Source organism: Falco rusticolus, chromosome 17, assembly GCF_015220075.1.
Source record: "Falco rusticolus isolate bFalRus1 chromosome 17, bFalRus1.pri, whole genome shotgun sequence".
In the NCBI taxonomy this organism is placed as follows: domain Eukaryota; kingdom Metazoa; phylum Chordata; class Aves; order Falconiformes; family Falconidae; genus Falco; species Falco rusticolus.
This window is the reverse complement of record NC_051203.1, coordinates 3921492-3991297: the sequence shown is the minus strand read 5'-3', so window position 1 is coordinate 3991297 and position 69806 is coordinate 3921492. Positions and strand designations below refer to the sequence as shown.

Genomic DNA, 69806 nt, shown 5'->3' with positions numbered 1-69806 from the left:
CTGAGCAGAGGCATTCAAATAAAAATTGGAAGGAATACAGTCTAGAAGGCGGCATTTCTTTTCCCTAGGAAGTCAGAGACACCTGTATAATGCAATATTACTGTATCTACCACCTTGGGAGGGGAAAAAAAACCAACAACCCTCAGATGTAGCTCTTTTGAATGCCCAGGTAGCTCAGCAGCATTTGTTGCCTTCATATTCCTGAGCAGACTTCCACAGCTGGTCAGAATTTGAAAGGATTTTGTTTAAGGAACAGGAAAAAAGCAAAACTTAAAAACAAATTTAAAAACCCAACAAAAAGAACTCTGCAAAAACCTCAAAGTTCTAAACTCCATTAGAATCCTTTAATTTTAGAACAGGTTCACTCAAAACCTTTCTTTTTTTTCCCTAAACTGCTATCAGTTAACATGGCTATCTGAGTGCTAAACAGAAGTCAATGGAACTAACCCCTGAAACTGAGCAAAAATGAGTAACTCTGGTGCACTCAGGAGGTCTCTAACGGAAGTTGATGAGAACTTGAAACACTCCTTTTTTTTCTCCAGAAACTTTTTGTATCAAGAGATTTTTAATTCATTTTGTAAAAAAATAATAAACAATTACAGATGCAGTAGCTAGAGGTCAGGAAAAACATGTCACAAGTGCCATAAAATTTACCTTTGCTAAGGGAAGATAAATAGTACAATGAAAGTCCATCTACTTTTGTTTTACAAGCTTGTCTTTCTTGGTACTGAAGAAACAGTCGTACTCCCTGGTCTAACTTTCCAGCTTGCTGACCTGCCTTTGTCCTGTATCAAAGCGCAAGGAGGAAACAAAATTTTTTGCACCCCAACGCACGTATGACAGAAGTATTATTCCACCTACCTATGGGTATTTTTGGTTATACAGCACAAAGTATATCACTTGGACAATCTCCCTGGCTCCTCTACTTTACACCTTTGATTTCTTACAAAAAAATATTAAAAGATCAACACCCCTACTTATTAAGACAGTCCAATAAGATGACAAGGAAGGAAGAGCACCAGGAACTACATGTTCTAACCCTGACTGCAGTTAAACTTACACCAGCTGCAAAACAGCTGGTGCTGATTTACCTGCTAGCTTGCACTTGGCGCCACCAGCTACATATGGAACAATGCATTATGACGCGTACACAAACCACGCCATCACACCAATCTGAAGCACAGAACCTCTTGCTAGTACAAGAACAAGGTTCTCTGTATGAAAATGGAAAGCTATGTTGTCCAAAGCTGAAGAAGACAGTCAAAATTTCTACTCTAAACATTTTTTTTAGTCAATTCCAGCTGTTAAATATTGTCTCAATACGGACTGGGGGGATGTTCTGAGACAGGGTTATAGCACTCAAGGCCCTCTTGGAGTAAAGACTGCAAGGTTGCTAGCCAAGAAGGGAAATGTTAAAGCAGATGATAGTCTCAGCTTCCTCTGCCATTGAGTCAGGGTCACCTTTCATCATTATCAGAGTCGGTTAGGAGTTACCACAACCATAAGGCACAGCCGCCCCTTGCTGGCTGCAGCCGTTCTATTTGAAGACGTGCCACTTTAGGACCTGAATTAAGACATTCTTCCTTAAGATGAGGGGCAAATCAACCTGTTCCTGAAAGGGCTGATAGACCTGGTGTTTCTCTAACTGTCAAAAGAATAACCCTGAACTGCAGCACTCATGAGATCAGACACTGCTTCAGTACGGATTTGTTTTTAGCTTGACAAATCGAGATGCAGGAGAAGGAATTCCTCAAAGCAACCTTTACAGCAGGGATCTAGTAAAGTGGCCAAGACAAAGCGTTCAGATCCGAGCGCATCACTCTGTAGAAAATCAGTTCAAGTCTAAGATATTTCACCCATCTCCCAGTCCAAAAGCAGCAGGGACACCTTTGATTTGAAAGTCTTTCCATGTGCTCTGCAAAGCCAGGACGTGACCAATGGCAGCAGTTGACTAAGAACTGCAGTTCCCCACTGGCCTCCACGTGCAGGGCAAGAATCTTGCACTCATCAGACAGCTGGGACCACCAGAATGAGCCGAGCTTAGCGCCATTCCCCCTCCTAGGAGGAGACTGCTCCACCTTCTGCTGTTTTAGTCACTTTACCATATAAAAGGTAGAGAGGTTCACTGAAGAGCTATTTCCTGCTTCAAGTGATCCTGTGAAAGATAGTTTGAATGCTGCAGTTCCCGAGGAATGTGAGAGGCTTAAGCAGAATGAGCAAGGAAATCTCTCAAGTACCTGCTAACCTGTTCTCAATGCTCCTATGCTCAAAGTCCTGAATAATTAATTTAAAAATATATCTAAAACATGGCAGCTGGCACCTAGCACTGTGTGTACAACGCCACTCTGGAAAGCCAGGGGTGAGCAGATTAAGGGAAAGCCACACATCAATATGGTAACTTGGTTCTTGTAGGACACTTCCTACTGCAGAAGTTTTGCAAAGCCAGCAGGAGGGAGCTAGCTGCCTGTTTTCTAAAAGGGGACTTCTGCTGGTGCAGAAGATGTATCAAAAGATATTGAGTGGATCGTCACTGTCAAAGCAGTCTGTGGTTGGTTCAGGATCCCTGTATCAACAGTTAAATGTGTATTTTTGAGTTGTGCTTTCTCCAAAGCCATGAAAAATATTTCTTCTACAATGCTGTACAGCCATGTTATAGATTGAAACTCCCTAGGGTCACAATCTGCGTGAACTTGCAAAAGGCTGGCTTTGAAAAGAAAAAAAAAAAAGTCATTAATTTTGTAATAGCTCTGTTTATCTGTTAAGTGCATTCTCACCTCCGAGTTCCTTCATAGCAGTATGTAGTTGACCATCTGAGTCCCATAGTTAAGATTCATGTCCTTTCTCCTACCTAGCACCTGCTCAGTAAGCAAAGATGGAATAGGAACACCCAGGCCTGGAGACATTGAACCACTACGGGCTCTAAGCCTATCCGCTGAAAAGAAATAGCTCAATACATCACATGAACAGCAGAAAAATCCAGAAGTGCTTCCTGAGCTTCAGGTTACCAACAGTACCATCACATTTAGGTCCTGGCCCAGCACGCAGGGTGAGTGGTCTGCAAGTGTTGCTGCAACATGCAAGTGTCAAGGTGAGTCCCTGCCCTGCTCTGCCTGACACACGTTTTGAGCATTGCAAGGAGTGTGCCAGGTATTACTGAGGGTCAGCTGAGAAGTTCCATACAACAGATGTGTTTTTCCCAATTTCTGACATCAAGTCAGCATTTTGACAGCATTACTTTCGAGAAGAAAAATCCCTTTATCTTCTCCAAAATCCACTATTGCTGCATTTGCAACAGCTGCACCAGTACAACCCACATCTAAGGCAAATCTGTTTGACAGCTCTCCTTTACTCAGGCACATTTGCAGTCCACTCCTCCTCTTCCAGCCAAAAAAACAGCCCGCTGGCTCTGCCACACCATCACTACTGACAAGAGCTGTAGAACACATGAGAGCTGGGAACATACGTCAAACTCCCACTGCTAAAACCGCTGTCTGGGGAGATGGCTGACACAGACATGTTCCAGGAACATTCACCCTCCCTTGCAGCACTTACAGTTGTGATCCCTGGCTGTTGGCCATGGCCCAATGTACACAACACTCTGCTTGGAGACGTTACAAAGGACTCCATGTCCTCAGAAGAGTACCAGGATTGCCACAAGTAGGTTCCCCCCTTCCTCCCCCCAGGATGTGGTACACCAGGTGAACCATCAATCTGAAGTTCCACACAATGGAAGTCTCTGCTCTTCTTCCAGCCAACAGCGCATGCTTTAACAGTCTGCACTAAGGAAGCTCTCTCCGTCTTGCTCAGCGGCAACAGGCACAACTGCAGCACATGCAGGTGTAGCAGTACCCGCAGGTCCCAAAAACTTAAAAAATTTTTAGATAGCACCTATTTTTAATGTAGTGGCTTTCTCTTAATGCATAACCCCTTCTTTCCTGTATTTTTAGTGGGTGGCTCTTCTTTATTGTTCTCTCTGTCTGCCAGCTTTTCCTCCCTGATGTCCAAATGGGCATCAGGAATCGATTCCGAACAAAGGGGACTGCTAAAGCTGCTACATCTTACTCTTGGGTGAGACAAGCATACTTAAAATAAAAGACACTCATCCTTTTTCTGCTTCTGAAACCAACGTTGCAAGGCCTGGCAGCAATTTACTGCGACGATTCATCTTCCTCATTGAAATGTTTTATTAAATCTCAAAAAGAGTCAAGTCTCCCCAGGAAGCAGCCATCTGGAAGGGTGCCATTTTAGATGAGAAGTGATAGCAAGAGTAAGTTTTCTCTAGACTAGCTTTCTTCCTGAAACACATGGTCATCCAGCAATTTCAGCCTACCTGTTCAGCCTGATCATTTTAATGTGTGTCCAATTCAACCATGTGCCACTGTGGCAGTCCTGATATCATTTCAGAATCCCCCATCCCCAGATCTCCTTTTTTACAATCAAATAACCCAGTGTTTTTATTTTGAAAGTATGGCCCAGAGCTCAATCTCTTGGCGTGCAGCGTGCACCCCAAAGCACCAGTTTTGGGAACATTCTGTAGGCTCCACATACTGATCCCTGCAACAGCAAAAATCACTTTTACATTTTCATTACAAACATCAAATTAAGAAAACAGAAACCTCTTTGATCCAATTCTGAAGAAACAAAAACAAACGTCACCCAATTGGATTGTTTTAAACAACCTAAAGGAGAAAAATTAACCGTGACAACCGGGTGCATCCAGAGTTAGTCAGATCCTGAAGGCAGTTCCTTTGGGGGACAGAGGAGCAATTTGTCAGACGACTACGTTACAGCACGCCCGCCCCTTACGTGCATTGCTACAAAAGGCAGGTACAAGGTTCTGACTGAAAATAACGTACACTGCCGGCAGGAGACCACTGGAAGGCGGCGGGGGGGGGGGGGGCGGCCGCAGCCAGGCCCTGTAGAAGGGCTAACAGCCGCGAGAAGGGCAGAGAACGGGAGAGACCAGGGCCGCGGCCCTGTAACCGGGGGAGAGGGGGGCCTTGGGCCTACCTCGGCCAACGGGGAAGCAGCTCCCCCAGTACCCAGGGGGAGACGGGCCTGCCTTGGGCCTACCTCAGGCAACGGGGAAGCAGATCCCGCTTTCTAAAGCCCAGGGGCACCGAGGAGAACCCCTCACCCCCGTCCCCGGGGGTGCGCACTGCCCCAGGGGCCCCGGCGGCCTTCCCCGCCCCAGCGTCCACGGCCACCCCGGCGGGGAGGGCTCAGCGACGCGGCCTGGGCCGCCCGCCCCGGCGGGCGCGGGGGATGCGGCCTGCTTCCCCTCAGGGGAACCGAGGGGACCCGGGCCTGGCGAGAGACCATTCCCCAGCCCCTGCGGTCTACGAACGGCTCTAGTTACCGGCGAGCTGGGACTTTACCGAACCCCAGGGGACCGCCGCTGCCGCCGCTGCGTCGCCTCGGTTCACCGGGGCTGCCGCTCGGGCCGTTGCCTTCCTCTCTGCCAGCCTCAAAGATGGCGCCTAACATACGGGCAACTCAGCCCGCCCGTTGCTAAACGGCTCCACCCGGGCCCACTTCCGCCCGCTGCAACAGGCGTGGGCGGGGCTCCGCGGGGACGCAGCGGGCGGGCGGCACCGCCCCCCTCACCGACAAAAGCGGGGCGGGCGGGGCCCGTAAACAAAGTGGGGCGGGCGGGTTTTCTGTGCTTTGCTTTTCGGAGGGGCCTTGCCAGCAGCTTTAACCCCAGGCAAAGTTCCCCCACTGTGTGTGTGTGTGGGGGGGGGGACACACACGGAGTGGGTGTGCCCCTTCCCCTCCACCACGGCTGTAGAGACCCGTGCCCGCCTTCTGTCAGGGTGCGTGTCTGCCCACCATGGCCGCAGCCCCTGAGGTACCCACCCCTCCCTCACACTGCTGGGTGCTGCCTCAGGGTTACGCTTTCCAAGCTGGAAGCAATTTTATGTCTTCAACCCGCTATCCCACTTACCGTGGGGCTTCGGGATACCTCAGGCCGTGCTGCACCCCAGGGAGGGAGGCCTGGGCCTGGTTGGGGTGTTCTGGGCAGCAGCCATTTCTGTCAGGCCAGCATGGGCCGGCTAAGGCTTCATGGTGGATCACAGGCCTGAACCTGCTTCCTTCTGCTTTTTTCCTCTCTGTCCCAGCGTGATGGTGTCCTGCTTTCCCTGTGGTAAACTGGCACCTTGGCGGCAGGAGCAGCGTCCATCCTGGGGAAGAAGGTGCCTGGGGCAGCCGCTGCTGCACAGGTACAAAAGGCACAGCCATCATCCCTGTTAAATGACTAAAAGTCCTATGATTTGTTTTATTGCATCCAGCCTGGACTAGGTTTAAAAAACAGAAGCAGTTGGGGCTGTTCTGTTTAATTAAGAGCTGGAGGACACTGTTGGCACAGATACCTCTTCAAGAAAGCAGGAAAGAGGGTGACACTGCACAGCAAAGCTCTTACGCCCTGTTTGTGTCACTTGGCATCAGCTCCAAGGGTCAGACGCTCAGCTGAGAAGTTTTAGATTGAGCTTCCTCACCGACAGCCTCGCCCAGCTCTATCTTCTCATCGTGGCTGGGCTCTGGAGTTATTAAAGACACAGGGAAGCAACAGCCTCTCCACTGAAGCCAGGGAGTTAAAACAGCTCCAGTGCAAACAACCTGCTTGGGAATAAAAGTATTTTGGAGACCGGTTATGATTTCCCATTGTCTGTCCTTCTGGGCGAAGTGCCTCTATGGAGGCAAAACAGTCTCAGTGCAGAGGCAGGACACAGCTCAAAGGCAGTCCCAGGGAGACTGGGATCACAGCCTCCACCCTGCATCCCCTTAGAGGCACCGCAGGCACAGCACTGGGGAAGGGGACAAGGATTTTTGCTCAAGGGCAGCTTGGCACAGCCCAGCAGCACTGGTTTGGATGGCATTTGACAGCCGGTTTTGGACTTTTTTTGGAGATGGGATGAAACCATGCTTGAGAGAAAGTGCTGGGTGCAACCAGCCAGCCCCTGCCTCTCGATAGAGAGGCTTATGCAGAGAGAAAACCCACGCTAACGGGTGCTTTTGATCCCCATCCTTCTTTCCACCCCTCAGGCCCCACTTTCATCCTCTGGCTTGCTCCGACAGGAAGCCCAGCCATTCATCCAGTGCTAGGAGAGGATGCGGGATTGATTTCACAAGCTGGTGGACACACTGAGGACGTCACAGTTACACGTGGGCACATTTTATTCTCTGGATGCACTTGCGCATTGTTTCTGCTCAACAGCCAAAGCTTTATTGATTCAAAACCGTTGCCCTTCTCCCCCACCCCCAGCACGCTCCATGTTTTTTACTATGTACCCCCTTTCCCACCCCTCAACCACTCTTCTGCTTCCACTTTGAGTATTATCTCTGCTTGGAGTCTGTTTTCTCAGAAGAAGCCAACTGACAATTACTTCAAAATTTTTTTCTCCCAAGAACCATATAAATTACATGCAAAACATTGTACATAGAGATTAATATCAAAATGCAATACAGATCAGGTGCACTTTAAGCTGGACTCTAGGATATGGCAAACACACCAGGGTACATATTGCTTTGAAACCACCATTTTTTTTTTAAATGTCATGCATACCACATAATATTCAGTCTTTTGTTTTGTATTTTTCTGTTTTTATACAAAAATACCAGTGCTTATTATACTTAGTTACTGGAAAAGAAAAACTCAGATCTGCGTGCCCTCGTCAAAAGAAAGTTTTGTTGTGAGAGCATTGGATAAATATATATACACACACATAAATGTTGATTTAATACTGTATATATATATATATTTATTTAAGGGGAGGAAATAAACTAAAGGCAGTTTTAGTCATGGGCTTTGCTGGATGAAAATTGTGGGGTTTGTTGAGCAGGAAGATATCAGAGGCAGGACAGCCAGAAATCAGCCAGTCTTGGTGGCAGGGGAGAGTCTTGGCAGAGAGATGCTGGAGAGAAACAGCCAGGTGCCAAGAAACACGCCGGCGTCGCCCCACAGCCTTGCTGTTTGGGGCAGGACCAGGAGAACGGCACCCCAACGTCGCTGCAGCCACCAGGGAGAGCTGGGTTTGCAGGAGAACATTTTACAGGTTGCATGCTCCAGGGGTTGATAAACTTGTAGGAGCTGGACGGAGCAGTGAGAAGCAATGGCAGGCAGGTACATGTGTCCTTCCCCCGGGAGGTACAAAAGCTTGCAGGGACTCTTCTTTGAAGTGCTTGGTCCCTGCAGTCATGGAGGGCAACAGGAGTTGGCAATGGCATCCTGGAGATGCCCTCCCTGGATCTGGGATGGGGCTTTTCTGTTCACTCCAACATCATGTCACCCCCGAGAAGCATTTCTGAAGGGGCTGAGCACTACAGGATGCCTACTTCTTGACTGGGGAAAGCCAAAGGCTGCCCATGCTAAAATTTGGTTTAGTTTTTTTCCTTCTTGAGATTGTTTCAAAATTTTCCTCAAAGCTTATTGCACAAAACCTTTGAAAATTAAGTATAACCCCTGTGCAAATCAAAGGAAACCTTATCACATAATGCAAATGCCTAAAAATGCCTGTTCAGCAATGCACACAGGACGTGGTGTAATGTCTTTGGTACCAATCCGCCAATTTATTTAACAGAAAACCACCACCACCACCAGAGACCCTACTGTTATTAAGAACTGGATGCAAAATTATGTTCAGAGTGTTTTAATAACAAAAGCATTCCAAGGCAAGTTAACATGTATCACAGGGTATGACTTCGGTTCCTGTCTGGCATGGCACTCTCCCCCACGCACACTCGTGGCAGTTCAAACAAAGCAAAAAATAATAAAAAAAACCCAACCCACCAAAACTCCCCCTTTTTCAAGGCATGTTGCAGAGAGTCCCCAGAAGTTCGTGCTGCTGACCATGCCTTTCAGCGTAGAGCACCAATCTCCCCCAACTCTTTTTTTTTTTTTTTGTAATGTCCTCAATAACTTAACCCAATAGTCATCTGCTGCCAGTATATCACTGAAACTAAATAGAAAAAAAAAAAAAACCAACCAAAAAAACTTTACAGGAAAGATGTATGCACAATAAACGTTTATACTTTAAGCAACCAGCCATACCAACATAATTTATATAAAAAAACATTTGTGTCATCCAACTAACATCTAGTATAAAGATGGCTGCTCAGAGAAAAGGAAGCTGACTGGCATCCGATCGCTGATACACTGAATTAATTATCTGTCACTTTGAACTGCTGTCACACAGTCACGCGCCGTGGCAGACGCGGGACTCAAGATTTATTTATTTTTTTTTCTTTAAACAAAATACATATGGCTGACGTAAAAATATCAGTTTCTGATCTAAAGAAAACTATATTTTTTGCATAATATTTATATATAATTATTTCTCCCCCTCCTAATATGGAAACTAGAACAACAAAAATATATCAACTAAAGAACAACCAGACCCTTGTGGCAACCTGCCAGTCACGGATTTCTGGGAGTGACTTTGAGAGCCTCCAAAGTTGGCTTTTTGTTGGTTTAAGTCTTTTTTTTTTTTTTTTTTCTTTTAAAACAGGTCTGAGGTATTAAAAAAATATCAAAAGAAAAATCGGTGTGTGTCCCCCCAAAGTATTTAATAAATATTTATGTAAGTTTATAAGAACACCATATTTTCATCCTTTTTTTTTTTTTTTTGCAAGTATTTAAAATAGAAAAAGTGATCTTTTAAGCAATGTCACCTTTAGTACAGAACCAAACCCCACAACCACCCCTGTTGTCTTTCCTGTCACCCCACTTGTGTATAACCGAGGAAAACATCCCCCACACACCCCCCGGTCCTGCCCAAGTTATTTTTTCAGCTCGCGTGAAGAAGGAATGGGGAGGGTAGCGATGGGTTTATCTGTGCAGGGTGGAGGGGGGGGGGGGAAGGGGTTTGACACTAAATTTGCAATTGAGATGGGCAGTGGTGGCAATTTCTTCTTGCTTTTGGCAGTGTACGGAGCCCAGCCTTCACCCCCTTTGCCAGCACCGAGGCAGGAGACCTGGGAGCAGGACCTTTCCTCAGCTACCTGGGGCAGGAATGGGGCAACCTCGTCCTTCCCTCCTCCCACCCCAAGGAAGGGACGAGTTGGTTCTGGGCTGGAAACAAAACAAAGACACTTGGTTTGTGTTGTCGTTTAAGGAACACTTATTTCTTGGCAAAGTACTGGGGCCTCACGTGGCAGGTGGTGCTGCAGGCAGTGCTTGGAGAAGGCACGGGAGATTCTGCTGTGCGTTCTTAAAAGGAAAGAAAAGAAGAAACCAGCCAGCCCACCCTCTCGCTAAAAACCTCTCTGCTTCCGGGGATGGAAGCTGGGCAAAGATGATGACATTGTACAGCCAGTTACAACCAGGTTCTCTCTGCTTCCAACCAAGCCGAACAGAATGAAGGAGAGAAGGCAGCAGAGCTTCCTCCAGCCCTGCCTGCCTGGGGCCAGTAACCAGGGGGCCACCAGCAAGAGCCCACAGGGAAGAAACTAAGCCCAAGCAAAGCAAACTCCTGCCTCCCGCTCAGTCTCACAGCTTCACAAGAGGCTCAGTTCAGAGCCAACTTGCCCAGGACACCTGGGGCTTCTGCTCTGACAAAATGGGACTCTCACTGAATGGTTACAAGAGACAGAGGTGAGGCAGAAGACAAGGTGAAGAGATGACCTTCCAAAAAAGTAGCAAGTGAGGCAAAGCCTCCATGCGGCACCTTCTCTGGAAGACCTGCAGCAAACCAAGCAACCTGCTACCTCTGCAAGGAATTGCCTCCGCTGGCAAACCGGCTACAGAAGTGCTACGGAAATCAAAAGTTCTCCCATCGGCCATAGAGCCTTCTTCCCACAGGCTACAGAGACAACCCGACTCATCCCTTCCAGGATCTAGGAGCTGACCCACTGTACTCTCCATAACCCCATGCTTGTTCTCTGTTGAGCCTGCTAACGCTTTGGCAGCGATGTACAGATCTGGTGGGCACGGCTAGAGCATCCTCTGGGGTTCCTCAGCAGTTAACTGGAGCTTGTACTCAAGGCTGATGGATTATTTAACCCAACAGCACAGACAAGCCAGCACGGGCAAAAATCCCTCTGCTCTTGATGGCAGGAGCTGTTAAAACTTTGTAAGGCTCTTGCCAAAAGTTTCACAGCTGTTCAAGAGCAGAAGAGATGCAACTCAAGACTCCCCAGGAAGGAGCCCTGTTTCTCACAGCCACGGAGTTTTTCTTCACCACCCTTCCACTGCCAGTTCACCGCCACCTTACTTTGTAGAAAAATCAGAATCCTACATCCAGCAAGGCTACAGCCAAGTCACCTTCGTTCCTTGTCTACCAATTGCTGCTTTGGAAACAGAGAGAGAAAAGTGTGTGTGCGCACACAGAGGAGGAACTGTAAAGGCTAGGTACCATTTTTCAAGGTGGAAGACTGGTGTACATCCCTGTATCTATCAACCTGTGAGTAAACACCTTCCCCCTGGCTGGGGTTTTTTTTTTTTGTTTATTTTTAAATTTTCGCACTAGAGTGCTAACTCCCCCACTTCCCACTGTGAAGTTACTGGGGGCAAATCCCACAAGCAAAGAACAAACCCCAACATTAGAATAAAACTCTAAAAACCACAAGTGGAAAAGAAAAAAAAAAAAAGTCACAAGTGCATCCCAGCCCTCAGGCTGAGAGCGTGCATGTAAGACTACAATTTGAACTTTCTTTGAACATGCATTTTTCAAAGTGAAAACCTCCAACAGACGCATGGAGCCCAACTCTTGGAGAGGAGATAACCTGGCTGCTTCACTTGGGTGAGTACCACTGAAAATTAGGGATGGAGATGCACAATTTTGGCTTAGCCTCTCTCCCGACACCCAGCATCGTGGTACTCTGGTTCCCACTGCTAAATAATGGTAAAAACAACAAAAAAACAAAAAAACAAACCCCAAAACAAAACACCAAAATGATATACGTATGAGCAGTTTGACACGAAGTGACCGCAGTGTGTGATCAGTTACTGGTGCCAATATCACACAGGGCGAGGGGCAAAGGTGGAGGAGGAGGGGGGGTTCGAAGTTCTAAGGTCAAACTGATGTCTCCAAGCTGTGTAAGGGGCTTTCGGGCTCCGGGACGGTGACCTCAGCTTGATCGCTGTCCACTGCATTGTTATTTCTGTTGAGGGATGTAGATCCACCCAGGCTACCCCCACCTCGCTTTTTGAGTCCATCAGTCTCAGGGTCGTCTTCAGCGCCGTCAAGGAATGGTGTTCGAGGCTCGTCTTCCTCCAGGATGAACTCTGGGTGAGTCATGAAGTTATGGATGGAGCTTCTGGATTCGGGTTTCTCGAGGCCTTCGTACAAGGAGCTACGGAACGCATTCACCACTTTGATCTGCCGGGAGGCGAGCAGCATGGGGGATAAATAAAAGAGGGGTTAGTAACAGCTATGAGAGGCCAGAGCTCCCAGGAGAAAGTAAAAATAAATAATACAGACACAATAAACCAAAAAGCACAACAACAACAACAACAAGTCACCACCACTGAACAGACAGCTAAGTCAAAATGAGAGATCTATGGTGAACTAGGAGGGCCAACATGGATCAGACTCAGGCACTAGGAGTGTGATGGGGAATCAACCGACTATGGGGCAACTTCAGAAGCTGCAAGAAAAGACACAAAAAAACTCAAAATAACAGATCACTTCAAATGAACGGAAGCCAAAATGCATTAGTTGTCATTATGTGTGCGCACGCGTATCTGTGTATATAAACGAGGACAAAAAAGTGGAACTACAACTCAAAAAAGAGGTGGGTTAGACAAACAGCAGGTTCACTTCAAGGCAAAAAACTCTACTGTGGGAGTGATGTGTGTGTTTGTTCTAGCTCATTTCTAGACCTATAGAAAGGAATGGGCTTTAAAATGTTGTCACAAACTTTTCAAGCCCTTGTGAAGCAGGAGGTCCAAGTGGATGCCATGACCAGTAAAACCAGACCCAGCTAAACATGCAAGAAGGAAGCCAGATCTGTGCGAGTTTCCCCCACATGGCTGCTGCCTGGATCCGGGGCTGGAGCTCTGGATCCTTCCCTACACCAACATACTGGAGACAACACAGCGGTTTCCAAAGGTAGCTATTGTTTTGGATGCTCTGCACAAAAAAACAACCAAAACAATCTCAAACTTTTGCTAGAAAGCCTGGCCACGCACTAATCCTGTGAAACCCATAGGCTGTCAGCACTGCCGAAAGCCAGGCTCAACATATTACAAGCAGGAGATCCAGAGCCCAGTTTGGACAACCAGGGTATGGCTCTGCTCCCTCCATTGCACTCGAAGGGAGAAGTCTGAAAACAAGCCCGGATGGTGGCTAGCAGCAGATTCACTGCTCCCTCCAATTCCTCTCGAAATCCAGCCTCGAACTCTTCCAGCTCTCACCCCGCCTCGCAGCCCAGTTGCAGTTACTCGGTTGGGTGGGTGACAAGTGTCAGATCCAGCGAACGAAGGCGCAAGGAGGTGGCAGTGCCAGGGGCTGCAGCAGACCTCTCCACCCCAGGGCAGACGCTGGCATGCGTGAGACAACCAACATGTGCACCTTGGGTGCAGCAGAGTGCTCCAGCTCTTGGAGATGACTCTGGGCTACAATCACTCAAAAGATATCAGAAGGCATAAACTGAAGGAGAGCGATGCAGTGCGTGGGCTTTTAAAGCAGAAACAGCAAACAGGGCAGCTGAAGGTCTCCCAAGTCGTAGAGGACCAGGAGAAATCATACACCTTTGCCTTTTACTGCTATCCCCCACACAATGCCCTCCAAAGCATCCCTCTGGTTGCTCTGCTGTCTTACAGTGATGCTCTCCCCGCTGACTCTTGCGGGCCAGAGCCAGCAAGTTGCCTCCTTCTAGAGATCCCCCCATCCTGCTGCAGCAGGTCACAACCAGCACCCTCCTGGCTTGTGGCACCTTCCCAGCCACCTGGGAACTGGGCCGTCTCTTCCCTTTATAGAGGGGGAAGCTACTGACAGAAGTTGTCAGCAGGGACCAAGCATCTTGCACAAGCTCGTGGGTGCTTTATGAAAGCAACAGAAGTCTTTGCTGTGTTAAGCAGGGTTCGTCTGGGACCAGATCTGCTCACCCTCTCTCCAAAGCAAATACCTCCAGACCACTGTGAGACTGTTCAGCAATGGTGGGTGCAGCAGGGAAGTCAGTAACACCTCCCCCAAACACTGCCAGTTGTCCTGCTCTGTCTCCTGCCCTGTGGAAGCAGCATTGCTACTCACAAGCTACCTTCACCTGCTCCCAATACCTGAGGAACCCAGTCCCCACCTCCCATGGCATCCCTGTGGACTGAAGCTGGGGCAAGAAGGGGAGGAGAGCCACAGATCCCACCAAAGGGGTGCTCCTCCATAGCATCCCTATGCTACACCCTGGAGAGCCTCCCCACCATTCAGCTGCCGGCTGAGGGAGTGGAGAGAATGCAGAGCTGCTGGAGGGAGAATGATGTGGATAATCCCCTTGCAAGCTGATGAGGCGAATAAAGATAGGTGTGTGTTCTGCCACTTCTTTGCGAATGGACTGCAGATCTGGTGGGTGAATGGAGACGATACCCCTGTTCCTGGTGAGATGAGCCAGGTTAAACTGTCCACCTCGGTCTGGTACATGGACAGGCTAGGAGGGAAGTCGCCAACCAGCACAGCCAGTGAGAGCCTCCTAGAGATCTTTGGTCTCAGCACAAACAGCACTCACACAACCAGACAAGTTACTCAAAGAAGAGTTTCATGCCTGGAACCCTGGAGATTTTACCTGCAAGATGTTCCAGGGTTCCCCTCTCGTGAGGGATGCCCTTCTGAGTCCGCTCTCCATCTGGCTCAGAAAGATGGTGCTACACCACATAGGGCAGCAATGTGGCATCCCCCTGGCACAGGCTCAGCACATCCCAGCTAGAAACAAACAAGCCAGCTCTTGCATGCACACACGGACCGGCACACACACGCGAGCTGGATGACAGACACTCATGAGAAGATGAGCGTGGGCCAAGTACCCCCCCATGATGCTGGAGCACCAGCTGGCCTGCAAAAATGGAAAGTTTATGTAGCTGGGAACAGAAATTCAGAGCTGTGTTTGCTGCACTAGTGACCACAGTAAGATCCTGGATAAATTCAGTGTTTAGTGTGAATGCACAGGACAAGGGAGACCACCAAGCCAGCCACCTTCTACCAAGACTGATAATGTCACCATCAGCATCTTGAGAACAACAACTGCAAGCACTGACAAAAACACCGACCCCTAAAATGCAGTTCATAAAACCAAATAAACCAACTGTAATCAACTTGGACAAGCTAACGAGAACCTAGGTGATTGCCCAGGCAACCAGGTGGTCAGTTTAGTACAAGCTCAGAGGTAGGAGTAGCTTCACAGAAGCCCTCCCTGCCCCACCACCTCAAGCATTGCTGAGTCCAGACTATCTAACCACATCACTGCCTCCAGCTCCATCACTAAGCTTCTGCTGGTTTTCCTCAGATTTTCTTACTTTGATTTAACCACCTCTGTCAGCAACTGCTGTGAAATTAATTCAGCTGTTCCCTTGTCAAAGGAACTTAACAGCAAGGAAATGTGTTTTGAATGAGCCAGGCAGTGCAAACAAAAATTAAATCCTCCCTGACCAAGCTGAAAACCCACCTCCCCCCTGCCCATGGTCAGGCTCCTGCTTCCTCTCCACCTGAAACCTTCATAACCTGCATAACCTCCAAGCTTGGAATTTATTCTCATTTCACACCATCGCTGCAGCACCACAATGTGCTGGGCAAACACCACTGCTCCCACGGAGGTGGAATTTACACCTTCTGCATGAAGCCAGCATCACCTCCATCACTGACCCCAGGGCTTGCATCGCCCAGCTCACTCAAACCGGGGCAAAACCCCCAAGGGAAACCAGTTTAGCTCTGCAAACCATCTCCGGAGGGTCACTCCTGAGACCTCCCTTTCCTCCACCACCCCAACAGGGGCACAGCAGCCGGGGCTGCCAAGGTCCAGCCCTGGAGAACTCATCCCACAGAAGTGCAGTGGAAGACAGAGGGACACCATTAATCTGTATGGAGGGAAGTGGAGCTTTGAGAGAGAGAGAGAGAGAGGGAAGGGAAGCAGCAGACGGAAACAGAGAAATCTAGGCAGAAAACAGAGGGAAGACTTAGTGACCTGGGTTAGCTTCTGGTAAAGTTGTTTGCTGCCTGGAAGGGCACAAGCTATCCAAGTTATCTATCCCCTTGCTGCAAATCGGGGAGAACATTAATCCACAGACTGCAAAAAAAGCCCCTGCTTTTTGGTCTTGACAACCCAAGCCCACTACCCTGAGACCCCTCTAAGCAGGTTTTCTTCTGATTAGAAAGTCTTGGTGGTGCACAGATGCAGTCGGGAACAGAAGGCAGCTGCGCTGCTTCAGAATCACTGGGGTTAAACAAAACAAAATTCAAGCATCAGTGTCAGCTAAATAGAGAGAAAACAAAATTATCAGATATTCTCTCTTCTCTCCCACAGTGCATAAACAGTGGAGACTGAAAGCTATTCAGAAAGTCACCAAGGGTATTTCTTTAATATGAGGAGAACACTGAAAATGACTGTGCAATAAAAAAGCCAATTATCCGGGAAAGATACACTACCTACTCATAGCCTGGCACAGCCCTGCAGAGAGAATTCACGCTTACGTGCTCACAAGGCTCTGAACACAGCTCACAATGAACACGGAGAGGGGCACTGCATCAGAGAGGGCTCTGGAAACCCACAGCCAGATCCAGGATCCAGCTTTGCCACTGATGTTCAGCAGGGCCACGGTCTCCATCTCCGTTTGCATGCAGGGAGTTGCGTGTTCCTGCAGACACTGAGAACCAGCGTGTGCAGAACAAGCTGGGAGCTGCCGAGCTGCTGCAACGGGCAGCAATGCTCTGGCTTTTGAGGGGGGACCAGCGGAGCCTTGTGCCATCCCCGCAGAGCTCCAGGGCAGCAAAGGGCACGCTTACGTGCGTGGGCTCACTCAGCTTTGTCTCGCACGGCATGCAAGTTCACAGGCAGGACAGGGGAGGCTGCTGGCTTCCCGACAGGCTGAGCTGCAGGTGAGTGGCTCCGAGCAGCTCCGCTGCGTCACCACCGGCCAGCTGAGCCCCAGTAACCGGCTGCTCTCACACCCTCTCCAGCCTCCCAACCAAGGCAGAAGCAAACACCCCTTCTCACAGGCGTGCAAGAGGCACAGAGCATACAGGCAGCCCGTTACCGTGGCTCAGCCGATCCCAATGGCACACTAACTGTTGTGGGAAGATCTGAGCAGCCACTCTGCCTCCAAACAGATTTACAGCTTTGGTAAAGCAATGCCTCTGCCCATCCCTGCCCTCCTGGGGCTGGGCAGAGCCACAGTGGAAGGAAACGGCAGCTTTTGGGCGCGCTGTGCCCTTTTCACAGCAATGCTTTTAGTTGCTCATGAACACACAGTTCTTTTAACAAGAACCGCCAATTTTTGCACCCCTCAGAGGGTGGACTCATACGTCAGTCCTGCAAAGGAGGAGAAGAGGTAAAAAAAAACTGAGGAAGCAACAAGGAATGGTGGGGAGAAGGACCAGAAAGTATCGTAAACTTGTTACAAGAGGCAACAGCATAAAACCTAATATTTTAAACGTTCTCCCGCCCCATCCTTCATTTCGGAAATCAGTGTGTGAGTCAAGGTTTAGAGGGAGAGAGAACAGGCTGGGTTAGGTTGGTGCAGGTGCTCTCTGTGGTTATTAGAAGTCATGCATTGTAATAGACTATCACTCACTGCCCGCAGGAGGAGATGCAGCAGCAGCAGCAACAGCAGAAGTGGTGGGAGTGGAATTGACGGAGGAAAGAGCTACATGGGTTGGGCTAGAAACATTTTTTACATCGTGGTGCTGGCTCACGATGGAAGGCTGTCTCCTGAGGGCTCCCTGCAAAGAGGAGGCGCCGGTCTGGAATGTGTAAACTACGTCCATCTGCAAAGAACCAGAGAGTGAGATAGCATCGCCCTGGCCAGAGACAGGGAGAGGGGTTGGGGATGGAGGGGAGCAGGGAGAGGAAGGAAGGAAGGAGGACGGAGGAGAAAGCCCCCCCGCCCCCATAAACCCACACCACGTTTGGCTGGTGTTTCTGGGAGCAGAGGAGAGGTCGGCTTCCAGCCTCCACCCCGCTCTCGCAGGCATGAGAGGGGCAGTGTTTATCCCACCACCGAGAAAGAGACTGTGGTGGGAGGGAGCGACAGAGGAAACACCTTGGGTTATCCTGACAATCTGCAGGAGGAGCACAGAAAGAGAGAGGGTGGGCAGAGGTGCGAGCTGGCAGCTGGTGGTCCAGAAAACTGCACTGGGAAAGCGTTTCTGGTCCCTCAGCCCCATGGGATGTACAACTGAGGGGCCAAATCCTGGGACACACCATGTGCCCGCAGCTCCCACAGTAGCTGGCCATGCTGGAAGATGTTTCAGCCTCTCCCCCTGGCTCATGGCTCTGCACAGGACTCGGAAGCAGAGCTGGTAGGGGTGGGCAGGGATGCAGCAATGAGGCACCCTTGGTGGCAGGCCACAGTTGCTCTGTGGATGCACGCTGAGGCCAGAGGGACCAAGCAACATCCAGGTGCCACCGTGGCTTCCCAGACACTTTGCAGCTGGACTGTCCCCAGCCCTGTGCCAGCCAGCCCGCTTGGCAGAGCACACAGCCCTGCACCACCCCAGCTTGCCTGCACCGCTTCTGGGGAAGGGACACCTCCTCCAGACCCACGTGCAGCTCTAGCTCACCATGGAGGTATTTTACACATGCTTCGCTCCTTACCCAGTCGGATCTCCCTCCATAGAGGGACCCTCTTTTCCCCAGTGCTGGCCCATGGGGAAAACCCGTGTGCTCCCACTTAAGACACACTGAATCAGGATAGAAGCCCCAAGACGCTCCGGTTGGACCTGCTGGCTGCTCTGCACAATGCACCACAGCCAGGAAAGGAGTTGCTAAAGAGACTCCAGGATGTGCCAGCATCCAGGAGCTCTTTTCACATTGCAAGAGCCAGAGCTTGTTTCAGCCCAGGCCCACCACAGCTGCTGGCAGATACCTCAGAGGCTCCAGGCTCAGCCCCAGCGGCACATCTGGCTGCCGGTATTGCAGCCGTTCATATCTACCAGGCCTCCGACACATCTGGACTGCTTCCGAAACAGCCCAGTAGTGCTCCCAGCACATCTTTCATGTGAACGAACCAGAACGAGCCAACAGCTCAGCCCCCTGCAGTGCCAGCGACCAGCACTGCCCTGGGCCCCCCAAAGAGCCCAGCTGCCCCTCACCACTCACGAGGGGCAGGGAATCAAGGCTGAACCTCACCTTGAAACCACCAAGGCAACATCTCACAGAGGAGAAGCAAAGTTAACATGGCACGACGCAGCTGCTGTGCTCGCTCCAGTCCCTGCGCCTGGGCTGTTCTGGTTATTTGTATTTACCTTTCGTTCCTCTTCCTCCGGCCCTTTGGTAACACAGCAGCCCTGCGTGCCAGGGGCCACTGGGGATCTACAGCCTTCCTCCACAGGGCAGCTCTGCCCAGGTTTTGAGGAAAGATGAGGGACACTGACTTTGCTGCAGGGAATGCTCCCTGCCCTGCCCAGCCAGCAGTCTGGGGAAAAAACCCCACCCTTTCAGGAAAAACTGAGTCAGGGAGAAACAGCTGATATAAAACCCATATTAACAGATAGAGTCTCCTCTCCTTCTGTGCTGTGGGGCCAAAAGCTCCAGGCGAGGAGCCCAGAGAGCTGGCAGGGAAGGGTGACAAGAGCCCTTGGCCAAAGAGCCATTGGGAAGGACAGAAAGCAGCAGAGGAGTGAGACTGGAGAGGGTCTCGTACAGGCAGGTCCCTCCTGGGCACGTTCCCCGCTGGAAGCAGCATCCCAGCAGCGACCAAGAGCAGTTTCAATGCTGACCCACTCACTGCACAACTCTAAGAGCCCGGGTGGCTCCGTGGCCACCCTGCAGCTTCTGAGCACCCCCCTCTGCTGCACGAGGTGCCCATCAGCAGTACATCCAGCCTCCTGCAGACCAGCCTGGCCTCAGGCTGCAGGACACCGTCCTCTGCAGCAGAACAGACCCGTGCCTCCCCCCCACCCCGAGCTGTCCCAAAAGCCAGGCTGTCCTGGTTCCCCAACCAGGGCAGACCCAGAAAGGCACAGGCGGTGGGAGAAGTCTAGCCCCGGAGGTGATGGCATCCTTCAAGCAGCAGCCGTTACCTCTTTCCAGACAGAGCCCCTGGAGAGAAAGAAAAAGAAAGAAAGAGAGAGAAGGAAGAGCCCCACAGCACCCGCTGCCCCACAGTACCTGCGTCTGTATCCTGTTGAGACCCCTGAACCACAAGATCTGCCCACGCCGCAGCTCCATTTCAGCATGGTCAATCTCATCCACATCTTCAGGCAGCTCCTCCTCTGGAATCTCCTCCTTGGTGATGCCATGCCCAGCTTCCTTCAAGAACTTCAGGTGGCTGGTTGGGACAGTGCAGATCAGCTGGGGAGAGACAGGGAGAGAGCAGCTCCTTAGCCTGGAGGCTATGGCAGCATGGAGCCCACCATGGGCAGCCTCAACCCAGGGGGAGCAGTGTGCTGCCAGGACTCAGCCGAGAGATGCCAGGATGCAGTGCAGACATGCCACCGCTGGATGTGCCCCACTGCAAGCAGGGTGGGAACAAGGAGTAAATTAGCAACCTCCTCTCCTCACTGCCGGTATAGTACTGGGATGGAGCATCACCCTCTTCCAAAGATGCCTTGAATAAATAGTGGGGAGAAAAAGGGCAGCGAGGCAGGGGGAAGGGAAAGGTGAGCTGGGCTGCAAGCATGCCGTGGCATGGAGGCACGTGGTATGTTTCTCAGACTGGCTCTTACCTGGCCCCAGAGGAGCTCTCCCACTCCGATAAAAATACACCAGAACCACTGGCTCAGGGTGAGCCCAGAGCAGCTGAACGGCTTCCCACCAAACTCCACAATGATGATCTACAGCACAGGAGAGAACAAGTCACGCACTGGGGAGTGCCAAGGGCTGTACAGCATAGTCATGGGGTGAAAAGGTCCCCTACATCTTTCCCCCCCTCGCTGGGATCACAAGAGCAGCAAGGACATCACTTCTAGGCTAGTAACAGGACATCAGAGGCATGCCACCTGGCCAGCCCTGACACCTCCCAACACACCCTAGACCCCAATATTCAGGTTTTATGTCACCAAGAAGCTGCTGAAGAATAAGGGGACAGAAGAGCGCTGTGGCCAGTGACTGCAGCAGACACAGGTCCTGCCTGTGGCATGGTCCCCTCCCAGCCCCACTATCATATTCCCATGCAGCTCCCACAGCTTCACCTGAGCTGCGAACGTCCCCAGCACCACTGTGCAGAAGATAGGGTTACGGTAGATTGATTCAAAGACATTCCTCTCCCCATGGATCTTGCGTGCATTGATCTCGTTGAACAACTGCATCATGACAAAGGTGTTGAAGACGATGGTGTAGTGTTCGGTGGGTGGGGAGTGGAGTGGGGCGTTCCGGCCACTGTCGATGTCAAAAAACTTCTCCCCTGAGCAGACAAGGGGGTTTGGGGAGGGGATGGGGAAGGGCAGAGAAGAGAAGATGAGATCCTGCTTCTTCTGCTCTGTGCTGGTGAAGGTGGAATTAGGATCCCAGGTTCTTGCTGAAGATCCCTTTGCCCAGCTGGAATCCCCGCCACTAGCCCCACTGAACCCTTATTTCCTTAAAAAACATTGAAAAGCTGCTTCCCTGGCTAAAACTCTCTGCACACGGCGAGCTCTAGAGTTAAACATCCTCTCCTTATCATCCCTCCACTTCCCATCCATTATTAAATGGGCTGTCCCGGCCAACATGAGGTTACTGAGTGACAGCTGAGGACAAGGGTCGCCCACACTGGTGAGGAAAGGTGGCTTGGTGAGGCAGGGCTGGGACTCTGCCCCTTTCCTCTTCCCACACTATTTCTTGGTGTCTCAAAGCTCACCCGCAAAAAGCAGCGTGAAAATGATTGTTAGCTGGTACACCGCGTGCCCCAGGATGTTCTTCATCATGGTGCGGGAGATGAGTGGCTTGTTGCGGCCGTACGGCTTGCGCAGCAGCAGGGACTCGGACGGGGGCTCCGTGGCCAGGGCTAAAGAGGCAAAGGTGTCCATGATCAGGTTCACCCACAGCATCTGGACAGCCTTCAGGGGAGAGTCCTGCAGAGAGAGGGGACACAACACGTCACACCACCGAAACCACCCTCTTTTCACTTCTTGTTTTGCAGGAGCCTCTGCTCTCCTGCCATGCCCAGCGGCCCCGTACCTGCGTGATGCAGGCACCCGTGAAGGCCACGATGACAGCCACGATGTTAACAGTCAGCTGGAACTGCAGGAACTTGGAGATGCTGTCATAGACATTACGTCCCCACATCACCGCCTTGACGATGCTGGTGAAGTTGTCATCCGTCAGGATGATGTCCGAAGCCTCCTTTGCCACATCCGTGCCTGCAATGCCCTTAAGGACAAGGGAGAAAGCGATGGGGTGAGTCATGGAGCAAGCTCCATGCTCACTATCTGCCCAGCTCTGCTTCTTCCCAGAACGAGCCCCGAGAAAAAAAATCCACCAGAGCCAGAGGAGCTGGTGCCAGTCCTGTGTTTGACAGTGAGTCCTGCTGCGGCTGTGCCAACACACCCAAGAGCGGAGGCTCCAAAGCAGCGATGCCTTCAAAGACAGACACCGGCTCAGCTCCAGAGCGGGGCTCTGAGTCAGCGCAGCTTTTCAGCCTGTCGCCGTGCATAGCCCAGACAGGGCCACCACAGCAAAGCTGGGTAACAGCTTACAAGCATGGCTTCCTCCTCACGCCAGGGAACACGGGCAGCCCTGGCTGGGCATCTTTGCTGCGAGGGTTGTGATCCCCAAATGAGAGATTGCTCAGCAGCCTGAAATGCCAGTGCCTTCTGTCCAGTGCGGGGTGGACGGCAGCCCCGCAGCGAGCTAGGCTGCCCGCAGCCTCCCCAAAGTCACCTGCAGCATCTCCGAAGGCCAGCTGGCTCTACAGAAGCCGGGCTCACTGCGTTTCTCACTGCTGGCACACAGAGGCGCTCGCTTTGCAGCGATTCGAGGCACCGAAGTGATGCCCTTAACCAGCTAGTTCCCTGGTGCTTTCCAGGAGCTCTCTTGAGATCTGCAAGACTGGTCTCAGGTGGGAAACCCCAGGGGATGAACTTCAGAGGCAGCTGGACGGAGCTATCCATGTGCTGTTTGCTCCCCACTCCCTGGGTACCCAAGGGATGCGCAGCCCTGGTACGCAGCCCCCAGCAAACCCCAGTGCCTGGCCAGGGTCTGATCCTGCACAGGGGGCAGAGAGCCCCACTGTATGGTCCCCAAGAGAAAACAGACTGCCTCCTGCTCTTCATCCTAAAGGCTCCAGAATTGCACTTGGATATTTAACACCTTCCCAAAAACATCTCCTCCCAAGAAATTTCTCATTTGCTCAAAGCTCCCTCATAAGGCTCTACCCAGGAGCTGGCTCCTGCCCACACACACAAACTTAAACAATTCACAGGAAACCCGTTAAAACTGACAGGTTTATTTCCTTGCTTCTTTTAGACAGGGCAACGAAAAGAAGCAAACCAGGAGATCAGAGTTCTTCACCATAAACAAACTCCCCAAGTCAGTGCCAGCACCGTGCTTGGAGCCTGGGCTGCCCTTTACAGGCCTGGGTGAACTGCTGGGATAAACCAAGTCATGCTGAGTTACTGGGCTCCCACGGCTCTCCTGGACATCACAGCTCAGAAACTGGGGCCAAGCAGGTCCCTGCTCTGGGTGCTCTGCAAGCACTGTGTCACCTTCAGCTTGACACGGTCCCTCCACACGGGATGGAGGAGCCCAGCCCTAAGCCAGGCTCTCAGATGATTGCTTCCCATCAAATCTTTTGCTAACAGTCCTACAAAGTTCACGAGAATCAAACCAAACCTCCAAAGAACGTTTCTTTTTAAGACATCCTGTAGATTTGGAAAAGAGTTTCAAAGAACCAGAAATAATTTCAGTGTTGAGAATGACCAAGCATGCCATTAGTTTCTCACCCCAGAGAGCGAAAGCTGCCCCTGGGGAAAACCCACCACCCAGCCGTACCATGGCAAACCCAACATCGGCTTTCTTCAAAGCTGGGCCATCGTTGGTCCCATCCCCGGTCACGGCCACCACCTGCCTCTGGTCACCAACGGTGCTGTCGATAATTCCTGAAATGGAGACAAGCAGCTCAGAGGAAATAAGCCCCAAGGGTAGGCTCTTAGCACAAATTAGACTGCAAAAGCACCCTGGCAGAGCAGGATGAGTTGCTTTGGTGAGAGGCAGCAGCTGGGGGACTTGGCCGGTGCTCACCTTTCACAAGTGTGTGCTTATCCGTCGGGGAGGAGCGGGCCAGCACTCGCAGCTTGGGCCAGATCTTATCCAGCTGCTCCTGTTCTACCTGTAGGACAAGACACAGGTGAGAAAGGGAAGAGAACCCCCAGAAACCTTCTTCCCCACCGGAGAGCGCACCCCAACAGGACCTCCAAGCACCTGGACACCCCTGCGGCTGCACTGGCTGAGGGTCCCAGCAAGCAAAGGGACCAGCTACGTGTATCCAAGAGGAGGAAAACCCAGCAGGATTCAGCACCCACTGAGGTGGCCACCCACACCCACTGCACAGCAGGACCCAGGGCTGCTCTCCCACCTCTCCCTTCTCATTTCGGATGAGCCGGTTGAACTCCTTCCCCTCCAGGCACAAGAAGTCCTCCCCCGGCAGCAGGATGCCACACTTGGTGGCAATGGCACGGGCGGTGTTGATGTTGTCCCCTGTCACCATCCGGACGGTGATTCCCGCACGCTGGCACTTCAGGATGGCATCTGGCACCTGGGGGACAAGGACAGAGTGTGGGGGACAGACAGGCAGAGTGCTTGGGTTTGCACTGGGTATCTTGGGAGCCAGGCAGCTCCTCTCCATCCTCCCTAAAAGGATCCGGAAAGGGCTCCAGTGGGGTCAGGAACCTGCATCCACCCACAGCTCAGCTCAGTACTCATGCTGGGGATGAGATACTGAACTGAAAACTCCCCCTCCAGCACCTGCTCAGCCCTTTATCCTTTGGGGTACAGGGTGGGGGGGCTACCAGGGACCAGAGAGGATGCCTGTCTATGCTCACTGCCACGGCCGGATGCTGCTCCACTGCAGCCTCCTGTGCCCACCGCAGCTCCAGCCAGACTCGTGTGTGTTGTGTCCAGAGTGGTTCCTCCGGCACAGACAGCGTGAGATATTCCAGCCCCTGCCCCAAGGGGAAGGCAACATCACCGCCTCCTCCTCCCCATCACGCCGCAGTGCTGGGCGCCGAGGCATGGCCAGGCAATCCATCAAAACGTGGGCATTTTGTCTGCTCCCCCCGCGCCACCCCGGCGGCACGTTGCTGCACTAATGGGTTTACCTATTATGGAGCGGTGGGGGAAGAGGATATTAGTGAGAAATTAGCAAATTGAATTAACGGCCTCCAGAGCTGGTGCAGACGGGGCATCTGTAATGCAATTCCCAGACCCAGATACTTGAACATCTAATCAGGAAATATGTAAGCATGGCAGGAGCACAGGGGCAAGCTCCAAAATGTAATCAAGAGGCAGGTATCAGAGGGCTGATTGCATTAGCCCAGCTGCCTGCCCAGCACCCCCGTGGCAGAGGGGGACAGCAAGCTGCAGGGCAGGAACCAACTAGATCAGCCCTGGCCCTCTCCAGCACTCCTCCATCACCCTTAGGTGGTGTCTCCATACACCTCTCAACTGCGAGTGGAACCAGCCAGGCTGGTGCACAGACCCCTGGTAGCAGCTGGTGGGGGAAAGTCTGGGTGGAAACACCCTGCTACCAGGGCATTTTGTCCAGGTATGGGATAGAACCGCCTGCAGCAAGGAGCTGGTAGCATGGGGCACTCTGGGGATGGATGCAGAGGGGCTGCTTGAGCTTTCGTAAGGGGCTCGTGGTCCTGAGCAGCGGGGAAAGGGGCTCCTGGCGCAGGCATGGGGGGCTGGGGTGGAGGACAGCCAGGGCAGAGCTGGGGTTCAGTACCTCTGGCCGCACAGGGTCCTCTATCCCAACCACAGCGATGCAGGTCAGGTCAGACAGGATCTCGTTCTCACTGTCCCAGTCTGGCTCAGCATCAGCAGGGAAGTCACGGAAAGCCAGGCAGATGGTCCGCAGCCCGTGGCAGGCCATGGGCTCTATCACCTTCTTCACCATCTCATCCCGGTCCTTCACCTTGAACACCCGGGGGTCTCCGTTCTTGTCCAGGATCTTGGTGCACCTAATGCAGGACCAGGATGGAGGGTGAGGGATACCAGCGGTGGCACACACTGCTGGCTCAGCAATCTGCTCCCCCTGTCACCCACGTTCCCCATCTACCAACCAGGGGCATCCCACCTACCCACAGCTCCCTACAGCTTTACCAAAGCCACTTTTAAGAGTTCAACACTCTCCACAGCAGCACCTCCCAACACCCAACTCCCCACTCCACAGCGGCTGCACACCCCTTCACCCTGCAGCCCCGCAAAACAGCTCCATGGTGCATCGAGAGCCTAAAGACCACGGGACGGGGAGAGGACCAGCGTAGCAAAGGAGGACGGTTACTTGCGGAGGATGATCTCAGAGGCTCCCTTGCTGTACATGCGGAAGCCGCCGTTGCCGTTCTTCAGCACCGTGCTCATGGACTTGCGGACAGAGTTGAAGGTGTAGACCTTGTAGAGCTTCTCCTCCGGCACCTCATTCCGCACGGCCTGGTAATCCTGCTTCAGGTCCAGCACAAAACCCAGCAGGGCGCACTCAGTCTTGTTCCCCACTTGCCGGGGTAGCCCTCCTTCCTTCTCAGGTGGCTGGAAAGGAGAAAGGAAAAGGAAAAGCAATGTCAAACCTGAAAACGGTAGGACAGGAGCTGCAGAGGTGGCCAGTGGTGGGAAGGCCAGAGGACATGAGGTTGTGGTTCTCCAACTCACCAGGATCTTGGACGTGTAGGCTGAATTGATGGCAACACCATTGACTATGAGGTCCAGGATCTTGGGCAGGATGGCTTCAGGGTCAGGGATCTGACGGTAGTGGGTGTCCCCCACGTAGGCCTGCACCACAGTCATGCGGTTCATGGTGAGTGTGCCCGTCTTGTCCGAGCAGATGGCAGTGGCATTGCCCATGGTCTCACACGCATCCAAGTGTCTCACAAGGTTGTTGTCCTTCATCATTTTCTGCAACAGGCACCATGACCAGGAAGGTCAGAGCCAAAAGCCTGACTTTCCTCATCATGCCCCCAGTGACCTCACTGCATCACGGTCTCACCTTCACGGAGTAAGCCAGGGAGATGGTGACTGCCAGCGGGAGCCCTTCAGGCACAGCCACCACCAACACTGTGACACCGATGATGAAGAACTTGACGAAGTACTGGATGTAAATGGGGGTGCACTCCGCCAGCCAGGACCGCCTCTGCACCCCAAACGTGTCGATCACAAAGTAGAGCACCAAGATGATGACCGTGATGGCTGACATGATCAGCCCTGGGGAAAGAAGAGGCAGAGCGGCAGGTGAGGGGACGCAGGGGAAGGGGACAACCCCTTCTCCCTGTGCCACCTGCAGCGAGGGCTCTGGCACGCGCCAGGCCACCACCACTCACCCGCCTTCCCAATCTGGACTGCCAGGCGCGTGAGCTTCCCTTGCAGCACAGACTTCTCCTTCTTGGGCACCTTCACCTTCTTCTTCTCCTTCTCCTCATTTTCCACCCCTTCCTGGCTCTTCAGGGGCTGGATCTCTAAGGCCACACCATCCTGAGTTTTAGCTACAGTCCAGGGCAAAATAAGACACCACGTGTGAATAGCAGAGAGACCAGGAAAACCTGTAGGACACCACTGAGAAAGATGGTGGTGGGAGAGAAAGAGAAAACCCAGAACAAGAACCATTCCCGATGACACACACATCCGAGCACATGGAAATCCCGTGTCCTGGGGCCCTGCCACCTCTCTATGGGGCAGTTTTCTGCCATCTACCCCAGACCCACGGATAAAGGATCCTCACAGCTGACACTGCCACCGACCACACCTCTAAGGCAGCACTGCAAGAAACCCTCTGGCCAGGCTTTGGGGTGGAGGCAGGTCTCATCTGGCCCCCACTGCAGGCTGCTTTACATGCTGCAGCAGATGGGGAGCACTTTGGGCTGACCCCAGAGAGGCTCCGGTCCCACCGGTCCCCTGCTGAGCATCCCCACTCCCTCCCAATGCTACCTCTGCGGTGCCCTCTGGGCAGCTCAGCAGGAATCATTTGCCAGGGGAGCGACTGAGGGGGTGAGATGGAAGGGGACAGTTAGAAATTTGAATGGAGATTGAAGAGGAATGAGCCAGCTCCTTGAATCCCAGCCCTGAGACATCCATCACGTTTGTAGGACCCGAGACAGCCAGGCTTTCAGTTGCTAAAATTGGTCTAGTCCAGCTGAAGGTCTGCACCAGGGAGACCCGAGTCAGCTGAAAGTTTTGGAGAGGGGTGGGAAGAGAGTGAGACTCCCCCCCCACTGCCCCAAGAGGCTCCTCCTCAGCCGTCAGGGCTGGAGGAAGAGCAGTGGCCCCATGGTTGCCCACGGATGCCCCGGGACCTGTCCCCTCATGGCTGCTGCTGCTCAGTGGCTCCAGACACCCCAGAGCTCACGGCAGCTCTATATCGGACACCTCCACGGTTACGACAGACCCGACACGGACAAAACAAGCACCCGGACACAGTCTGACGGGAAGGAGGGAAACTCAAACTGCTGAGAGGAGAGAGAAACAGAGAGAGAGAGAGAGAGAGAGGTGGAGAGAGAGGTGCAGAAATGGGCTTCCTCCACAGCCTGCAAAGAACAGTGTGAGAAACACTGGCGAGGAGACGCTCACGGAGTCGAGGCCATGGGAGGAGAGGGTGCAACCATCACATCGGCCAGGCCCTCTGGGACGTTTCATCCCAGAGTCAGCAGGAGGGGGACCCACATCGCTCCCCCAGCTATGCCCAAACATAAACCCTGCAAAAGGATGGCTTCTGACGGGCACAAAGGCTTCAGAGCCACCAGGTCACAGCTGCAGCTCATGTCAACATGGATGAAGTCTGCCCCAAGAAAGGGATGCTCTGCCAGTGGTCCAGGCTGCTGGAAGAGCCCTGCCCTCCCTGCACAAAGGCTTCGCCCCACACAGGGTCAGTGTGGCCCTGAGGAAGCTGGCCAGCCCCATCCCAGGTACGCACAGCCCCCCGGTGGGATGCTGGAGGGCACCGCGCTGCTGTGCCAGGGCCACCAGCTGTGGGACCGTTGCACCCTCTCCCAGGACAACGAGGCGAGAGTCCCGCCGGAGCAGCAAAGAGCACAGACTGATGAGAAGAAGGAAGGAAGGAAGGAAGGAGGAATGCTCAGTAGTTAGTGTGGTGCTGGTTCAAAGGATGGAGAGGCTGGTTACCTTTGTTGCGATTTTCGGGGGCTCCGGTTTTTTTACCTGTTCAAAGAGAGAAAGGGTGGAGGGCTGAGCACGTGGACCCACGTTCACCGTCCAGCTGGTAGGATGGCCCGGGGCCAGCCCTGCTCCGAGGGGCCACGCACTGCTCCAGCAGCATCTGTGCGCAGGGCTCAGCACCCTGCAGTCACCCTCCGGACACCACGCATGCCTTGGTCCACCGCTCATGGCACTGGGGAGGCTCTGGAGCATCCTGGCTCCTCCAGGCACCCTGTCCCCAAGGCTTCAGACTTCCCCATCTGCAAAGCACCCACTACAACCCCTGCCACTGCTTCAAAGGGTGCCAGTGGCATCTCAGACCTTCAGGCAGAAGAAACCATACAGCAGAGCCTGACCTCTGTGCAGCACATGCCGAGCACCAGTGCTCCCTACCTCCCACTGCCACCGGGTGCAAGTGGATCCACCCAGGTGGCACAGACTTGTCCCCTGCCACGGGCAGCACTATAGCCATAGCGGGGGTCTCTGCCCCCATGGCTGCGGTGGGCATAAAGTGCACAGGGGTCCTCCAGCGTGCCTCCACAACAGGGGAAGCACAGGGCTGCAGCAGTCTAAACAAGCCTTGAGTGACAAGGGGTTTATACACCTCCCCACCGTCCCCCCAGCACCACGGTGGGCGATGAGCCGGTGAAACCCCCTGCCTCACTTTGCTCCCAAATCGAGGGCTGCAAGGCACAGAGCTGGGTTTGCTGCGGGGCTGAGCGACAGCTTGAAGGTTGGAAAAACACCAAGCGCTGTGCCCGGGCACCTGGCGAGCTGCTGCTCAGCTCCAACAGCAGTGCCATTCCCACGTCTCACCCTGTACTCCCACCTCCAAGCAGGCAGCTAAACCCCAGGAGCTCCCGAGCTGCCGAACCCCGGTGATGCGAGCCAGCCGAGCAGAGCTGGAGCAACCCAGCGCACATGCGGCCCAGAGCTGAAACGGCTGCCAGGAACGGCCCGGCAAACCTCTCCCCGCCTGGCATCGCCTCCCGGGAAGGGCTCCTGGCACAGGGATGCCTGTGCAGCCAGCGATGCCAGCCGGCAGCTCCCTCCTGCCAACTCCTCACACCTCGCACCCGCTCCCAGTGAGCCCAGACCTGCTTGAACAGGGGTGCGGGGACACGGGGGAGAGCAGGAGCTTCCCAAGCCTGGCTTGTACCGATGCTGGCTTTAAAGCTGGTATCAGAGCTGGCACAGCGCAGGGGAATAAGCAGTGAGATGCGAGAGCCAAGGCAGGAATGCATTCGAGTCCCAGCATGATCAGGAACACCTCAGCCTGCCTGGCTGCTCGCCCACGCTCCACCCCCTCGCACACAACCCCTCCTCTCCCTCTTGCCATCCTCTCCAGGGAGCTCAGGGGATGCCAGCAGAGATCTTCAAAGTCCTCAAGGTTCTGGATGGGCTACTGACATCCTGCGGACAACCAGGACTCACCTTCCCACCACAGGGCAGGCAATGAGCATCGTGCCCCAGCACCACAGGGCATCGCTATTGGCCGCTTTTCCCTCTGAGCCTCGACCTCCCCTACCCTGCTACCCCAGGCTGCAGCCGGCTGGAGAAGAGAAAGTTGGAGCCATGTCTGAAAGAGGTGGCGAGCAGAGGTCTGGGTGCACGGGGGTTTTCTTCAGGCAGCACGATCCCCACGCTGCAGGCGAAGGGGCAGCAGGGAGGGACGGATGCCCCCCACTGCCTTGCGAGCTCACTGTACCTGCCTGGGTCACGGGCTCTAACACACAAACCGCATCCCACGGATGTGGGCGTAGCTTGTTGCAAACCGGTGGATGCTTCCCAGGAAAGGGAGAAAGGCAAAAGGAGAGAAAAAACAGGTTCAGTGGATCTCCTTACCTTTCTTCACCTTCTTTTCCTCATCTCCTTCTCCTGCACCCAAGAGAGTGAAGATGATGCCCGTCTGGGAGTTAATACCCACAGCAGTCACCACCATCCTGCCGGAGCCCTCCATCACATGGGTACCTGGCACAGCAAGAAGGCCACAGTGAGACAGGACACTGGCATGCAGTTCCCACCTCCTGCCCAGCACCGGGGCACAGCAACCGGGAGCAATCATCTCTCCACCACAGCACAAACCCACCACAGCCCTGCACCCACCACACGAAAGCCGCCCAGGATCCTCACCTGACAGCAGCATGGGGTCTTTATCCAGCGACTTCTTGACTTGGTCTGACTCCCCCGTCAGCGAGCTCTCATCTATTTTCAGGTCATTGCCCTGGATCAGGATCCCGTCTGCTGGCAAGAGATCACCTAGGAAAGGAGCAACGAGGGGGGTCATCCCCAGCCCGGACAGCCGCAGCTCAGTCCTGCCGGCTCCATCCCAGGAAGAGAACGCATGTGTCAGCAAAAGGACTCAAAACTCAGCCTCAGACCAAATCTAGAGGGAGGAGAAGCAACAGATGGGTATTACAAGACAGATGGGCATTAAAAGATGACACCCAATAGCTCCCAAATCTTCACTGATATACAAAAGCATTTGTTGCAGGGACTTTTGCTCAATCAGACAGTGCTTCCCCCATCTGGTTTTACTGAATCAACACCACATCCTTCCCAAAGCCTCTCGATACATCCAAACCGCTACATGATCCCATCTTCCACCTGCTGAGGAAGGAAAAAGCCCATGTGAAAATGAATGCTACACATTGGATGAATCTCCTTCCTGATGGGAATTGCGTGGGATCAGTGCACCTTCAGGTAAACAAGGAGCAGGACCTGGTTTAGCCCACAGGCTACATCTCCTTGCTAAGGAAATGTTCACCAAGGACGTGGTTGGGAAAATTAATCATTTTTCAGACCAGCAGGTTGCTAAAGCAACCCAAAGTTGTGTGCAGAGCCTGGCTTCGCTCTGCCAGCTCAGGTCCAGGCTGGCAAGCGACAAGGGGAGCGGAGCTCCATCAGCTGCATGGGAGCATCTCCCATCGCTCACAGCATGCTGCAAAATAGAGTAGCTGGAGGAAGCCACGCTTCCCCCTGAGGCAAAAGGGCTGGCGAAGCAGAGGAGGAACCACCAGGCTACCAAGGTGGAGGGACAGACCCCAGCCACCACCGCCTCCACTCACCGTACTTGATCTGTGCGATGTCTCCCACCACAATCTCAGCCACCGGGATCTGAATCACCTGCCCTTTGCGGATGACCGTGAACTTCTGCTCCTGCTCGATGCGGCTCTGGAGACCCCGGAATTGCTTCTCCTTGCTCCAGTCATTGAAAGCGGTCACCAGCACCACGATGATCACCGAAAACAAGATAGCTGCCCCCTCAATCCAGCCAGCCTGAGACTCACCCTCGTCCTCCACGCCGCCCGTCGACTGGCCACACACTGCCGGCAGAGGAGAAAACTTGTTTGCACAACGGGACAACCGCTTTCCTCTGAGCAATGTGCACAGAGCAAAGCCTGGAAGACAGTTACTTCTCTCTCCTCCTCCCTAGCTGGTCCAAGGGCTTCCCCTGCTCTCAGGAGAGGGTTTTTACATCCCTGGAGACATTTGGTTGGTTGTGTTTTGGTTTTTTTTTTCCCTTTATTTTTTTCACTTTTCATTTTTGAAAGAGGTTGGGCTGAGAGAACTGGGACAACTGGCTTCTATTTCCAGTTGCAGCTCTGCTGCATGACCCTCAAGTGAGTCACCCTCTCCCTGCATCTCTGGATCCCTGCCCCTGCTCGACTCCTCCAGCAATACAGAGACCCAGGGCTGGGGAGGAGAAACTCACCCAACGCTGTCCCTCAGCCACACAGGGAGGGCTGGGAGAAGCACTCCCTGGTCAGAGGGAGGTACCAGGGGACAGCCAGCCTTGTCCTTCCATGCCCAAACCAAAAGAGAAGCTCCATGAGACCTGGGAAGCCACCAGACCAGACGGGCCCTTTGGCCTTAGAGCATCTTTTGGGAGCAGCAAGGAGCAGCTCTGAGCCCTGCCGTGGTGCCAGCTGTGACCAAACACATCCATAGATGTGGACGGGACCATGCCAAGGACAGGGAGAAGCCACCACTTAAAGCGTGAGCAGAAGTAGCTCCCAGTTCCATCTGCACCAGGATGGAGACACCCACACCGTGACCTTCCAGGGACAGCACCTATCCCAAAGCTCTGCTCCTGCATGGCTGGGCATGGCAGCTCATGTGGGACCCCAGGGACTCACATTCATTGTCACCACCCGGAGGGTGGTAGAAGGACAGGCCCAAGGAGATTATGGCTGCGATTTCCAAGATGATCAGTGTGACGTCCTGGAGTGCCTCCCACACTAACTGCAGGAACGTCTTGGCCTTTTTGGGAGGAATGAAGTTCTGGCCAAAGACCTGCCGCCTCTTTTCCAGGTCGGTTGGGTTCCCAGACAGGCCTGGAGAGGGGACAAAGAGAGATGAGGGCAAACCCCACCGCTGCCCCACAGCCCCCCAGCAGCACCAGTGGGACCAGTGCAAGGAGCAGCTCCCTGCCCGTGCAGGGGGCACGAGATGCAGGTGTAGGGGGGAGCCAAGGCAGGGCTTTGCTCCTGCCGCCCATGGGGCAGGGGACATGCAGCTGGTGGGACAGGACACTGCCGGAGCTGCTGGCAGGAGAGCACGTGGGGGCCAGGGCCAGCATGCCGAGCCGCCTCTCCCCGGTGCTGCAGCCTCACGAAGCGCCCGAGTGCCAGTTAATGCCAGTTGGCACTGGCCGGCTTGTTTACATGCTGCATCAAATTAGCCATAAATCTGGCACCGCGAGTGGCGCTCGGAGCTGTTGGAGCCACCTGATCCCTCTTCTCCTGCCAGCTCGGAGGAACAGCCGCTGCAGAGAGCGACTCGGCGCAGCAGGAACGTCTCCAAGCTCAGCCGAGCCCCACAGACACGCTCCGGCCGCAGAGGCTGGGACCGTGTGGCCAAGCCAGCTCCTGCAGGGAGCTGGTGGAGGAGACACGGGGCTGGTCCTGCCGAAAAGGGGTGGTGGGAGCAAGGAAAGGAGCAGGACAGCCCTGAGCTGCTGCTCCCCCCTGCCTGCATGCAGCAACCCCAGAGAGGGGGGAGTGCAGGGAGCCTGCCTCGGGGCTGCAAGCACAGCAGCCTTCGCAGCGATGGGAGGCTGCAATTCACCCTGCTACCCACCCCCGGTCACCCCCTGCATCAAAGCCATTAAAAAGCTGATGGGGGTCCAAGGTGAGAGCAGCTTCCCCTGCCCAGCACCACCTTAACCGAGCCCTGTGCTGAGCCCCCCTTGCTCTCCACCTTAAGATGGCCTGTGGGGCTGCTGCCAGCTCCCGAGATGCACCGGGCGGGCGGCTGTAACACCCAGCCCTGGACACATCCCGGTGCCTGGAGCAGCCTGGCAGCGATGCCCTCCCAGGGGGACCAAGCCCTCCCACTCAGGGACCTGCCCGCTCCATGTCATCCCAACCAGAAGGAAACAGCAGGATGAATCCCATTCCCCCCTGCCGCACACCCCTCTTTTTGCTGCGACTACACCCCACAAGGCTGCAGGGAGGGGATGCCTGGCAGCCCAGCCTGGGCGTCCCCACCCAGCTGTGACGAGGCAGCAGGATCCTGGGATCTCCCAACCCTAATTCCCGCCCAACGGGTCTCCCCCGCCCGACAGAATGGATGGAAAATATGGCTAACCAGGGTGGCTTGACTCATGCCGGTGCCAGGGAGGCACGGCGCATGCTGCGGGCAGGCATGCCCGGCACACACACGCTCCCGCACGAGGATGCAGGATGCTGCCACGGGGCACGGGAGGCTGTCCCTCCAAAGCCCACGTCTCACTCACAGGCATGACCCCAGAGTTGCCCCTCGCCCTCCTGGGGCAACTGGGGGGGGAAGTCAGGGGGGCTTTCAATTTATTGGTGCTGACGCAGGGGTGCGGGTACGCACCCCAGGGACGTACCCACAGCTCCAGGCTGCCAGCAAACCCCTGGCTGGGGCCACCGCAGAGCGTTTGCGGGGACCGATGGGTGGGGGAGTGGGTTAGAAATTTTGGATGGAGGCCACAAGCGACAGCAGGAGAACAAAACCCTGAGTGGCCACCAGTCCCTCATTAGAAGGGGCACACTGCAGCCTGGGAAAGCTGCTTTTGGGTGGCAAAGCCTTTGCTCCAGGAGACCCAGAGCAGGTTCCTTGCCCCGGCTCAGGAAGGAGGCGGCAGCCCCAGGATCCACTATCGCCAGCGGGTGACTCAGGGCGGTGTTCGCTGACATTTGTCACCCAGGGGAGACCAGGGAAGGGCGATGCTCTAATGGGTGACTCACTGAAGCTGCCTGTGCTTCGCCACCCCGCTCCCCTGCCCACCCTACCGGGCTCCAGGACAGGACTGAGGGAGGTGGTGGAAAGCCAGTGTCCGGCAGCGAGCCACCCCCCCACCAAACCCCTGTGGGAGGGGTCCTAAGGGGTTGGGGTCACTGGCACCTTTTATTAGGGCAAAGGCCAGAGCAGCAGGTCCCAGCAGACCCCTGCCCCGAGACCCTCGCTGCACAAACATTCATATGCAGAGAACCCACTCTATGAGGACAAACCACCCAAGGGATCCTGGGGTGAAGACAGCCCCCAGGGGGACTGTGACCAGCATCTACCCCACAAGGACAATGCCAGGCTTGACCAAGGACAGCCAATGCTGCAGCATGGAGATGTGGCAGCACCGAGGGGCAGGAGCCACAGGCACCCAGATGGATCAAACTGCTCCAGATGCTGCCCGCAACAGGCTGCTGTATTTTATGGTGGGGCAGGAGGTCTGGGAGGACTCCGTGGGCAGGCTCTGCTTGCCAGCAGCCTCCTCTGGTGACACCCAAGAAGGGCACATGGCCATGTGCTCCCTGGCCACATGGGGCTGGAGCTTTGTACCATCCTGTCGGGATAACGAGCACAGGGCTGGGCACAAACATCTGCACGGGGCTGCCTACCACATCACGGGGCTGGGACATGCACTCCGTGCCCACACAGGTGGTGGTGCCACATCTCGTGCCCATGGGCACAGCAAAGCTCCGGTGCCAGCTCGGCGGGGTGTGCAGGCAGAGCAGGGCGCAGGGTCAGCTCCCAGTCAGCCCCAGCATTCCGCAAAAGACTTCCCAGAAGGAAAAAGCCCTACAATACATGCTGAGACACAGCTGGTGTTCCCCAGATTGCCTGTCGCTCACTAAGCCCCGGCTGGGACATCCCACCTGCAATCAGCCCAAGCTCACCTGCGCTGCCCTGTGCTCTCCAGGGCGAGCATCCACCAGGTGACCCCACTCCCCGTTTCCCAGGCTTTGCTCATGGACACAGAGGCAGGGGACACGGTCTCTGCTTTCAGGTTCCTGACCTGCCCGGGTTCCCCTGGTTGTGGCACCGTGGCAGTGTCACACCGTGCATTTGGCTCTTGGGCTGCCACCCGCAGAAAGGTGACCCTGGCAGAGCACGAACCAAACATCCCACTCCAATGGGGTTGCACGGAGGTGCCACAGGCTGCCTTGGGTTTTTGCTTTTCCTAAAAATCCCAACCTATAGGAAATAACCTTTCTTTGCTCTCTGATCTCAACAGGATGGCGTTTGGGACAGGCAACAAAGCTCACCTCCAGAGCAAGGGGGTGAGGCAAGGATACACTGGGAGCATGAGAGGCAGCAATGCCAGTCAGTGCCTGGAAGCAGCACTCAGGATTGAAGGGCAGCCCTGTGCCTCACCCTCAGCAACAGCCGCCGGGCCAAGGCAGAGCCTTTCAGGTTTGCTCCCCACCCCCCACCCCACCCCCGCTCTCCTCCCACCCCCAAAGGAGCGCCTTCCCAGTTTGGCAGGGCCAAACACATTGTTTTGCGACCTGAACTTGGTATTTCCACCGGGACTTCCCCCCCCCTTCTCTAATGACATCCCGATATTGTCTCCCCTTCCCGGTCCCACTCACAGCTGGGAAACACGCTAATCCCCAGCTTACAGCACTAATAATAACCCACAAGTTCTCAGAGCTGAGGCACAGCCACGTCCCCCATCCCGCACAGCCACTGTGGGGCCGCATCCTGCCAGGGCTGTTCCCAGCCCCAGGTAAACCCTCGGTGCTGTAAGCAGGGCGTCTCTCCTCCCGTCCCCCTTGTAATGCCAAGGAAGCGGTGCATCGCTGTGCGCTCACGGCCACCCCGTGCCATCAGCCCCAGAGCCTGCCCCTGCTCACCGATAAGGGGGTGCCCCAAAGGCCAGCCCAGCCCGCGGGCAGGACAGGTGACATCCTTCCACCAAAGCCTCCCAGAAGTGACCTGGCACCTGCAGGCAAGCCTCACTGCCACTGCTCAAACCTGTGACACTCAGAAGCCCCCCAACCAAGTTTTAAGCTCCCACGGTGGCTCAAGAAGCCCTACAGACCAGGGGGAGACCCGTGTGCTTCTGCCCACCCCCAGCAGCGATGGATGCCCTTCGGGGACGCGCTGCCCATCCCTTGTCCAAGATGCCAACACCCAGCAAGCGAGGTCCATGCAGCCTGGCTGCCTCCCCAGCGCTCTCCAACCTTTACACTCTCCTTCAGCCCCACCCCGTGCAGCCCTGCCGTTCGTTAGCACTGTAAATTATTAAACAGGGGAAAGGCTGGTGCCGACCTGCGGGGTGGCAGCTGGGCTGCAGAGGAGCCCCCCCCCCCTCCTTTATGCCCCATCAGCTCCTTGCTCCTGCCTGCATCCCGCTTCCACTCCATCCTCCCAGGGGATGTGGGGCTCCGGGCTACGCTTCAGGTGAACCCTCAGGGAAGATGCTTCTTTTTCTTTTTCCTCCTTCTTTACCTTAAATGATCATTTTATGGGGGGAGCCATCTCCCACAAGGCTTGCGACGGATGCCTGCTGTGATGGGACCGCACTTTGAGCTCGGCCACACGACAGTTGAGCCACCACCCTGCAGCCACCAGCTCGAACCTCGCACAGCTCCAGCCCAGAGGCACCAGCCGGCCCCCAGCAGGCAGCCCCCCACCTTGCAGACCACAAGATGGTCACTTACCTTCAACTGGCGACGTCTTCAACCTCTTGCAGACGTTCTGCACACCGCCATAGGAGTCATTGAGCCGGGCCACCGCCTCGGCGCTTCTTAGCTCCATGAGGTTCCTGAGCTCCACCATGGAGCACCCAAAGTCCCCCTCATGGTTGCCTTCAGCAACCGAGTTCCCGGGGTGGTGGTCGGCCACGTTGTTCGTCATCTTGCCGGCGCAGTGGCGGCGATGCCGGCTCGCGGCTCCTGCAGCACCCACCCTTGAGGGTCCGGCGGGGGGATGCTCAGCACGGCCCCTTCCCTGGGGGCTGCCCGGGTGAAGCGGGTGCCTCTAACCAAGCCCAACTTCTTCGGGTAAAGGTGTAAACAGGATGTGCATGTTACCGCGGAGGCAACCTTAGCAACGACCAGCGTGCATCTCCCGCAGAAGGAGGAGGGCTCCCTGGATACCACAGCAACTGGAGCTGCAAAAACAAGGATGGGAAACAAAAATATCAGCATTAGGAGGCCTACTAATAAAGGCACGCGCCCCGCGGGATGGGTGAGTGGGAGCAATGGTACCCAAGGGTGGGTACCCGCCAGAAATAACGTGAGCCAGCCCTGGGAATCAGCACGACTCGACCGAAAAACCTGGGTGAGCCCAAGTTCACCTCGGAGGGAGCTCAGACAGGTTCGGCATGAATCGGGGCGCGTTTCACAGGCGCTCGGCCATGCCGCAAGGAAAACCGGCAGCAGCAGCTCCAGCAGCGCGCGGGGCCGGGCAGGAAGGGCGCCCAGGTGGTTCTTCGCTCAACCCCCAGCTGCCCAGCCCAGAAAAACTGCTCCCATTCAGTTTGGGTTAAAAATACATCTCAGCAGTGGAAAACAGCTGCTTCCTCTGCAGGCTGCTGTCCCGGGGCGGGAGCACCAGCTTCCCACACTTGCCAACAGGTAAGTGGGAGCATCCCGCTGAGCTAGCTGGTGCCGATGGAAGAGGGCTTGCAGCACCCAGCAGACTTCTCATCAGCGGAGAGACAAGGCAGGAACCAGAGAAGCTACTAAAACCTGCATTTTCCTCTAAAATAAAATGGCTTTTGCATTAACAACCTTTCAGGCCACGTCTCAGGAAGCCCTCTGTCCCCCCGCAGGCAGCGAGCAGGCTCTCAGCCTTGGCTCTCAAAGCCCCAAGCCAGGTGACACCCCAGCCCTGCCAGTGAGGGCAGGTGAGCTCCAAAACCACTTCAAGCCGCAAGACCCAAGCGCTGCAGCCAGGCAGAGACTATGAGCATCACGCAGCTTCCCCTTTCCCCGCGGGTTTGGGGTCTGGGGTCCCCCACTGGCATCCTGGGTGGAGAGGATGGGCATTAGGGACAGCTAGGGACACGGAGGGAGCAGGCAGAGCAGCATGGGCCAGAAGGGGAAAGGGCTGGCTTTCAAGTGCCCTCCAGCTCTGCTCCCAAGCTCAGATGCCAGCAGCGATGCTCCCAGACACCTCTCCAGCACTACAGACGCAAAGAGCCTGCAAGGGAGGCTCTTTATGGAGAGAAAATAAGTCTTTCCTGGAGCAATATAAGTGAGTAACAACAGGAGAATGGCCACTAAGGCAGCATCAGCACTGAGAGAAAAGTCCAGAGGTGGCAGAACAAGTGGCCAGAGAAGCCAAATGGCCCGATGAGAACGGGAGGTAGGAGGGAAAGCACCCACCGCTGCTTCCCAGGAGCACATGGGGTGCACCAGCCCTCCCAAACCCAACAGGCAGGCACCAGCCCATCACGGGGCCATCCCAGCACCATGCCACAGCAAGCAACCCCGATTCCAGCCCCAGTCACGCCAGCTTTGCAACCCCTGGGGCAGCAAGACCCCAACAAAGCAAACCCCTCCCCACACATCTGACCCAGGGCCTGGCCCCTGCGAGCAGCTCCCCTCCCCACCAGCAACACCCTGGGTGGCTCTCAGCATTATCAGGATGCAACAGGCACCAACCGAAGCTCAGGGACACCAGCGATACCACCACCCTGGGAGGGTCCTGTCCACCAGCTGCAGGCAGCAAAGGATGGGCAGCATGGGGACGTGCTCCACTCAGCACGGCGGCTCCTGGGGTATCCAAACTTGCACCCTCAGGGCAGAGCGCTGCTGCTGCCCCAGAAAGCAGAGATCACCAGCTGGGGTTACCAGCATCCTTGCCCCAACATCTTTGCCCATGCCCAGCCTGGTCACCCAGTGGCTCCTTGTGGACCTGAGCTCATCCATCATTTAAAGGCATGAAAGCTGCCGGCAGCAGGGGGTAGGAGATGGCAACTCCAATTAAGCAGACTCCTGCCGATCAAGACAAAAAATAGATAATTCCCCCTACCTCAACACATTGATATTTTTTTCTCTTTCATAGCAACTAAGATCTTCTGAGGTGAGCTCAGAGGTTAAGAGAAAGACAGTTAATTAATGCTGTAATGGCCTAGTCCGTAATTACCCCTGAAGGAGCCCACTGGGCACCGATCATCATCAGCCTGTGCCCAGGTGCGAGGCTTCTTCCCTCCAGCAGCGCCCGCCCTGGGGACTCGCAGAAGAAAGGAGGGACCATGGCAGGGGAAGGCTCCTGCTCTGAGCATCCTCCTCCAGCCTCAGGTTGGGGACAGAGACCCATTCCTGGCCCGGCTCTGCCCCATCCCACCGGCACAGCACAGGCTCCCGTGCTCCTTGGCCAGGCTGGGAAGGATCCATCCCAGGCAAGCAGAGAGCTGTGCTCAGGACGTGTGCTCTAAGGAGCTCCTAATGACTCCAGCAGCATTCAGCAAGCCGTCCCTCACTCTAATAACTCATTTCCAGACCCCCCCAGGCACTGGAGAGGAAGAAGCGCTCCCCAAGGGTCCCCTTGGCACACAGGGCAGGAAAGCCCAGCCCAGGTGGGAGAGCCCGAGCAGGACCCCAGCTGCCCAGGACCCCCTGAGCTGCCAGCAACGCTGTGTCACCTCCCAGACAGCATCTCCGAGCAGGACTAGTGTAGCTGCAGACAAGGAGGAGTTTCGGGGTGGCAACAGTGAAGGACATGGACCCTCTCGACCCGTGGGCCAGGGTGTGAGCTGGGGGAAGGAACGTGCATGCTCTGGGAAGGAGGGAGCGGCTGGCGAGGAGCAGCAAAGCTGATGCGGTGCTGCAGACAAACCTGCCCAGAATAATAAACGGCTGCATTACACCTTCGTCCTGGCTGGGCCAGCGCCGGGGCCGGAGCAGCCCTCCGTCCGTGCCCACCCCGGGCAGCAGAGCAGCTGCTGGCACAAGCAAAGGGCTCCACTGGCTTTTAAGCATGGGGGAGAGGAAAGTGGGCTGCTCAGAGACAGAGAAGAAAATAAATAATTAGCCGAACACGTCACAGGTGACACCTTCAGCCAAGCCACGAGCAGTCTCGCTGTGATGCTGGCGGCACAGCCCACAGCACCAGTCGCCCGGCACACACCAGCCTGCGGCTGCCGCCTGAACAGCTATTGCTGGGCTGCCGTGCACAAATCCTGCCTGCTCAGCTCAGTGCACTTGGACTGCACCCTGGCAGGCAGACGTGAGCACCACCGCATCCGATGACCAGCGATGGAGCAAGCCCTGACCACGCTCAGGTGTTGTTTGGTTTTTTTCCCCCCAAGAAGGAAGGGGAAATCCATGCCCCATCTCAGCTCCTCCTGCATCTCGCTCCAACCTGGCCATCTCCCACCATCCAGGGCAGAAAGCACCGTGCCAAGGAAAAGCAACACCAGCCAGTGTCTCCCCTGCCCAGAGACACAAACCTCACCGGGCTGGCAGGGCAGCTCGGCCAGGCAAGATCAGCCCCATCGAGCAAAACTCAGGCCATTTGGATCAAAGTTTATCACCTTCCCTGAGCATCTGCTTGGCTGCATCGGCACAGAGGCTGCCCACATCCCAGCCCCACATGCTGCCCCTCAGGCAGCACCCGCCGGGCTTCAACTCCCATTTCAACTCCCATTTCGGGGATGGGGTATTGGAAACACTTGGCTGCTGTAGGTTGCCATGGCAAACTCAATGTAAAGCTGTCGGGGATGCTGTTTATGTTGCCAAATGGGGAGGAAAAAAACACCCCAACAAACCACCACCAAACCCCCAAAATTACCCTTCCTGGCCCGGGTTTAAGATTTTTTCTCTTTGGAAATTAAAAGCTGAGCTCTGTCCCCAGTGGAGAGGCAGTGCTGAGCCCTGGAGCACAGCCCCACAGAAAGACCGACCCTGCAGACGGACACATGGGCTCCAAAAGCCAAAGTAGCCAATTAAAGCAGAAAATTAGGCTTGAAGCACCTTTCTCTGCCTGCCAGTGTCCTGGGAAAGACTGCACAGCTCTCCCAGCTCTCCTCCCCACTGCATGGACCTCACCGCCGCTCAGCACCCACCACCAGCTGCTGGGAGCTGTGGTCCCATGTGGGAGTGATGCTCTGAGGGGAGAGGAAGATGAAAAGCTGCCAGAACGGCTACAACTGCTGAGAAAATCACCGGTAAGAGATATTTTAAGTGCTTTCGCTGGTGGAGGGTGATCCAGGAGGCGAAGGGACACCCCCAGGCAGACACTGCTGCCCCTCGCAGTGGGGAAGGGGCAGGCGTGCAGGGAGATGCTTGGGAGCACGTGGGGCTCCCTGTGCTGCGACCTTTGTACAACACACCCTGCCCGGTTTCAACAGATGAAAGCCTTGGGCACGCTCTGCTTGGCAGGTGTGGGGGGCACAGGGGGGGCACAACTCCCCACCCCGGTGCCTGCTGGGGCTGTCGGGTCCATCTGCCAGAGGCACAACGGAGATGAAGAGATGAAGCGATGCGAGATGAAGCGATGCACCCAGAGCAATAAGTGGTCCCCAGGCCACAGTGATACCAACACTTGATGGATTCTGATCAGTGACACCCCCCAGCCCCAGCCCCCAAGTTCTCCAACTCCCACCCTGTGCTGCAGCAGAGCCCCCATCTCCCCCCATGAAGCGGGGGGGGGCTGTGGGGCATCAGGGCCCCTCCCCTGCACACTCGCCAAATGGAAATGTGCAGATAGCATCGTGCAGGCTTGCTCCTTCCCAGCAACACCCATGGCAAGCCTTGGCCGCACGCTTAAGCGCTCCCATGCCATGCCGGGCTGCCCGGGGAGGGCACCCAGAGGGGATGCTCAGGAGCTACCGGACGTTATCACCTTCTCGGGAGAGAAATGTGTGGAAGGGGCTGAGTCTGTGACTCATGGTGGCAAAGTGCATGCTCCGGGGGGCAAAGCCAGTTCCTGAGGGGCATGCGTGCAGCCCGCAGCCCCCTGCTGCATCCCACGGAGGATTTGCACCCTCTGGACCAAGTGCTTCTCCCAACACTCGCCTGTAGTCAAGGATGAGGGGCAGGATGGCAGGCGTTGGAGCGGGCAGTGAAGGTCACTGTGCGGAAACCTGCAACCTGCACCTTCCACGCCAATGCCACAAGAGGGGCTGTGCCCCAAGCAGGGGAGGGTGCAAGAGGCAAGGGGGGTACAAAGTCAGCCTGAAGCACCCCGGACAGACCTGTCCAGGCACAAGTTCCACTCACAGCATCCTGTGCTGGCACATGTGCAGCAATGGAGCAGGATCAGTCCCCTCTCCCCCAGTAACACTGGCGTCCACCTCTCCTTGCTCCTTCCCCTGGGCCCTGCGTGCCGAAACCAGACTTCATCCCCCGCTGGGGCTCCCCTGGTGCATCGCCCACGGGACGTTACCTCCTCGCCAACGCTTCCTCCCGCTGCGGTGGATGGCATCCGCTTCCTTCGCCCCAGCGCGCTGCCTGGGGTGGGCTGCGTGCTGCCCCAGGGGAGGGGCCGGGGGCATTTCCCTCCCCAGAGCCCGCCAGCGGGGAACCCCCAGCGACACCCACCCCAGCGACACCCACCCCACAGCCGCCACATCCCAGGGTGCTGCACGTGGGGACGGGTAAACACAAGAGCCAAAATCCTGAGGTGGGAGAAACCCCAGCAACTGCAAGACCCTCTCATTTCCCTTGCCAGGCAGAGGGGTAAGAAGCTCCCAGCCTTCATCTTGCAAGAGTGGGGGGACTAAACATGCCCCTCCCTCCAAGGCATTGCAGTTGCAAAAGGAGCCAGCAAATGCCCAGGAAGCCCCGGGGCCTCATACTGCCCCGACAGAGCTCGGGGTAGCAACACCGTGATGGGGAAACTGAGTCATAGTGCAGAAGTGACTCGGTCCACAGCGCAGGGCTGATGCTGCAGCCCAGGAACACTGGCTCCAGGGGAGATCTGCTGCAGCCAGGACCTCAGGGTTTCTCCTACATTAACCCACCGGCAGCCCACACCCCCCCCCCCCGGGAAAGGCAGCATCTTCTCCCGCATCCCTGTGGTGGAACCACTGGCCCCACAGGCACAGCAGCAGCTCCGCAACACAGCGAGTTAAAACTTCCCAAACTCCCACGCGGTGCCGACTCCTACGCACCTCACCGTCTGCGAGCTGGGACGCCGGAGGTGACACGAGGGTGGGGACACAGACACAAAAAGCACCCGGTTACTGTAGGCCACGTGTACTGCTGGCTCGGAGTGACACGCGTCGTCAGAGGCGCTGGAAGGAGCTGCTGGCCCTGAGATGTCACCGTCACCAGCCCTCCCCTGCCGCCACAGCATGAATTGCACCAGCCCACGGGACGGCAGAGCCTGTAGTATTTCTCCCACACACCTCTGCAGAGCCACATGCATCCCTGCTGCCGGGGAGCGGGGCGAACGCTCGCTTGGGTGCCAAGAGCGCAGCTAGCATACATGGCGTGCTCGTCGTGCACAGCGACAGCAGCGCACGCGCCGAGGGCTGCCACGTGCAAGTGCACAAGTCAGGGCTCATGTCCCCAAACCAGCCGTCACCCCTCGGCCGGGTTTGCACGCTCGTCCCCACGCAGGGTGGGCAACGCACGAACACCCGCACTGAAGTGACCACGGATGGGGAAGAAACCAGAGCATCATCCCACCCAGAGCAGCGTTACATCACACCATCCTCCTCCTCTCCTGCCTCCCGCCAGGCTGCGGGGACCGAAAGGAGGGATGGCAGCTCTGAGCCACACGTCACAGGCCAAGGTCATGGGCAAAGCACAAGTGAAAGGCAGGCAGAGGCGACCTTCTCCAAAAGTGCATCCCTCTTCGCAGGCCGCTCCACAGAGAACGTAAGCGGCTGCCGTCAGCCCACTAATTACAGCTGCCGTTGCTCCGTTTTTGCTAGTATTTTGCCTCCTGTTAACGAAGGTAGGAAAACTGTTGGGTTTTTCTGCATGCCCAAGGCAGCAATTAGCTCTTGCGAAAGGCAGGGAAGAGGCTGGAGGCAGGAGAGCACCAGGCGAGCTGCGGAGGCGTGGAACAAGCACGGATAGAGCGATCCATGACGTGGCTCCCCAAAACCTGCTGCCAGGAGCCCGCTGCCAGCCCAAGGGCCAGGGCAGGCCTGGCTCCCGCTGCCCCAGCATGATCCATCCATGTGCAAAAGCCACCAGCGCAGCTGCTGCCGGAGTCTCAGGAATCCGCCTTAGGAATCTGCCCGAGCCCCTGGGCTTCCCCATGCTGCAGGGTGCAGCGTCCAGGAATTTCGAGGGGGGGGGGGGTGTGTGTGTGGAAAAAAAAAGAAAAAGAAAAAGGAGGGAGTCTCCAGGCGAGCTGTCAAGGGGAATGTTTCCATCTAAGGCCTTGGTATTTCTCTCCCGGCGCCTGCACTAAATCACCCCAGCTCCTCTCATTATTCTTTTGTGCTTTACAAGGTAGCACAGCCGGCGGAGGAATGCAGAAGTATGCAGAAAGCAAACCCCAGCCTCTCCTGCAGCAGCAAATACCTGCAGCCCTGGAGCCATCAAGAGGGGCACAGCATCCCCTCCCACCACCAGGCACCTCGCCAAAAACCGGGGAGCTGGCTTGGTGCAGAGCCCCAGGGTGGCCCAGTGCTGCCAAACTGGGGGGCTGCACTGGACCCCAGCATGAAGTTTCATCCTCCTCTTCTCCCTCCCACTCAGCACTGGGAAACAGGTTCCTCCCAGCCTGGGAGTACAACTGGCACCGGGCACCTGCTGCGGGGCAGTAAGGCATCAGCCGGCACACGTTGGGCAACTCTTTAATCCTGCTCTTATTTTTTTTCCCCCCCTCCAGTTGAACCTGTTCTGCAGCGCCGTGGTGCGGAGGTGTCTGGGGGCAGACAGCTCCCCCCTGCTCCCCCCCAGCGCTCCACTCTCAGGGTTGACCTTTTGTCCCGCACTTCAACCCTGCCACCGACCTGGTCCTGGGCTTATCTCAGTGCTGTTTTACAGCCTCAAGCAAATGAGCAGGTCCAAAGAAACGTAGGGAAAGGTTTGGCATTTAGGCTATTTCAAAACCAGGGAGCAAAAATTGACGCTAAAAATAAGGCAACAAAGCACACCTGGGGCTCTGTCTCTCAAACTCTTCTTGCAGCACCACCGACTCAGCCAGGCTGCCCCCAGGATGGACGCCAAGCCAACGGTCGCATCCCAACCTTGCGCTCAGACCAACCTGGATCCTCCCAGTTCACGGCACGCCTGGATGCCTGCCAGCCTCAGCACCCTGCTGCAGAAGGGAGATGGCACCCAACAAACAATCCTATTGGGGCGGGCAGCTGGGGATCCCATCCCCACGCAAACACTCCGTCCGCGCACAGCTTCGCCTGGCTCCCACCCAGCACACGGATGCTGGGGCTCTCCCAGCCGGCCCCAGCGGAGCAGAAGTGCTGATGCACAGAGTACGCCTTGGAGCAGCTGTCCGCACCAGCCAGGCATCTGGAGGAGAGGGAACGGGCCACAAGGACAGGATTAAACCCAAGGACTCGTGCAGAAAGCAAAACGGGGAGCTGAGAGCCCTGCCGAGAGCGACAGGTGCTCTCTGCTCCGGAGACCTCACGAGCGGTCCCTGGGGCAGGGGCACAGCTGGATGCTGGCACTTGGGTAGGAGCTCAGGCAGCGTGGAGCCCGACCCAGCTCACCCGCAGCCCTCGCTGCCAGCCTGGCACTGTGCCACTCAGGGGAGTGAGGGGGCAGGCAGGGGTGCTCCAGACAGCTCAGCCCTGCCCCGGTGTGTTCAGCCATCCCCACCACTCCTGCAGATGGATGCCCATCGGATGGGGCAGCCTATGAGCAGCTGCTCTCTGGCAGGGTGCAGATGCTTTCTGGCAGGAGCAGGACTCTGCTCCCCACACATCCCTCCATCTTTCACAGATAGGGAAACTGAGGTAGCAACACACCTGAGCGCAGCATCAGCCCTCTCCCAGCCCCTGAGCCCGGAAGAGGTTCCGGCAGTCCTGACTCCCACCTTTCTACATCCTATTCAGGAAGCAGAGGAACCGCTTAGCTTAAAATAAGTAAAAACCAGCAGGCAGGAACCGACCTACAGAGTACAAGGGAGTCTCACAAGCAAAACAACACCCATAGACCAAGCGAGCTATCGGCCAGGACACACGGGTACAGCCATGGTATTTTTAGCAGTATTACATAGGGACAGGGGATTCCTACCCTGAAGATCCCCAGGGACTTAAAATAGGTCCCGTCACTTCCTCCCAGCAGCGCCTAGGAGAAGCATCTGCTGCTTCTGGAAGCCAGGAGAAGAGGTTGAGCCTCTGGGGCACCCCAAGACCCAGGGAGGCATGTGGGTGAGCACAGCACTAACCTTCTCCACCAGAGCACTGCGATGAGCTGCTGCCTCCTGCCCCGCTGGGTGAAGAGAAAAAGCCCGTGCAAGAACCAAAACAGCAGCAATAACAAAAAAACCCCAACACCCATCTTGTTCACAGCAAAGGGAAACTGAGGCAGGGGAAGTGGAGCTTGTCTGACACCACAGGGAAAGTTGGTGGCTTGCTGGGTGGCACGGCCCACCTGGTGAGCAGGGGGTCCCCCAAAGCTGAGATGGGCTGTAGGGGAACCCCAGCAAGTCCAGCCACCCCACAGCAGCCCCTGGGAGTGGGCTGGGACAGCAGGATGGACAACCCAATGCTCAGCTCCTGACCCCAGCAGCCCTGGGGACACAGTGTAGGGCTGGGGACAGAACTGCCCCTCCTGCCACCCTCGCCACACCAGCAGGGGGGGGTGGGATGGGTGCCCCTGGGTCCAGCACCCGCAGGTCCCGACTGTCTTGGCTCCGAGGGCTCCCACGCAGTCCCGCTCCGGATCACATCCCAGACGGACAGCGTGCTGGGCACCAGCTAACTTCTCCAACCCCAGCTAGCAGGTATCTCTCATGCCAGACCGCAGCGGCAGCAAATCCATATTTTTCCATTGGGAAGTCCAAGCAGAGAGGAGATTTTCCAGGCGAAGGGGAAGAGTAAGCAACAAGGGGGGGGGGGGGGGCTGTGAGCCCCCTCCCCACCCCAAAGGGTTAAAAAATAAAGCTGGCAAAAGTGTGTCTGCGATAGGAAAAACACACGAGCTCCCAGGGAGAGCGCGCCGGCTGCTCCCGTTTCCCTTCCCGACATGCCCCGCTCCTGGGAAAGTGTAGGCTGTTTTCCATATATAACTGCAAACTGTTCCATGCAGTAAGAAGTCTAATTAAAGGGAGGGAGGGAGAGCGGGAGAGACGCAGAAGACCGAAAGGCAATATTTATACGAGGGAAGCAAGCCTGCATCCCGGGCACCAAATTAGACCCTCGCAGAGCAAAGCCCGTGATATCATCGGCAGATCAAAACTGGGCAGAGCGGCAGCTTCGTAGAAGAGGCGAATCAGAGCCTGGAAAATACGTACCAATAAATAAGAGAGAGCCAGATGGGCCAGGAGAGCACAGGGGGCGGGAGGGCAGGGGAAGGAAAAGCTAATCTGAGCCAGTTGCTGGGATAAGCCAGAATGCCGTGGGAGGGTGCATATACACCCCCGGCCCCCCACAAGCCTCCTGGGGTCCCTATTCCCTGTCCCCCAACCACCCCATGCATCCTGCAGCTGGAGAACCAGTTACTTAAGTAAATAGCAGGAATTTGCTTGAAAAATAAATACTAAAGTAAAGCTGCACAAGCAGGAAGAGGGCTGGGGGGATGTGAAATGCCAGGGAGCAGAGCGGCACGCTGGCACGCTGCAGGAGCCGGCTGCCGTGGCAGGTAGGGAGAGGCTGCAGGCAAAGGGGCACCCACCCAATGCCAGAGGTGACCCACACAGCACCCAGGCCTCACCCCACTTCGACATGCCAGCCTTGGCTCTCCTACCCACCCACAGCTGCATCCCACTACCCTGATGCTTCGGGGGGACCCCGTCGTCCTGCATCTCCAGCCCCGATGCTCCGGGGGGACCCCATTGCCCAGCATCTCCGGCCAGGGCAGGAGGGGCGCAGGGGGAGGCACACACCCAATCTGCTCTTCAAAGCCTCTTTGTTAGAGCTGCATTTCCCACAAGCGCCAGCCACAGCCCCAAGGTAATCCACAGCCAGCTAACACATTCCCAGCGTTATTATGTCCTCTGCCCACACTAGGTGTCAATGCATTTTAAAACCGTTAACGTGCTTTAATTAAATGCCGATATATTTAAAAGTCACCCTACCTAGGCTGAGCCCTCACGGAGAGGCTGGCTTACCGCCCAGCCATGGGGTTTGCTGCATCGTTCAGTGCAGACAGCACCATCGCCGACATCCTCGGGGGCATCACATGCTCTACTCCCAACGGCAGCTGGGGACCGGCCCCTCTGCACCCCAAAACCAGACCTGACCCACCACCGCGCCACCCTGATCGGGCGATGGAGCCCCGATGTGCTGGGCACCACCATTCCCGGCACTGCCTTGGCCTCGTCCCCACCTCCGCGCACACACACACCCTTGTGCCCCGGGCGCCCAGCACCGTCCTGACCTGCCATCCTGTTTATGCAGCGTCTCGAACCCCACGCGCTCCCTCCCTCTGCGCTTCAGGCAACGCCCCAGAGGCTTCCAGCTGCACCAGTAACCCAGAGAAACTGGGATATCCCTTTCCTCAAATGCCAGCATGAAGTCACTGGCAGGGCTCCCCACCTCCTGCATCCCTCCACATGGAATGGTGCCTTCCAGCCCCTTCGCCTTTGCCACTGCACACCTGCCTTGCGCCCATAAATCGCACCTCACAGTGCTGGGGGAGGGCAGCCTGTGGGTTGTACGCCCCAAAATAACCCCTGCTGTTGAACCTGCAATGATACCAAGAATCCCAAGCTTGGATGGAGCTCTGCTTCAGGCAGAGACAAGATGCAACGGGGACAAGGACACCCCACCGCATGGGAGGGGTCACAACACCTGGCATCCCCACCCCAGTGAGCAATGCCTCCTGCTAGCGCAGGGCCAGCCTGAGCCCTGCCACCTCTGCCCAGCCTCCAAGCAAAAGGAACAAACCAGCCCCGCATGGCACGGCTGAGCGCGGCACAGCCCCGGGGTCACCCGAGGTGACTGCCGGACACCAGCCACTTTGTGCTGGCCGGACCTGGAGGCGCAGGAGCTGTGGCAGGCTTTAAAACAGTTCCTGCCTATCACCAGCATTTATACAGGTGGGTATCTAAGCACCAGCGCTAATCTGGGGATAATAGCAGCTTTAGCAGCGATAGGGCAGAGATTACTGCCGCAATCCGGGTGTTAGGGGCGTTTCTTTGGCAGTAAGCAGCGTGGCGGGCCGGCAGACGAGGCACAGTGATCTGCAAGGAACAAAGCGAGTGGCCGGCATCGCGACCCAGCTCCTGGCAGCTCCCCACCAACACCCAGCACCCAGCTGGTACCCGGGTAACAGGAGGTAGACGTGCTGGCCTGTGGCTGCGGGATGTGCTGCCTGGACCAGCTGGGAAAAATGGAAACCCCACCTAGTGCCTGGGGCTCTGCATGGACAGGATTCCCCCTCTTCCTCCTGGCCCAAGCATCCTACCCAGGATCACTCAGCATGCTGTAAACCCCTCCGCTCCCAAGGCTCTGGCTCCTCTTCTCTGCCCCCACATCTTCCCAGCCGCCTGCAATAGTAGGGTCCTTCATCATCCTCTTGCACCATCCTCTGACCCCAAGGGGCAGGAGCAGGTGAGTTTGCACAGCCAGGGCACTGGGAATGCAAAAAAGCAAGTCTCACTGCTTGGTTGGGGGTCCCCCAGCACTGTTCGGGGTCCCCCAGCACCAACTGGGCTTGTTCTGCCCACGGAGCACCCTGCTCCCATGCAGCCCCTCGGGGGGGGGGGAGGCAGCCAGACAGGGTCTGAGGAGGCTGAGATTCAGGGAAGCCCCTCCCCTCTCTGCCTGCTTTTCTGGGTCCCTTCCTGGGGATGCTCTGCCCAAACTGATCACCTCCAGCGGGGACGGAGCACAGCAAGGTCTCGGGAGCAGAGAAACAGCGAGGCCAGTCTGCACAGGCAGCTGCGTCCGGAGGAGCGGGAGGAGGAAGGGAGGATCCATCATTGTCCTTTCCAAAGGGAAAAGGGACAGTCCCCTGAATGGAAGTGCCAGGCAGGGCAGGAAACACCTCCAGCCTCCTCGCTCCAGGCTGCATCTGCCCGCGGAGAGCGGAGGACACCTGCACGCAGCACAAATCCCCCCAGTGCTGCAGAAGCACCATCTGCAACATCTTGCAAGGATTTGATGCATTTCACGTTCAACTGCAGGAGTGAGAGGATCCCCCGGCTGCTGCCCTGCAGAGAAACACCCAGACACTGCGGGGAAGGGACGGGAAGGAGGATGAAGGGTCATTCCCACACCGAGCCCTGGCTAAGGCGGTGCGGGATGCCCAAACTGGTGCCCAGTGAGGCAAAACCAGGCGCACAGAAGATGAGCACGTCCGCAGATGGCAGGCGCAGACGGAGAGAGATGGAAAGAGTGGGAAAACAATGCTAAGAAGGGAAGCAACGAATAGAAAGGGATGAAAGGCAGCGGGTCAGGAGTTAGCACAACAGAATTTAGCAGTGGATATGGAGCCGGAGCACATTGCAGAAGGATTTTGGCTCACCAGAGCCTGGGCCATTGCTGCACCCAGGGGACCAGCTGCATCCAGCCCTTGAGCGTCTGCTCGGTACCAAACCAGCCACCTCTTCATTGCCCCCGGCTGAGCCTCCCCCCAAACAGGCACCTACAGAGCAACCTATGGCTCCAGCCTCCTCCCCCAGCTGGCAAAGCAGCCGTCTCCTCCGGGAGCCGCGAGCCGCGATCGGCTGCATTTGGCACCCAGCACACGCCGAGTAATTCAAGCTGCCCCTGGGAAGAGCAGCCTGCGGATTTAATACTCCGCAGAGCAGACGGGTGTTTGCAAGGCCAGCTCCCGGGGGCACAGCGTATCCCTGGGGATGCTGAAGCAGGTAGTGGGATGAGGTTATACAGCTGGCTTTCCCCCCCCTCCGTGGGGAGGTGAGTGGGTCTTGGCTGTTTGCTTTCTCCTTCCCCGGGAGATCTCCTGCTCGCTCGGGAAACACCCTCAGGTGCCCTGCAGCTCTCCGGGGAGGAAACACTGCCCAAACACAGTCAGCTGTTTTGGTCCTTCCCTTCTTTTTTGGACAGTCCACTTGGGGTCAGATTTAAGAGCGATTCGTCACTTGGGAAATAACACCACTTCAGGCCTCCTCCCTCAAATAAACCTCAAAAGACATCATTTAGGCAAGCTTAATGTGGACAACTAAAAATAGCCGGCACTAGTCACACTGGAAAATGCAGGCTGTGGAGCTTCACACTTTCACAGCTCCAGCCAGGACACGGGGGTTTCTGGCTGTGGGGAGGGTCCCCCCGGCTCCACAGACACATTCCTGGGCGATGGGCACAGCCCTGCTCCCATGGGGCAACGGGTGGGTCGAGAAGGATCCTTCAGGGATCCATCCCTGGGACCACCAACACCCCGCACAGCTGCTCCGCTGAAAGTTTTGGGTCCCCGCACTTTCCCAGGCAGGATGCGGTGACTCACAGCCACGTCTGCACCGGGACACCCAGGAAAGCTCAGCCCTGCTTTCAGCTTCTCCACAGCCAAGCCAAGTTTCTGGTCCCAGCTCCCTGCAGCTGATTCACCCCCGCTTCCCCCAGCGTCCCCAGGCAAACGCAGCCAGGCCTCCCTGCCAGCTCTGCCCGCACACGGGATAAATCCCCTGCACTGAGTAATGCGGAGAGGCGGGTTGTTATTACAGCTTTCCTCCTGCTCTGCAGCAGCGGGGCTGTCACAAGCCAGGCGACCCTCGTGAGGCACAATTCAAGCCTTGCTACAGCCTGGCAGCCCATCCCACCCGCGGCTCACGCTCCTCCGCCGCCAGCCTGGCATCACCCAACAGCCTCCAGCAGAGCCACAAAGCCAGCCCGCCCTCATTTCCCCGCAGTCCCCCCTCCTTGCACCAACCTCTCCCCGCTCCAGAGGCAGGAATAATATTTAACTCAGGTTCACACTGGAGCATGACCTCCCTTCCCAGCCTGGGTCACCCCCAGGCTGTCTCCATCGCAGAGGCCATGCTGGATCCCCGCTCCCGGCATGGCCACATGCCCATGGGAGAGCCCAGCGCCAGCACAACCCCCCCGGAGCGTGCAGCACACCGGGCTGGGAACCCCCGGGATGCTCGGCACCGCACGCTGCCGGCTGCCAGCTGCAGCGATATGTCACGGCAGGGTTTGTACGCAGCCGGCGCTGAGGCGGCTCTCCCGGCGCAGGGGACCAGCAGGTGGGCTGTACAGGTGCCACGCTGATGTGGGAGCCTCACACAGCCACCGAGACACCCTGCCCTGAACTGCACAGCCAGCAGATCCCGCCTGGAGCCATCCTCCTGGCCTGAGAAACGGCTCGGCTCAGCCTGCAGAGCCAACAAGGTGGGGGGGGGGGGCTTCAGCCCCTGCAGAAAGGGCAGGAGACTGAAAGATGCTCGAGGACTGAACCATCTTACTCGCCCTCATGTCCCTGCAGCGACAGCCTGCGAGGTGTCACGAGCAAGAAAGCAGCTTTCCCAGCGGCGGTTAAAAAGCATCCATGCAGCCCCACGTCTGCCGCAGCCGAGTGCTCGAGCAAGCCAGGGTTACTTTTAAGTAGCTGGTGAGAAGGTGGGAAGAGAGATGAAGAGCCGGAACGTCGCGATGCTGTGGCACTAAGCCTCTGGGAGGGCTGAAGCCAAGAGAGACGAAGCATCAGCATTTCCAAGCAGGAACAAAGGGCGAGAAGAGAAAAGCCGAGGGCACGCCATGGGGCAGGCCAGGGCGATGGGCACCTCCTGGGCAAGCGAGGGGTGGAGAAGGGACAGTAAAGCTCTAGCTGCTGCAGCAGGGTCCTTAATTAGCATCTTGGGAAACGAGGCTGAAAATCAGACACCTTCTGTCCGAAATCTGAGCCCGGACCTGAAAATCTGATCACTGGATCCGATGCTCAAAGAGCAAAGGTCACGTCAAGTCCCAGGCAGGTCCCACAACCGTGGGGCAGGGCTGAGCCCCCCTGCCACCCACCCAGCTTCGCCCCCCGCCCACCCCCGGCCCCCCCGGTGGGAGCAGACGCAGCACCACGAAGGCCAGCAGCTTATTTTTAGCCTTGGGAAGGCAGAAGCCTGCGAGCAGCTCTCTCAGCTCTTGCCCTTGGCACAGGGCGCGCTGCTCATACTGCTGCCACTGCTGCAGCAAGTGCCTCAGGCCTCAGCCCACCCCGCTACCCCCCAGGACCAGCCCGATCCCTCCCGGCATCGATCCTTTCTCTGCCCAGAGAGGAGAAGGAGGATGCTGGGATCAGCCCAGGAGCTGGCGGCTGCCGCGGCCCCGCGGCCAAAGGATCCAGATTATTTACAGCTCCCTAACGGAGCGCGGCGAGTTCGGCAGAGCTGACCTTTCCGTGCCTGAGACAAAGAGATGTCACCGTCGTGGCGGTGCAGTCACCGCAGGATGGGCGATGCGGGGTCCTCTCCCACCAGCAGGGACGGAGCAGGGGGCCAGACCCTCGCAGGGGGGCTCAGGAGCAGGGAAGCGTCCAGGGCGACGGAAAGCGAAGTGCGCTGGGATCCCAGCCTGGGAAAAGGAGGGATCGGATTCCTCCCTCCCCGTCCCCGCTGGACAAACTCTTCCGGGTAGGGACTCCTACGCGCTGGCTCTGCCCAGCCACACCAGCAGCTCGCTGCTCCCTGCAGACCCCAGCTGCTTTAGCAGGGGGGAAACAGGGATATCGCTTCAAATAGAAAAAGGGGGGGACGGAGACGCGCCCCCGGCACCCCGGCGGCTGCAGCAGCGCTCGGCTCCTTTGGCTGTCGCCGCCTCGGCTCAGCCCAGCTGCCGACTCATCCCTGCCATGGAAGCGTAGAAGCAAAAGTTTCCCCATCAGCATAAACCACGGACAACTGGCCAAACCTTCGACTTGGCTTCTGCCGCCCTGGCGAGGAGTCCCCACACTGGGGACCCGCTGTTTCCCAGCTGGGGTGCCCACAGTGGGGGAGAGGGATGGGGGACTGACCCACTCCCTGCATTAGGGGACTGGTGTGTGTCCTCCAGACCTGCTGCAGACCCTCATGCTGTGGGGAGGGAAGGGCGTGCTGGGACGAGGAGTTCTCCAGCCCTTGGCACTGCCCAGCGGGTTGATCCTTCCCATGCCCCTTCCCTTGCTCCGACGTGAGTTAGCTGCAGGATTTTGGCAGAGGACCGTACACAGGGCCAGCGTCACAGCTGTGCGGGGCCCCCTCCCCAGCCTGCCCCCCCCCCAGGTCCGTACTGGATGCAGTGATGCAGAAGCACAGACACCCCAGGGAGCCAGCCTGGGAGCACTCTGCATCCCCCTCACGCCTGCGCCAGGGTCCCCACATCCCTCTCCATCTGCCAGGGCAGTGGTGGCCTGTCCACACCCTCGAGAGCGGGGCCAGCCCCTCGCTCTGCTGCCGAGGAGATGCTGGCAGAGGGATGCTCCTGGCCAGGACTCCCATGGCCCCAATTCCTGACCCCCCAGGGGCACATCACTCCGCGTCAGCTTCCCACGTTTAAATCCGAGACCCCTCCCAGAAGCTCACAAATGCAGGAGGACACCGAACCCATCTGTTACTCACAGAGAGCTCTCCCAGGATCTAAGTTACTTAATTACTGCCTTAAAAGAGTCACCATCCAGGTGGGTGACACGCCAGCAGGTTGTCATGTGCTCCGCACGTCTCAAGCATTTGCTTTCTTCCTTTCTCTATCCACGGTTAGCTTGCCTTTTTTTTTTTTTTCCCCTTTCCTTTTTCTAATGAACAAATAGAGGGGCAGGTTTTATAAGTCCATGGAAACTCTATTATCCCTCTGCATTAAAGCCAAAAGCAACTAATTAAAACATCAAAGTCAGATGTTTCATTAGTTCGGCCTCAGAAAGCGCTGGCAGGAGGTGGCAGGGAACGTGGCTCCCACGGCCGGCTGCACCGAGGGACCCCAAGGCTGGACCCGCACCCCAAAACACGATCCTTGTCTCAGTGTCACTGGGAAACCCAGCGGGGAGGCTCTGGGCTGGCCACCACTGGGCAGAGTGCTGTCACCTCCCTGCCCCTCTTCTCCAGCTGGTCACTGCTCATCGCAGGAGGCCTTTGCATTCACCGGTTTTGAGAACAGGGAGGCTGCTGCCCTTCTCCCCATCAAAGCTGCTTCCCCCAGGAGCATCCCCACGGAACAGGTCCTTACGCCCTTCCAGGCACAGAACAAGGGCAAGCGCGACACGTTCAAATTCTCAGCTCACCCACACCGATTTATTTCCTCTGCGCACCAGATCTCCACCTGTACGACAGAAAGGACATCGCTGCCTCCATCCACCCTGACCAGGAGGGCTCCAGGCAGCCAACAGGCATCAGACAACATCCCTCACCCTGCCTGGATCCACTTCCAGAAGTCCCCAGCGAGACTCAGGATTTGGGGAACACCAAGGACGCGGCACCCCTTGGTGCCGCAGCGGTCAGCTCCCCATCTAAGGATCTGCATCCCATCGCCATGGTCACACCGAGCATCATCGCATCCCTCCCCGGGCTCCCACTCCCCACACCTGGTCGTTGGCACAGCGAGCGCATCTCTTGCAGGCAAAGCGGGGTCCCCACCCCGTGGCTCACTGGGGGGTTAACCCAGGTTTTCCTTCAGCTCCTTTGCCAAGCCGAGGAGGAAGCCAGAGCAGCAGCCAGAGCAGCAGCCAGCCCTTCCTCGGGCCCTGCTGCGGGGAGCAGCAGCAAACAGGACTCAGCAGCAAGTCCCTGCTGCAGAGCTGCTGCTCAGCACCAGGCTCCTCACGTCCCCCAGACCCCTGTGGGCTCCTGCCAGTGCTGCTGCAACAGGCATGTGCAACCACTGCGGGCAAAGTCCGCTCGTGGCCTAGCCAGGGGTGTTGGGGAAAAAAAAAAAAAAAAAAACCACAAAGGAAAAAAGGGAAAAAAAAACCCAAACCCGAGAGAGGAGCAGAGAGCGTGCGGGGACCCCGCAGCCCCTGCGAGGTGCAGGCAGGGAAGGAGCAGGCTCATCTCCCAGCACAAGCAGGCCTTGGGGAAGAGGGGGAACTCCAGGCACAGCTCCACCCCGGCGCTTTCTGCTGCAAAACAATAGTGGAGAGGAGTAGCAGTCCCTCCCTGCTCTTACTCACCCTGCCCAAAGACCTGTGCCACCCCACGGTTCATCCCTCCTCGCCCCAGCCTCTGCCTGGTGCTGCCCCGGGGGGCTCCAGCACGGTGGGTCCCAGCTCGTGGGGCGCAAGGTTTGGTGACGCTCCAGCCGGCAGCGGCACACACTAACGGTAAGAGATCCTCGGCACGCAGAGCGATGCGAGAGCTGGACCCATGGCATCCGAGCAGGGGATTCTCTCCGACACCATCTCAACCGAAAAAAACCCACCACCCAGCACCCCAATTCGCGCTCTCAAGCCTCTCTACCTGCAGCGCTCGCACCACCTCCCCATGCCAGCCAGCCCCGCTCCTGCGGGGAAGGAGCCAAGGCTTTGTGGAGGTCCCTGCGCGTCCCGTCGCACGAAGCCGCTCCCAGGGCAGCGCCCACAGCCCTGCCGCTGGCGAGGGTGGGACGAGGAGACAGCCTGCACCCCGAGGGCCCGGGCTCCGGGGGTATGGGGAAGCGGGAGGTATGGAGAAGCTGCGCCTCGAAGCCCTGGGTGCTGCCCAGCGATGCTGGCACCGTAGTGCCGTCCCGGCATGGGCACCCGCTCCACTGCGCCGGGGCAGCACCCACCTTGGCGCGGGGCAGAAATCCCCCGTATCCGACTCAACGCTCCCAACAGGCTTTGGGCAACTGAAGGGCACGTAGGTTTTTGGGAGGCCTCCAAGACCACCCAGCTCCCTCCATCCAGCCTGGGAGAGCCCAGCAGCCACCCCTGACCCCACCACCCAGCCCACGCCATCCCAAGGGAACGGGTGGGGTGTCCTAAGGGGGGTCACCCAAGGGTGCAGCCTGCAGGACACTGGCGGAGCTGGGAAGGGAACCCCATGCCGCTGCGGGGTGGGGCTGGCAGAGCACGGGGGCGTCAGCTTCTCTCTCGCTCATGATTAAATAATTTAGGTGCGTTTCAGTGCTCAAGGAAGCGAAAGATTGAGGGCACTGTCTGGAGCCAGGCGAAGCGCAGGCAGCCGGCACAGACCCTGCCTGCCGGAGCAGCCGACAGCAGAAGCATCGCGCCGATTTGGGGTGGGGGCACAGAACAGTGCCCCCCCAACCTCAGGACAGGTCTGGACACCCCCTGGGTAGTTCTTGAGCACTCACCTCCCACCCCACCCTGGGTCCTGGCCGGGCTGCCAGTCCACGGGCAGAAACAGGCTGCACTGGTTTGAGATTTGCAATCCAAACCCCCACCCAACCTCAGGTCTCCAGAGATAAGAGCACAATAACCTATTGTCCCTCCTCCACTCCCTCCCCTCTCAAGATCTCCACTTGCCTCTGGCCAAGCAGGGAGGGACCACCCAGCTCCGCACCCCCGCAACGGCCGGGGGCTCGCCGGGTCCCCACCAGGGGCACGACCCCAGCGCCAGGCAGCGGATGCTCGGGAGCCAGGGCTGGGATGCAGGGAGAGCGCTGGAGGCAGAGGCAGGAGGCGGAAGAGGTTCCTGCCTGCTGGCCATGTGGGCCACAGCCTGCCTGGGTTTATTATTTCCAACCCCCCCTTTTTAAATTTTTTTTTTTAAATTTCCCCACCCCACAACCCACTCCTCCTGGCTGTGGGTTTGGTGCAGGCTGGAGGGGGACGTGCCTGGTCCTGGCGTGGGCAAACACCAGGCAGCCCCCCTCCCCCCTCCCCAGACACACTCCCCGCGGTGCCAGCGCTCTGCCATCCCACCCTCCATCCCTCCCCACGATCCCACCCTCCATCCCTCCCTCCCCGGGGTACCCCACTCCAGGCGCATCCCACCCGGCTGCTTGCAGGGAGCAGCACCCCCTCCTGCCCTACGGATGGGGGGGGGGGGAAATCACCCACGCAGCACCTTCCCCCTCTCTGTCCTTGGGCTGCCGCAAGGCCCCCCCCCCCACCCCCCCGCCTGCCTGCGCTACCTCTGCCCTTCCCTCCGGCACCAGAGCCAAGCTGCAGCGTGGCCTGGGATGGATGGAGCCATCGGCCAGACCCACAGGGGCCGCATCCTGCCCCCCCCCCCAGCCTCCCTGCAATGCCACACCACGCTGCCCCCCAAACACGCGTGACCGAGACCCCCACGCCCCCCCTCAAGGACAGGCAACAAGTTGCAGGATACGGCTGGAGAGGCTTCCCACCCACCCCACCCCCCAAGATATGCTGGGGGGGGAGGGGAGGGGTTGCACGGCTGGCAGACGCCCACCCATAAAAGCGGAGGGACTGTGGGCATCCCATCCCGCTGCAGTGAGCGGCAGCAGGGTGGGGGTACGCCATGCCAACCCCCCCCCCCCCCCCAGTCCCACCTGCTGCACCTAGGTGTAGCACCCCAGTGCTGCATACTGGGAGGGACTGGGGGGGGGGGAAGCGGTGCTTCCCCCCCCCCCATGCACTCAAAATCCGAGAAGCACCCACAGGACCCCCACCCCACCCCACTCCCACCCGCTCCCCCACCCCCCCGCACTCACCGGCTCAGCCCCCTCGGCGCCCGGCTGGCGGCGGAGCCCCCGCGGCTGGCCATGGGATGTGGGGGGGGGGCGCGGAGGAGCGGTCCCGGAGCTAGCGGGAGAAAATGCTTGTCATGGCAACCCGTGCCGTGCCGAGCCGTGCGGAGCCCAGCCGAGGAGGGCTCGCCCCAACGCGCCGGGGGAGGGGCTCTCTTAAGGTGGCGGCCCGCCCCGTCGGCTGCTTAAGGGGGACGGGAGGGAGCGGGAGGAGTCCGTGCACCCCCCCAGGGCAGAACCGTGTGTGCACCCCCGGGCAGTGTGGAGAGCCCCCCCGGCAATATTGGGACCCCCGGGGCAGGACCATGTGCGCACCCCCAAGCAGCATGGGGAGACCCCCTGGCAGCACTGTGTGTGCACCTCCCAAGCAACGTGCGGACCCCCCCCGGGCAGGGCCATGTGTGCACCCCCAGGCAGTGTGGAGACCCCCCAGGCAACATGGGGACCCCCCAGGCAGAGCCACGTGTGCACCCCCAGGCAGTGTGGAGACCCCCCCAGGCAACATGGGGACCCCCCAGGCAGCACTGTGTGTGCACCCCCCAGGCAGAGCCATGTGTGCACCCCCAGGCAGTGTGGAGACCCCCCCAGGCAACATGGGGACCCCCCAGGCAGCACTGTGTGTGCACCCCCCAGGCAGAGCCATGTGTGCACCCCCAGGCAGTGTGGAGACCCCCCCAGGCAACATGAGGACCCCCCGGGCAGGGCCATGTGTGCACCCACACACAACATGGGGACCCCTGTGGGCAGTGTGGGGACCCCCCAGGCAGCACTGTGTGCGCACCCCCCAGGCAACATGGGGACCCCCTGGGCAGGGCCATATGTGCACCCCCAGGCAGTGTGGAGACCCCCTGGGCAGCACTGTGTGTGTGGCCCTGGGCAGCGTGGGACCCCCCCAGGTAGGGCAATGTGTGTGTACCCCCAGACAGTGCGGGGAACCCCCCCGGGCAGGCTGTGCGGGCACCTCTCGATCAGCATGGGACCCTCCCCATGGCACTGCGGCGTGTGCCCCCCTGGGCAGTGTGGGTTCCTCCCCACAGCAGTGAGCTGCGCGCACCCCCAAGCAGCGGGGACCCCCCCAGGGCAGTGTGGGTACCCCAAGAGGTGGAGGTACCCCTATGCACAAAGCCCTCCCCACTCCACGTGTGGGGAAGGCAAATCTCCAGCGCACCGTGAACGGTGGCAAATATTGGGGTTCCTCATAGGCCGGGGGGGGGGTTGGGGTTGCTCGTGGCCACGGTGGTTGATCACCAGGGGCTGGCGTGTGCCCAGCCCTGCAAACCGTGGGGCACAGTCCTCTGAGGTCCCCTGGGAGTGCCCGTGCCCTTGGGTGACAGCATCACCTGGGAGGGGTACCCCCACCCCACGAGCTACAGAGGCTGGAGCACAAATCACTGCCCTTTCGCCCCGGCGGATCCGACCCCCACCCTTTTTTAGAAGCGAGCAGGAGATAAATCTTCATGGAAACGCACGGAAAAGCGTGTGAAACACTGCGCAGCGTGGCATCGGTGCAGCAACGCTGGGTGTAGGCAACCTTAAATCAGCGTTAATCCTGTCTGCAGCCCCACGTTTGGGCACGCAACCCGGTTCAAGTTAAACCAGTGGAACATCTGTGCAAGCACAAGCCCTAATTAGTGCTGGTAACGTTTTTTTTCCCCCCCTTGAGGGCCTGCACCTCAATAATTTTGCATTCCTGAGCAGTCCCAAGGCAACGTGGTGCTGCAGGAGGCGGGTTACGCTGGGTGAGCCAAGTCCTGCGCGGAGTCCCCAGCAATCGCTTTGGGCCCTTTGCTGGGGGAATTCCTCCTTCCCAGTGTTTACGGAGCCCTTTGCCGGGGGAATTCCTGCTTCCCGGTGTTTGCGGAGCCGCTATCCAAAATGTGTGCCAGTAAAATCGCTTCCATTCGGCTTGCGGGGAGCAGACCTGCCCGCTCGGGTGAGCTGATGGAGGTACGGTGCTGGTGCACAGGCAGATACTTGAGTGGCTTCTGAGCTGCCGGTGTTGGACATGATACAGTCTCTGCATCCTTTCCGTGATTTGCAGCACAGGAGGCATCAACCTGCTCCTGCGCTTTGCTGCAAGAGGGAGAGAAGGGGCCTGGGCTGGTAACTCCTCGCTCATCTTCAGTGCTGGGGGTCCTTGGCATTTTCCTGGGGAGTTAAACAGGGTTATTCCTTCTTAACATAAAACCTCCAGGGCTGGAGGCTCTCATGACAAGAGCGAAACTCCTATGTCAATAAGCAAGCTCAGGCATCTCCCGTTTCTTGTCTTTGCAGCTTGCCCACTGCTGAAAGTGGGAATAAACATGCAGCTCTTAGCTGGTGCCCGGCTCCCCCTCCACCAAAATAAAAACCAGATGGCAGTGACCACAGTGGGTCTAGGTGACTGCGAAACTGCTTGGAAAATAGGTGGTGGTACAGACGGCAGACACTGCTTCCAGTGGGCCGGGATGCAAAACTGCTATTGAGACATAATGGCCTTTTAAAACAGGTTTTCTGAGCTTGGAAGGAATCTCTGACCATCTGGATTTGGACTCCTGAAAGGAAATCAGCCTTCCTGCCTTGGGGAACCTGTTGTTAACAGGGCAATTCGTCTCTCAGAAATGCTGAGAATTTGCAGCCTCCTTAGGCTTGGGCTGAAATGGGGAAAGGTGGATTTTACAGCCCGGGCACTTGCCGTTGAAGGAACTAGCCAAAATCCGTTTGAAAACCGTGCTTCCCATCCAGTGGCAGCCTGCAATTACGGAGCTGGTACTTAGCAGCTCCTGCCTGGTGTGTTTCCATTACAGCGAGAGCAACCATAAACACGGAGGCTGAAAGCCCCTTCCATTTTACATTTAAGGAAAAGCACATGGAGGAAAAGTCAGAAGCCTGGCTAGAGCGGGAGCAGGAGTGGGAGCAGGAGCATCGCCTCTGAGCGAGCTGCCGGACCCTGCTTGCACCGATGCGTCCCCACACGCCACAGCAAAGCGGGGCAGAGCAAGCGGAAAGCTCCTCCGTAGGTTATTTTGGGGTCATACAGGCCCATGGGCGATGCTGATCTAAACCTGCTGTGGAGACCCGCCGTGTGCCTCCGCTTCCCAGGATCATGCCTCTGGCGCTTGCTGGTGCCAGCGCTCCTCCATCCCGCTGAGCCACAGGTCCTGCTCCTGGGACAAGACAAGGCTTTGCCATCCCTGGAGAGGTGACCGGGGTGTCCCCACGCTGCTCTGCCGGGCAAACAGGCGGTGCTCCACACTCCTGCACCCAGAGGAGGGGGAGAAGGAAGCAAGCCTCAAGCCAGCAAAGCTCCCTAACCGTCTCCCACACGGCCAGCCCCGAGGAAGGGACCTCCCAGGATTAGCTGGGGCTCGGGCTGCGGCACCCACGGGGGTGGCAGCAGGGACAGGCTGCTTCTCGTTTGGCTCTTGGCAGGCGCTCACAGGCGAGCTCCGAGGGAGACACTGGATCCTGCTGGCAAGTCTCTGCGGGGCTGCCCCACTGCTTTGTGCTTGTGCCTTTGGCCTCCTCGTTCGCCTTGGATGATGGCTGGATATTCATTTGTTCTCTTTTGTTTGCCCAGAGCGAGCTCCGGCCACGCATGCCAGGCCATCTCCGCACCCAGCACGTGGCTGCAGGGAGCGCATCAGCTTTCACAGCCAGGATGCGGCCACGAGGAATCACGCTCCGAGCACCAGCCACAGGTGGGGTGCACGGACCAGAGCTCCTCTCCTCGCTGCTCTCCCCTCTTCCCTGACACTTTGCCTCAACACCCGTTGCAGGCAGGCAGGGCAGTGCCAGGAGAGGAGCAGAAGCCCCAGCCCAGCCCAGGAGGCATCTTCCTTCTATGCCTTCCCACAGGCGATTGCTGCTGCTTCGGAGAAGGAGCAAAGGCTCCCACAGTGACCAGCAGCATCAGAGCCCAGGATCAGGGACCTAAACCCTGCAGGGAGCCCCGCTGTGATGGGAACCTCAGCTGTATTTTGGCACCTCTTTTCTTTTCCAAATGCTTTTCTGCAGGGTGCTTTGCAACCAAAGCAGACAGCCGTCCCTGGCCTGAGTGGTGTCTGGTCTTAAAAGACACCAGCATCAACATAAAATTAAAAAACCCAAAAAACAACCAAAAAAAAGTATTAGTCCACCAGGTTCTTCTGTAAAAATCGGGCTTAACTGATGATTTCCCTTTAAAACCAGTATGAAACTTTGTAATAATTTGCCTTTAATGTCTCCCAGGCTGGGAACTTGTAGGTGGAGTTTTAGCCCAAAATGAATTGAATCAGCCAAGTTGTATCAGCCAAGTTACAAACCCATCAAAACCTGAGGCCAGATCCTGATCTCATCCCCGTGGGTATAAATCCAGCATCGCTCCACTGGAATCAACAGGGAAGATTTTTGTCATGGTGCCGGATAGCAGAGAGCAGGATTGGACCCCCAGGGTTTCTAATGGAAACACTGACTGACTCTTAAGCACAAGGCAGAGTCGGGCGTCTGTAAAATCTCTCTCCATTCAAGGGCTAAATATAGGGAGAGAGAGCGCCAGGGATTTGACTTTCAGTGCTCAGGGATAAATAAACCCCCGATCGCTGCTGCGGGAGGGGCTTTGTTGGAAATGCCAGGGGCTGACAGGGGGTCCCGCTGCTCCGAGGTCCCCCCCCGTGGGGCAGGGCAGGGGGTCCACAGGGTCCCTGCGGGGAGGTAGGGCTGGCCGAGATGCTCCCAGGCGATGCTCGCGGCCACGTGGGGCTGGTGCTAGAGGGGTTTGGGGGTTTTTTTCCTGCTTCTTCTTCCCCTTTTCTCTCCCTTCTCAGCCCTGAGCGCTGCTGAGCTTCAGCACCCACAGGTGCCGGTTTGCAAGGCTCAGACTCAGGCTCGGAGCTGGTGCTGCTGGTGGGAAAGGTCCCGTCACGGCCCCCCGTTCCCTTCTCTGCCTTTTGCCTGCTTCACCTCGCTGGGTTCTGAGCTTTCCCCTTGCTCCCCGTGGCTTCACAGCCCCAGGAAAGTCCCACAGCTGTGGGGTTGCTAATAAACCCATGGCCGTGCTATTGCTAATCAACTTCTCCTGTCTGCTTCTGCTCTCAATTACTCTAACAGCCCTGTTAATTTCTAATTAAGCAGCCTCTTCATTTGGGGAGGGGGACTGGAATTAAAAAGCAAAAGAGAAGAGGAGGGATTTGGGCCCAGTTTTGCTTTATGGATGTAATTAGGAGGCAAAATTGTTCACTCACCTAAGGAATTCATCTCCAAACTGCCGGTGAGCTGACAGCCACGCTGTGTTTTCCCTGGGAGCCCTGCGACTGACGGTGCTTTTCCTTTCCCCACCCCTACACGTTCCCATTTGGAGCTGGAGCCATGAGAGGCTCTAAATCTATTAGCGCCTGTTATTAAATCCCTAATATTTGCAACAGCTGAGGAAGAGCCTCTGAGCTGCTTCTTCCCAAGCAACCTGTGGGCAGGGTGAGGAGGAATGCCATGTCGCAGGGATGCGATGAAGCCTCACCAGGGCTGATTGCATGGCGGGGCTGCTTCCTTCTCCATGGAGCACCCCACCAGAGCAGTTGGGGTGATGCGTGTGCCCCACCTTGAGATCTGGGGGACCCCCGGTCCCCACCCGAGGAAGTTGGAGGGCAACAGCTAGATCCCCAGCTCCCTCTCAAAATGAACATTTTTCCCTCCAGTTCCGACCTCGTTTCATTCCTCACATCAAGGAGGAACCTTGTACTCGGTGTTTGCATCACGGTAACAGCTCCGGGACCTTAGTGGGACTGAGGAAAGTCCCTGCTGCCAGGAGTGACAATGCGGTGGGTAGTGCTGAAGAGAGGAGAGAGAAGTGACAGCGCGGGAGAGCCGCTCTCCCATCACTCACAAGCTGTCAGTCCCGGAGCTGGGGAGGCGGAGGAGCACCCGAGTCCTACTTTAGTGCCTGCCTTCCAGAGACAGGGAAAAGCCAGGCTGTGCCGGAGGCCAGTCCCCAGGGCTGGAGATGCTGTTGGACCCAGCCTGGGCACTGTGGTACCTGGTGTGGCGACGCTGCAGCCCCCACACGGGGCTGTGGTACCAGGATGTGGCAGGGATGGGGACGGCACAACAAAGACAGGGTTAACCCCAGCAAGCCCCTTTCTGGAGGGGGCATTTGTGCCTTCTTGCTGCCCCTCTGTAATGCTGTGGGATCAGGAGCAGCCCTCTGAGAGGAAGGGACTTCCCTCTAGTCTGATTTGCCCTGCTGCTCCCCAAAACCCCGCTTTTGGAGCCCAAAGCAGCAGGGAAGAGCAGCCACAGGTCACCGCGCTGCATGTGGAGCCCTGGCAGGGCTGGCATTGCCCCAGCAAAGCCACCCTGAGCCTGCAGACATCCACCTCCTCCACTCCCACGTGCTTCTGCGCGAGGGCAGGCTCCAGCACACTACTAGCCATAAGGCGAAGCCTCCCCTAACCCTTAGTTGAGGATGCTCCTTGGGCCCCGGGGATATATAATTAAGGGGCATCACTGGTATTTTGTTGGTGTCGATGCCACAGGGCAAAGGTGGGGTGAGCTCAGGCCCTGCAAACACCCACCGTGCTGGGGAGAGGGCTGGTGGAGGTGGGTTGAAAAAGTAAAAGATGAAAAGGTGACCACTTCCCGAAATGGAGAAAGAGGGAGAAAAGAAAACCATAAACACCGCCAACGGCATCCACAGGAAAACAAAAAGAAACGACTGTTTTATTTGAATAATAACCATCAATAATACATTGCTAAGAAGCTGCAGATGACTGCAATTAAAAAAAGCATTGCATTCCCTGAGCAAAATCTAAATTATTCCTCACAGCTTCTCTGCTCGCTGAGTTATATTAAAATGAAGCGGTTCCTGGTGCGGCATGGCTCAGCAGAGCTGGGGAGCCCGGGTGGAAGGCATAAAAGAAGAAAAAAGGCGAGGAGAAAGAAGAGGAGCCCTAATGTGGGGGGTTATAAATATTTTACAGCCGAGGAGGAGTGGGGAGCCACGGATATAGATGCGATTGCGGGCGTCCGTGGTGGGAGGGATGAATTAATCACATAAACGGAGGAGAAACTTTTCTTGAGGAGCACATGCCCAACACCCACGGCCAAAGCAGCTCTGGAGGGTCCCTGGGTGCCGGGGATGGGCAGTTTGGGGTTTGCTCTGGAGGGTGCAAATGTGACTTGGCAATGATGACCTACCTCTGCCGGGTGCTGTGGGCAGCACACCAGGTCCAGGACAGGCACTGTCGATTCCTTGGGAAACACAAGAGTGCAAATATTTACTGGGACACCCCCGCCCCGCCTCGAAAAACCCAGCAGGTGAGGCTGGAGATGCTCCTTGCCAGGGCTGTGCTTTACAGCCTGAGTCTGGTGCAGGGTCCTGCCTCCCGTGGCCCTGGTGGTCCGGGGCTGGTCGGGGGGCTCGGGCACAGCCTGCCTCCCCGCCAGGGTTGCAGGAGGGGGGTGACCTGCCACCAGCCGAGCCATGCAGCACGCTGCACCCTGCAAACGCTTCTCCCAGCTGCCGGTGGGATCCGGGTGCAGGAGAGGCTGTGGCTGCCGCTGCAGCCCGGGGGAGCAGGATAGCACCCCTGCACCTCGCACCCCGACGTTCACACAGGCAGAGCAAACACCAGCTGGCAACCCCCCCATCGCTATCCAAACAGCAGCCCCGATATCCAGAGAGGGGCAAACAGGCTGGGTGCTGGGCTCGCTGCACTTCATCCCCTCCCTCGCCAGCAACCCCCTCTGCCCCTGCCCCTCCTCACCCTGGTGGGAAGGCAGCAGGGAACCAGCCCTCCAGCAAATGTCACCCTGGATGGGGACAGCACCCGCTGTCTCCAGCTGGAGAGCAAACGCTTGCCCCGAGGCAGCCAGGAGAGCATCAGCAGAGCATCAGCAGAGCTGGAGCTGGGGGAGGTCGAGGCTCTTTGCGCAGCTGGATCCGTTCCCCACCCTCCACAAACCGCTCGGTCCCTGCAGCTGCCCCATGCCATGGGAGGCTGTGGCTTATCAGAAACTGCAGCGTGGCAGGACCAGGAGAACCCTCCCAAGGCCAAAAATGTTTTCTCTTTCCCTCACAGCTCTCAGTGCTTCCCAGCCATCCCAGGCACTCCGCGGCGGCGGGGACATCCCCATCCTCTCTGCCTCCTTTGTCTGTGGGCTGAGCAGAGGGACAATCCCACAGGCAGCGTGGGACCCCCGTTCCCAGGTCCAAGCCTGGTGGCCATCCACTGTGTATCTCCCTCAGCGTGGTCCTGGGCGCGACTGCAGTGCTGCTGAGGGCCACCAGCCCCAGCCATCTCTCCTCCCATATCCCCATCCACACTGATTGGAAAAACTCAACGGCACCTGCTGGGAGCCTCTGCAGGTATTAAAACCTCTGTGCCTCAGAGTGCCTCTTTAAAAATTAAAGCCCCAGTGAGAAAGAAATGAGTCATGACAGGGAGAGATGAAGCTCACAGCATCTGCAAATCACTGAAGGAAGGAGAGCCAGCAGCAGGGCCAGGGCTGGCTGGAGCCGTGACCGTCTCTGATGCGCTGGGAGAAAGGGTGGAGATTAAATGGAAAGCAGTCAAGGCACAGGACACCCGATGGGGCATGCTGGGGGGAGCTGGGTGATAGCCACTCTGTGGGTGAGGGCACCTTCCCTGGCCCTGTCTTGTGCGTTCCCATCAAGAGCAGAACTTTTCTCTACAGCCCTGCAGACATCAAGCCCTGGCTCGGCGTCCAGGCGCGCCAGACTTGGAAAGACAGATCCCTGCCTCATTTGGAAAGGTGCCAGGAGCCTCCCACCCGCTTGTCAGGCAAGGCACTGCCCTGACACATGGCACCGGCAATGGTCAGGCTCTGAACGCCTCGCCTGGATCCCGACCAGCCGTCCCCGCCTGACGCCGAGCTCCATTCCCAGGCACCCGTGTGAGCGAGCAGCATGGTCGGGGTAGCACTGCAACTATAACGCCGGGGTCCCCAAAGCCATGAGGATGCTGAAGGCTCTGCTCCCCCTAAACCAGACCCAGCCTCCTGGCCACCAGCACTTTCTGCCCCTCACTGCTACTGGACAGCGGGCAGGGTGCTGTGGAAACACCTCAAATCCCAAATGCCAACAAACCTAACACTGCAATGCCTAATACTAATACACGAGCTGGATTAGCTTGTGCTGCAAATATGGCACAGATGTATCTCTTCTGCAAGACGTGCATGTGTCTCACATCAGTGGTGACGCCAGCAACTTATTTCCCCGCTGACTGCTGAGACAGCTGATCCGCTCCTCAGCTGTGATGTGTGAACCTGCCCTTAATTTCCAGTGGCACCAATACGTTTTCTTCCTTCCCTTTTTTCTCTGCCAGCCCCAGTTTGCTCCATGTAGGACATGACAGGCAGTGATAAAGCACCCTGAGTGATGCTGGGAGGCCCAAAGGCTGGCACATCCCAGGCTCCCGAGGAGCAATTAGCTAACAGAGGCCAAGGGCTGGGCTGGCCTCGCCAGGCAGCAGTGTCCCTGGCAGCTCACGGTGAACCCAGGTCATGCGTGACACATCGCATGCGTAAAGGATGCGTATGCATGAGTCTAGAGCAGAGCGAAAAAACCAACATGCGCTGGGAAGCCAACAGCGTGTGGAGA

The 69806-nt window shown here is 56.9% G+C and overlaps 2 protein-coding genes across 16 annotated transcripts in view; both read right to left on the bottom strand.

Moving 5' to 3' along the window:
- Positions 1-5512, bottom strand: part of ZC3H11A (zinc finger CCCH-type containing 11A) — a 19465-nt gene extending 13953 nt beyond the window's left edge. For 3 of the 10 annotated variants that reach the window (XM_037410126.1, XM_037410129.1, XM_037410130.1), the window contains exon 1: positions 5360-5512. The gene's annotated coding sequence lies outside the window, so the exon portion shown is untranslated. The other 7 variants (XM_037410120.1, XM_037410131.1, XM_037410123.1 and 4 more) reach the window with 3 other exon arrangements.
- Positions 5513-9584: 4072 nt separating this feature from the next.
- On the bottom strand, positions 9585-60347 carry ATP2B4 (ATPase plasma membrane Ca2+ transporting 4). Of its 6 annotated transcripts, none has more exons than XM_037410426.1 (22): positions 60197-60347; positions 38334-38785; positions 33558-33755; positions 32487-32744; positions 31552-31677; positions 31264-31389; positions 29386-29421; positions 27591-27752; positions 27260-27474; positions 26926-27168; positions 26564-26805; positions 26006-26240; positions 24635-24814; positions 24301-24388; positions 24052-24158; positions 22240-22431; positions 21920-22133; positions 21276-21487; positions 20811-20918; positions 20254-20436; positions 17717-17909; positions 9585-12320 (listed from the first exon to the last, which is right to left on the bottom strand). In XM_037410426.1, the coding sequence occupies exons 2-22, from the start codon at positions 38527-38529 to the stop codon at positions 12295-12297; spliced, it is 3540 nt and encodes a 1179-aa protein (XP_037266323.1). In that variant the 5' UTR covers positions 38530-38785; positions 60197-60347; the 3' UTR covers positions 9585-12294. The 6 variants fall into 6 exon arrangements, with proteins under 6 accessions (XP_037266323.1, XP_037266325.1, XP_037266320.1 ...); XM_037410428.1 differs by having other exon boundaries at positions 17820-17909; XM_037410423.1 differs by lacking the exon at positions 17717-17909.
- Between the last annotated feature and the right edge of the window lie 9459 nt (positions 60348-69806).

Coding starts and splice junctions, on each gene's coding strand:
- ATP2B4 (XM_037410428.1), bottom strand. CDS start 38,529: ATGACGAACAACGTGGCCGACCACCACCCCGGGAACTCGGTTGCTGAA. Junction 26,241..26,563: donor TCTGAGATCATCCTCCGCAA/GTAACCGTCCTC, acceptor GTCCTGCATTAG/GTGCACCAAGATCCTGGACA. Junction 20,437..20,810: donor GAGAGCTCCTCTGGGGCCAG/GTAAGAGCCAGT, acceptor GTCTCTCCCCAG/CTGATCTGCACTGTCCCAAC.